We start from the raw sequence: 71,928 nt of genomic DNA, 5'->3' as shown, positions 1-71,928 counted from the left end.
CTCAACAGAGATGTGTATGTATGTACACCAAAAGTCACGTAGAGGAAATTTCACAAGAGCACAATATTATCTGATGCTGAATAACAAATTACTCTAAAGCGTAGTAACTTAAAACAACACACATTTATTACCTCCCAGTTATTGTGGGTCAGGAATCCATGAGTGACTTAGCTGAGTAAAGGGCCAATTTATCCATTAGGTCCAGTATGTGCAGTGCCTAGAGCCCACAATACTTTTCAGTACAATTTTCTTCTTGCAATAAGTGAAATACATCGTCCTGCTCTTCCCTCCCCTCCCCTCCCCACCTCTCCCCTCTCCTTCCCTTCCCTTCCGTCCCCTCCCCTCCCTCCTTTCTTTCCTTCCTCCCTTCTTTCCTTCCTCCCTTCCTTCCTCTCTCTTTCCTTCCTTCCTTCCCTCCTTCCTTCCTTCCTTCCTTCCTTCCTTCCTTCCTTCCTTCCTTCCTTCTTTCCTTCTTTCTTTTTCTTTTTCTTTCAAGTGAAAGAAAGGGCCCAGAGAGACAAAAGTGCCCAGGGCCCACAAAAATCATAGAATTCAACCCTGACTGTGTGGTTCTGGCTGAAGGTGTCTTAGGAAGTTTTGGTGAGGCTGTCAGCTGGGGATACAGTCATCAGAAGATTCCACTGTGGGAGGATCTACTTCTAGGTTCACTGAGGTAGTTGCTGGTAGGTCTCAGCTCCTCTCTGGCTATTAGCTGGAGGCCTTAATTCCTCACTACACAGGCCTCTCTACAGCTTCCTGAGTGTCCTCAAGACATAGCAGAGGGCTTCTCCCAGATGAAGGCAAGAGAGAGAAAGAGAGAGAGAGAGAGAGAAACATCAAGGCAAAGGCCTCAGTGTCTTTATAACCTAATCTTGGAAATGATGGCACATCAAGAGGCCAGGCACAAAGAGTACACTTTGTATGATTCCATTTATATGGAGTTTAAAAATGGGCAAAACAACTCTATGTGTTAGAGGTGAGAATACTGTTCCCCCAGAAAGATAATGACTGGAAGTAGATTTAAGGGGGGCTTGGAGAAGCTGCTGCATTTAGTTTCTTCATCTGGGTTTTAGCTCTACAGGTTTGTGAAATTCACTAAGTTGCACACTTTTCTCTATGTACGTTATACTTCAAAAAGAATTTTTCAAAAGTCCGTGTCAGAACACCTTTATTGTCTTCCTTTCCTAAAGAGACATTCTAGAAATGCTATCTATTGTGGCTTGGTGTATATCTGGGATAACTACAATATCTGGTCAACATTTTGGTCCAAGGCTGTGAGACCTTGACTGAACAAGTCACTTATCCTCTCTGAATAATGGTTTGCAAAGAGCTGGGTGGACACATGCCCTTCCAGCCTCAAAGTGTGATGGAGAATGTTGGGTAACATCAGGTACAGTTGAATACTGTTGTACACAAGATTAAGTACTAAAGTCAGGAAGTAATGTAAAAATCAACTATAAACAAACTACCCTTGACAATTCTGTAGATAACCCCTAAATCACTGGGATGCCCTTGGAAGCTCAAAAGCCAGGCACTAGGAGTGTACTTCTTTTGTTTCTCTTTAGATTTCTGCCTTTAGTCTTCCTTTCTGCGGGGCAGCCTAGGACAAAATTGGCTTGAATGGCAATGCAGGGGGGGGGAAGAAAGGATTTTTTTTAATAATATATATAATTTTATAATATATATAATCTCTTTTATGTTGAGGGCACCTAATTGAATGTCCCTATTACATATACCTTTACAGTAATTCCAACGTATGTGAAAGCACTGAAAATTATAACAATATTAAGGAAATGTAGTGATGATTCATCTTTGGAACAGGAGCTTTCCTTGGAATATTTTGGGTCTAGAAAGCCTTTATGGATAATGTCAAGGTTAAACAAAGTGACTGATTAAAGTCAATTAACCAAAACAGGGGGCTGCTTGACGCTTAATGACATGTTGGGATAATAAGTAGAGAAAGAGGCTAAAGTCAACATTAGATATTACCATAAATAGCAATTTTGCAATTATGTAGTACTTTATAGTTTACAAAATCTAAATCATTTCTTAAAAATTAACCTTACTTTAACAATGAGGCTTAACTACTCAAGGTCATCTGACTAGCTTAACAGGAGAACTGGGATTTATAATCAGATCTTCTAAGTTCAGAACCAAAATACTTCCCAGGAGACCAGGAGATCTCCCCCCAGCCCGTTTATGAGTGGTGATGGTGCAAAGAGGTAGGTTTGAGGATTTGTGGTCTAGCTCTCCTGGGCTTATGCTCTGGCTTCAGCCACGTGCCTGATCCATATGACCTTGACCATCTTCTCTAGGCGAGATTCCCAAGATTAACCAAGACAAGGTGGGAAGCACAGAGTTACCTGGGTGGCTATGATTCTCACCTAGGTAGAGACCTGCTGCACAGGATGAGGTTAAAAGTTGTCCTTGTGTGACCCAGGATGTGTGGGGTTTAGGGTTATTCAGCTGGGCGATACAGCTGGTTTCTGATGCTCCAGGATTGGGCCAGGTTATCTTTTTAATACATATATACCTGCATCATGCTTATGTATGCATTCCATATCTGCTTATCAACCATTTGAAAAGATAAACTTTGCCCAGTAAAGACATATGTTATGAAATAATTGTGATATCATAATTCACCCTCATGGGAGTTGGAATTCACAGTGCATAGGACAATCTTTGTGCCTTACAGTTTTGCAGAGGTGTGTAACCCTTTAATGGGACTGAAGGCTCCCATCCAGGGCTCCTCTACTGACTAGGGGGACCCAGATGTAGCCTTGTGAAGTGGCTTAGGGAGGAGAGTAGTAGTGGGCTTGGTGGAGAATCTTCTCCAACTCCTCACATTTAGGAGAGATAGTGCTATGTCCAGATATGATTCCATTTCAGTTATAATTTGTCATTCCAGTGTTTCCTTTGGGACTCAGGTAGCAGCAGGAGGCCCCCTGGTGGCCTGAAATCATTCATGAGTTTGCTCATCAAGCATTTTGAAGGGCAGGTGTGGCTGGAGAAGTATGACGGTAGTAAATACTCACCTACACCTGTTGCTTACAGTTGAGGCAGGGCGGAGTAGGATGACCTATTTGGGGAGAGTTGAGAACTAAAATATTTTCTTTTAAGAGAGTAAAATAAATGGACTGTGATTCTAGATAAACCACTCGCTTTCTGATTTTTCATTCTTTAGTTCATTTAGCAAACATTTATTGAGTACGTACTCTGTGCAAGATATTGTATTTGGCATCACATGAGGGTTAAAAAAAAGACATCATCCCTTTTAAGGAGCTTTGGAAGAGGATAAAACATTTATGCCACCAACATGGTAGAAAATGAAAGGTGCCATCAGAGAGTAAATAAGTAAAGACTCTCAAAGGAGTAATTACTTTGAGATAAAAGGGAAGGCTTTTTAGGAAGGGGTTGCATTTAGGCTGGAGCTCTAATGAGAAGCAGGATTTGGAGACATTGAGACGGAGAGGGACAGGATGGCATTATGGAGGAGGGAAAACAGAAGTTGAACATACATGGAAGCAGGAAACCACAGTCTGATTCAGAATGGTGAATAGTCTGATCTGGCTAACTCATGAGTTTTCGGGCTGGAGTGAAGTGAAAGCTGGATACATCTGTTTGGATCGGATAGTGGAGAACCTTGAACACTTGCCTGAGAAATTTCTTCATCAGCAATGGGGAGCCTTTGAATATTCTGAGCAGAAAAGAGGCATGTCAAAGCACAGACTCCCTCCCATTGAAACCAACCTGATACTACATACTTGCATTTGGCCCGAGGAGTGTGGATGTGCCTGCATTTAAGATAATTGTGGTGTACTCTACTATAATGAACAACTCCAGGCTTGCACCATCTGACCTTCAAAGCCAGGAGAAACGAGGCCATCAAGGTTTCTCCCCTTAACAAAACTACAGGCTATAGTCAGTGCCACAGGGCTCCTGCCATGTGAGGTTTGTTTTGTTTTGCTTCGCATTTCCAAGGTTTAAGAAAGGCTTCATGCCTGACTGTCTTCCCATACTAGTTTCATGTGGTTTAAACAACATAGACTAGGGATATTCCTGGCAAGCGTTCTGGGGTAGAGTCCTAGCTGGGTGTAGAATAGCTCAATATCCACAGAAATCAAGCAGTGATCTTATTTGCATTGTATTAGAACTAACTCAGTTAAGCAGACTAAGAATCTACACAATGCCTGACATATAGTTGATGCTCAAAAATAGGTGAAGCAAATATTTAACAACTGATTGAATAGTTAATGCACATTTAATAACACATTATAAAATTCCTGACTCCAGGCACTGTTTTCCTAATTGTTAACGGCATAGAAGTTGTTTAGAATGTAGTGAACATAATATTATTCTTCACAAGTCATAAAAGAATGATATAATAAGGGGTGCCTGGGTGGCTCAGTCGTTAAGCGTCTGCCTTCGGCTCAGGTCATGATCCCGGGGTCCTGGGATCGAGCCCCGCATCGGGCTCCCTGCTCGGCGGGAAGCCTGCTTCTCCCTCTCCTCCTCCCCCTGCTTGTGTTCCTGCTCTCGCTGTGTCTCTCTCTGTCAAATAAATAAATAAAATCTTAAAAAAAAAAAAGAATGGTATAATAAAGAATAAAAATCTTTTAGACAAGTTAGGGAGAAGCAACATGCCCATTTGAGAGAAATACATTTGAGACATTGCCAACGAGGCAAGGGAAGATGGGCAGTTTGGAACTGCAGTAAACATAACTACAACAGCAACAAGCATTTAAGAAATTTCAGCAGCAATAAGTATTTATTATTTTGAATGAAATGTACATTAAACTTTATATAAAAATCGTCAAAAGTGCTAGGTTGGATTATTTTAATATTAATTTAACCCCCCATGTCATTTAGTAGCTACATTAAGCTCTTTTAACTTCTGACTCATTAAGATCATCTAAAACTGTCCAATGTTAAAACATAAAAAATATTAGTTTTTCTTTAAGAAAAAGTACCACCAGTGATGAGTTATTGAAAGCAAAAAAAAAAAAAAATAGATGCCAGAGAATCAGCTTATTAAAAAAATTATCACAGAATTTCATAGAAGGATGCAAAGTCCGAGGTGATTTAGACTCTTGGCAAAATATTTTTTTATGATACAACTTCTTTAAAGTGTGGGTTTTTCTTTTTCTTTTTTTTTGAGGCAGGTCGCTGGTATGCCAGAACTATCTGACTATTTATTTTCTCATCTTTCCTTGGCTACTTTCCAAGGTGAACTGAACATTGTCTAATGCTGTGCACCTCCCATGACTCCTCAAATGTCTAATATAGAGAAAAAGCTGATTTTTCAGTCTCAGAAATAGCCCTTAGAGTTAAGTTTGTCATTAAAGAAGACACAAGTAGGTTCTTCATAAAACAGAACCCCCTCTACCCTCCCACACTCAATTCACCCCCATCCCTCTGGTCTCCTGCAATGCACCGTTCATTCTCTCCCAATGCACCGTTCATTCTCTCCCAGTGCACCGTTCATTCTCTCCCACTGCACCGTTCATTCTCTCCCACTCTAGTTCTGGGTGAATTGGATGGCACACTGAGAGAAAGTTTTCAGGCCACATATCCCATTGGGGATTCAGTCCTAAGCAAACAAGCTTCTCTGATTTGCCACAAGAGCCGTCTGACTCTCCCGTCTCTTGGCTTTCTTGCTCCTCTGCCTCACCTTCCAGCACAGGGCACTGGAAGCTAACAAAAAAAGTCCAGATGACAGGAGGACTAGACCCAAGATGGAGATGATGGAGCCATGGGAATTGAAGCTGTAAGCCACAGCAGTGACCACTGTTCCAGCGATGAGGACCACCACAGCGAAGGGGATGATGCAGCGGTAACAGGAGAGCTCAGCACCCCCTGTAGCCGCCGTCAACTGAATCTCACTGACCAAGGGGACTGTGGTGACCACCGCTTCGGTGTTGGGGCTCTTCTCCATTGTCACAGGCTTGGAAGATGTTGGGGTTCCCAGGATCTCCTTTATGGGTTCTTCAGTCATTTTTACTAGTGATGTTTCCTAGCTGGGTTCACAGACTAGACCTGGGGGTTCTCTCCAGGGTGGAAGCTGTGGAGGAGACAGAACATATCAGGTAAATGCATCAGAGTGAGCTCTGTAAGTAGAAGTGAAGAGCTGGGGAAACATCTCTGGGGTCTTTTCTAGGAGACACAGATGCATGTGAAAATCAACTTTCATATTTTTTCCCCTGATTGTTTGCGTTCTCTTTGCAAAAAGCAAGATAAAGCGATAGCCATAAAAAAAGGGAAGATATAAAAAGCAGGAAGCACTTTACAGTGCTTAATATACCCTGACGATCTACAAATGTTTTACAAGGCTTTCCGCTCTGTCTATTGCTTCTCATTCCTCTAAACGCACTGAAAAGTCTCAATCCTAATCCAAAAGACAGCCTCCTTCATGGGGAGAATACACTATAAACAATCCTTTGCACGGCTCATTCCAAAACTCATAGCAACTTAGACTCTGCCAATGTTTTCAGGCATAACATGCATTCCAAACTATCACTCATTCACTGCCCACCAAATCAGTGTCAAGACCAGCAGACAGTGTGCGAACGAGGTTCTCCTATAGCAGATGACCGTCAGCAGGTCTTTATTGTTGTAACTATTTAACAGTGCAACATGTGTCCTGGGACCGCGGTGGGGTTGCAGGTCAGCAAAAATTCAGTGGCAATAGGACCAGGATTTGTGATCTGAAATGGGGCTATACCTTCCAATCCATTTGAAAAAGGAAAAGTTGGGGGGGGGATTCAGTTTTGTAGGATATGATTTTGTACTTTCTTACATTAAAGTAAGATTAACTCTTAGAGTAACGAGCTGTCAATTCAAAATTTTCCATGGAACTCAACAAGGAATTTCAACACTATGCGGACCATGACATGTATTAAAAAATAAGCATGCTAGATTTTCAGCAAAGTTTTAGACTTTCTTTATTTTCCTATGCCCTTGCTGCGATATACCTTTCTGGATATTTTGAACCGGAACACTTCAGGACAAAATCTGAAACTCTTGGTCAAAAGCGTCTGGTTGAAATGCTGCCTAGGAGAAATCAGTGAATGCTCTTGTCTGCTGTTCAGACATGTTAAGTCATTCTCTTTTGTCTCTGAGAAGCGACAGAGCAGCTAAAGGATCGAGCAATTGCAGTCACTGAAGAAATTTAGAGGAAGATTCTTGAGACTACTTCAATGAGATTAATACTTTGAACGTATTAAGCATCCACTGAAAACAAATTCAAGCCCAAATCAGCATATCACTCCCTGTGCAATGAAGCTAAATATTAGAACTGCCTGTCTGCCTGTAATTTTTAGTCACCAAAATTAATCACTGCTGTCCAATGATACCCTAGTATCATTACTAGGCCAGTAAAAGGATATTTGAGATTATGTCTGAAAGCAAAAAAAAGTCTTTCCCCCAAAGCTGAGGCATAAGCTAACTTGCAAATGAAGATCTGTCCCCAGACGACACACACATACCTCCGAGAAAAGCAATCCATTATCAGGGGAGCCACCGAACTTGGGAGGGAAGAATCAGCAGCGCTTGAGCTTCTTCAGTCAACTTCTGCGAAAAGAGCCTGTAATAGCACGTCTGTCAATAAAATGACAGGACAAGAATCTCCTCTGGGGAAAAGAAAAGATAGAAAAATACTGTGCTGTATGGTTGGTTTCAGATCCTGGAGTTCCTTCTTTCGCTCTACCTCTGTTCCTAAATGACGCTTGTCTTTCCCTCTCTCTCTTTTTATTTCCTCCCCCTCCGGATTGCCCCTCCCTGTCATTTTTTTTTCCTTCGTTCTCTTCCTTGCCAGCAGATTTCGAGTTTTGGCTTCCCCCAACTCTGCTCAGTGACATGATAAGTCAGAATCATTCTAGAGTCCCCAGAGACAGGAGCCAGCTTTTACTTTTATTTCTCTTGCAGCATTTACTAAGTAGACGGCTTTGCATTACTCATTTTTTCCCCAGCTAACCTCCAGATCTTCCTCCCACCCATCAGGCATTTTCATAAGAAAATCCCCGAGTCAGCTCTGCAGACCCAGCTGAGGGGACAGAGCCGAAGGGACAGACTCTGTAGGGCAGCAGGAACAGCTGTGAAGTCATGGGGCAGCTGAATTCAGCCTGTAAGCCTGCAAAAATCCACGTTCCTAGGCTTCCCCAGTATTCTTTATTTATACGTGTGTGGGGCCATGCGAAGCTTAAAACCTCCCTTGTTTGATATTAATTCACTTAGGAATGAGGGTGGGGGATGCAAACACTATGGTTGAGGGAGAAACCAATCATCTTGATTTAAACACGATCACTTACTTCTCGTGCTAGGAGGTGAGTACTTTTGGCAATGCGGAAATTATCATCACCATCATCGCTGTCATGTACAGAGAGGATCTACTATGGATGTGACATACAGTCTGCATGCATTAACACTAATTCTCACTAGTTTACAAATGAGTTTATAAATAGTTTATAAATGAGGCTTGGAGGGTTTAAATAATCTCACAAAGGTCACACAGAAAGAAAGAAACCCTTATTTTGAACCGCAGTCTTTAATGGGCACATAAATCATGTGGAGAGCTCGTTAACTGTAGAATCTGATTTAGTAGGTCTGTAACAAGCTCCTGGCTGATGCCAATCTGCTGCTCCTTGGCCCACTTTTAGGAGAAAGATATTTTAAACATTCAAGTAGACATGGCTTGATGCATCACACTCTCAAACAATAAAGTTAAAGGTTTATATCCGCCCATTCCCCAAGTGGCCTTACAGGTTTATACTTTTTTTTACAGATAAGCTATTGGAAATTTTAAAGCCCTAGATTGCCTTTTTGAGAGAAAAATGAGATAGTACTGGGACACTATTAAAAGCTCATCCCTATACTTCTGTAGCTAAATGTTATCCATCCTCTATATTTTAATCTCTGCAAGTTTTAATAATTTCTTTTTAATTAATATGGCGAATCTACAAATGTGAATTAGATCTCGGAAGAGATTTGTTCCCTTCTTCCTCTTGGGGTTGTTAGATTTCTTTAACTATTGGTGCAGGGCTTGGATGTTCCTAGGCATCTCCCTTCTGTTCTAAGATAGCCTCCTGCATCTAGTAAAAATACTTTGATGATTTTGTCATAAAGGGGGAGGGAACAGAAGTCCTTTTTTCTAGAATGGAAGTCAGAGAGAGGGCTTCTTCATCGCAAAAAAACAAAAAACAAAAAAACTGAAGTTGAAAAGTCCCTGAGGCCTGACTTCACCAAGTAAGGGGAGACCAGCGTGCTGAGAACCCTGACTACCTGGAGGTCCTCCTAGCTGCCATCCTTGTACTTTTAAAATGTGGGGCCACAAGAGACAGAGCCATCATCCAGGAGAAATGCTGGTGTCAAAGATAAGGGATGCTTAGGACCAGGGCATTTCAGCACTTGCCAACACTGCCCTGGGAAGATGGTGATACGGAGGCTGCTGGCTACATACATTGGAGGCTTTGGGGACGCTCCTTATAAGAGCATCAATCCCTCCCATCTGCAATGTGTGGACTTTGGGCACAGTTCCTCTCCATCTCCTAGCATAGGTCTCTTTCCCCCCAAAATAATCCAGTAAACCCACTGAAGCTCTCAATATCACCTTACCCTGTTGAATATCATAGTCCCCTATTACCAAAATCAAAGGTAATGAATCCAACTTTCACCAGAGAGAAACCAGAGGCACCATTTTTCCGCAGTGAGCCCTTGACTGAATCTGTAATAAGGGACAGTGAGTGTATCTGTGTGCTGGGAACGGGGGCAAGTCTGTCATTACTTGTAACACCAAAGCATTCTTCAGCCTTTCCAGGCTCCAAGCATCTCATTCACCCTAATTCTTCACAGAGAGTGTGCATATGCCTAGATACACAGATGCACATCTTCAGACTCTAAGTAGACAACCAATGATTTGTATTGATAAATACAAAGACGATGAAAGCTTTGGGATAAAACAGAAGTTGTATACGAAGAATAGGCACCAATCATTATACTCACGGACACACACAGTTTCAACTGACTTTTATCTCTTCGAGTTGAAATTCAGGGAGAATTCCTAGTGATCAGTGCTGATGTCTTTGAATATTTTTACCTGCTTCCATTCTGTGCCTATAAGATACTAAACCTCCTTGGGAATTCCTTTAAGGGACACCTGCCCCCAAATGCAGAATCTTATTCACAATGCAACCAGTCTTCTTTCTGCAAGCCTTTCAGAAGGGAGAAGAAATCTTTCTGGTTCTTTTTAAAACACATGGCTCCAGGAGATTCTTTTAAGTTTGGGGAACTTTTCAGAAAGCTTCCAGTGCGTGAATTAAGTCAATGCCCCCCACCACCCCCTATTACCCCTCTGTAGGCATTCAACATTTTTTCCCAGATCTTTCAAAAAGCAAGGCAAAGATTCTTACCTTTCCCAGCCAGAATCCGACTGAGACAGCTGCCCGCCTCGGCCAACAGCAACTCAGAGAGGGGGATGCAAATCACCACACTAGGGACTGTAAACAAAGTACTCAACAAGGCTTAAACACAATTAAGGGGCCGGAGAAAACTTGGAGAGAGGAAATCCTTTAAGTGCCGCTGCATTTTGTTCGGTTTCCCTGTATGAGAATGTTATCCATATTTTTAAAAAGGGAACCAAGTTTGAAAAGAATGTCCTGCTTTGTTTTACTCTCTTTATAGCCTCATTCAGGCTTTCATTTTCAAGATGTTCCCTACAAAGCCCCCATCCTGATACTCCTCTGTCCTACTTGGAACCTGCAGAAAAGAATTTGTCATCTTTGTTCTATACTTCCAGGCGGGTGTGGGGTTCGGGAGGTATGTGGGCATGGGGAGTGGGGTGTAAACTAATCTCTTTCATCCTAATATGCATGTAAGAAGAGGAGTAATTGAAGAGGAGGATTCATGGTGAAAATGGCGTGTGGTTTCTTGTGTGGACCCTTTCCCTAAAGTCCCAGTCAGCAGTGGTCTTATCTGCGCTCTTCATCAGAGGATGGCAAGGCACCATGGAAATGATGGTTTACTGGAAAATCACATTTCTGAGGAACTGAACTCCTAATCAGCACCTAATTTCCAGGCTTCAACATCAGTCTGGTGCTGGGAAATTGAAACCACCCTGCAACATGTAACATTCCCACCAAAGGCATCATAAACAGCAGAGCTTGCTAGTCTGGAGAGAATTTCCCCAAATTTGAAAAAATCTTATTTCACTCAGAAATGAGATTAGAAACAAAGCTATTTAGGGGCAGGGGATACAGAAGTGGAGGAGGGCAGGGAAGATGGTGATGACAAAGAGGAGATTTCGCCCCTTTCCCTTTGATAGAAGCCAAGGTTCAGTCTCTGGGCTGGAAAGGGGGGGCATTTTGATTTTGCCATTGACTTTATGCTGTTGAAGACCTGGAAATTGCTCCTTTGGGAACACACAAACCTTGCATTTTGTGAAGAGCACCCCCACGTGTATTCAATTACTCGCCCATATTTGCTTTCAGTTTGCCTTTGCTTGGTGTGGTTCAGTTGGCTAATTTCCAGCAGTTCTGAAGATGCCAGTTCCTTCCGGCACTCCGTCCAATCACTGCATGCCTTTGATCTGGGTCATCACCCAGTCCAGTTGGATTCAGTGAGATTTGGGAAGCTGGCCAGTTTTTCTCCTTTCCAATGCTTCTTTTAAGGGTGTGTCTGCATTTATGTTCTGAAATCACTAACATTTTGGAAAGTGATCTGTGCTTGTGTGTTCATTTTGGATAACAGGTCATGTTATTACTGCTTTCCCCCACACCACTCCCCACCCCCAGGCACTTTTCTTTGAGCTCTAGGACATTAAATAGAGAGATCTGATAGCACCAAGAGGAACAATGGGTATGCCTTAGATATAAATATATATTTTATTATTTGCTGGTCAATTTCCAGCTACCAGAAACTCATGAAGTCCACGTGAGTATAAAAAGGAAAACATACATCTTTTAGATACACATCCTGGTCACCATTCTCTTACCCATTTTGTTCTGAGTAACTACGAATGATCATATAAACATAAAAAAACAGAGTTGCTAAATCAAATGACACAGTGGAACCTTAGGGAGGGCTGAGTAAATCACCTCTCACTTCAAGAAGAGCTAATGGGCACTCCAGCCTCAGATGAGAAATGATTTTCTTGTTTCAAAATCTGAATATAAAACAAAAACAAAAACAAAATCTGAATATATTTTGAAACTGCTGTGTTCCTGATACATCACCATGTATCTTGCATAATCCTTTGTATTTATGTATTATTATTCTTTCGAGCCCTAAGATGAGGAACCTCGAAGGTAAAGAGTTATAGCAAATTGGGCCACTACTAGGGAGAGAGGTGAACCAGGATTCAAGCCCAAGTGCTGCTTTCTCCTGTGTTGTGCTGGGAAGACTGTTGTGTAGTATTTATGAGGTTGCATGTCTCTTCCTAACTTCAGAGGAAGTCCTATTTTCTTGGGTTCAGGATGACATAGTCTCACTAGGTTTAGTTTTGGAAAAGCGTTTTGAGAAGGCGTACCTATTGCTTCTAGGATGATGAAACCATGTGTGTTGCCTCATATGCATCTGGGTTTTGAAATTGAGCTGTCCTCTTACTAAGCAGATCTGGGGAGGTTTGAGACACACCCTAGTACCAGTGGAATCTTGCCAGATGCCACGGCAGTAGGGACATTTCAGATGTCACCCAGGCCATTCCTGTGCTTTCATGAACATTTAAGTTCCACTGGTATTTACTATACTCTTCTCAGGTGCCAGGGATTTGTTTAATGTTCTAGTTGAGAAGGTACAATCTAGTAAATAAAGCATGGTCTCTGCTCTCAGTGAGCTCATAGCCTAGGACAGGAAAGCCACAAAGCAACCTATGTGAGTAACCTTTTTACTAGAGGGGATAACAAACTGCTATAGGAAGCCCAGGGAAAATTAAGTCAGCCTGGCATGAGTGGGAGGGGAACGCTTGATGGCAGGCAGACATTGAGAGTATTATAAGTAGGGAAGGAGAGAAGGTGAGTCTAGGTGGAAGGATGCATATAAACATAGCTCAGAAAAGTGTGAGTCCTTGCCGAGAGCTTGGAGTAGCCTGTGTGGTTGACTTGTAGAGCACCTGGGACAGACAGAGAGCAGTCCGAATAAGACTGGAAAGGGTTTATGGTGAGATTATGGCCTCAATGTCAAGTTGGGACTGTATTCTGAGAACAATGTGTTTTTTGAGCAGAATGGCATGGTCATCTCTCTGCATTATCACAAGTAGCCTGGCTACTTGTGGGAAGTCAGAGAGTATGACTGGGACACCAGTTCGAAAATCTCTGTGATTGTCCAGGTGAAAGGTCCTAGGGGCCTGATATTAGGAAATGTGGGCAGGTCTAAAGACACCATAATAGACAGAATCAGCAGAACTTGGCAGTGAATTTTCTGTGGGAGAGGTGATCAAGGGAGAGGGAACTGTAAGGTTTTAAGGCCTAAGTAATTAAGAGCTTGGTGATACTGTCATCAGAAATAGAAGGCCAGGACAAAGAGCAGGTAGGGTGGAGGATGCACGCTTAATTTTGTTAGCATACCTGGCCACTTCTCCAGTGGAGAGGCATTATTGCGTGCCTACTAATTCATGAACCATTGTTTGAATTGCCAAATAATGTCGTTATTAGCTCACAGGTAAATTTGCCTCTAAAATTATAAATGAATTTATAATTACCTCATTCCATACATATACACACAATTGATGACATGTGTACAATATACACACATGACTTGACATTGCTAACTTTTTTCATACAACAAGAAAGTCAATATTTTAGGAATTCCAGTTTGAGCCTTTGGTTGTCCTGACTATATGCAAAGAATATATTGATCCCATTTTAAAGTTCAATTTTAAACTTTGTGAAAACAAGAACATAAATAGCAATTCCTTTTGTACGACTGTGCACCGTGAGAAAATCACCCCACAGATGTTTTCCAGGAATGAAAGTGTTTTCTCCTGCATTGATCACTACTCCAAGCAAGGGACTACTCATGTAGAAGACTACATAAGCAAGTTCCAATCTCCCTATATCACAGGTGGAGAACAGCCTTTGTCTTACCAAGAACTAATTTTATGTTCCCCCTGAGTTAATGCAAAAAAAAAAAAAAAAAAAAAAAAAAAAGCAGTCCAAGTCCCCTGTGGATTTCTTTAGAAATGTCATGTTTGGTCCTTATGCAATGTAAGCAAGACTTCATATTGGGGTTTACCAAGATCATGTTGACTGGAAAGTCTCCCACATCCTCAAGGATAGTATCAGCAATTGTGTGTGTTCAGAAAGTCTTTGCCAAATAAATGAACAAATAAATAAAAGAATGACTGTACATTGAAGTCAAATATAAACTTGGGAACTCAGAACATGATTCAAATGGATAATTTCAAAGTGACCTGCTATTTAGTGCTAAGTGCATTAATTATTCAGTTACTACTGGCATTTTTTCAGTATTCTTTGGATGGTAGTTACCATGTAGATTCAGCCACAGGCTTCACCTAATAATAAACAAACATTTACTGAGTACTTACCTTATGCTATACACCTTTTATAGATTTATTATTTCATTTAATACTCACAGATAATCCCCGAGGTCGGTGCTAGAAATAGTCCCATTATACAAAAGAAGAGATGAAGGGACTTGCCTGGGGAAGTCACCGTTTGGAAAATGGTAGAGTCCAGGGTTAGAATCAAAGCCTGTTTGACTCCAAAGTTTCCCTCTTAATCCCTGTGCAATATTGTTTCTGTGTTCAGTTGATGTGCACACTTTCTATTGCTCACAAGGAGTTTATACTTCATCCAAAATAAACTCTTGAGTTTTGAAATGATTGTTTTGCCAGAAGAAACACACAATCACCTTCCCATAGAAACTCTGTAGGGGCCACTGATGGAGAGAAGGGCCAGTTCAAGAAACTGTTTGAAAATGTTTTTATCCACTCACAATCTGATATCCACAACTTGGGTGGGTAGTGGGAAAGGGAACCATTTGCCCAGCTGAACTTAGTTCAAAATAGAACTATTTATCTTATGAGCTTATCTTATGGAACAATGCAGAGAACAGATCTCTTGCTTTCTTTCTTTAGATAAAAATTTTAAAGTTTTGCTTCAGAGAGGAGATGGTACCTTGCTGTCTCCTTTTTGTTTACTTAAATAAACTATACAGGAAGCAGGCATCATTGTCTTTGTAAAAGCAGTTGTAAAGCTTGGTCAAACTAATGATCCCAAGACAGTGGTGTGACCGCAGAACGAGAACACAATGTTTCTTCTGTTGTGTCTTGAGGGGCACCCAAGCTCACTTTCAACTCCAACTGGCCACTTGTGCTTGGTGGGTAAATCTGCCATCAATAACTTTGGATGACTTCCAGTTTGATGGGCTCAGGAGTCTCAGGAGAACCTCTCTCCCCTTATTTCTTGGTATTTATTTTCCAAGTTAAACTCAGTTTGGAAACCTTTCTTTATAGCTCCAGTTTAACTTGATCTTTTTTCCTAGGGTCACAGGGTAAGGTTTTGGATCCCTTCCACAGCAAAATGAACATCTCTGACTCTCCACTCTGGTTGTGCAATGAAAACAGCCATGAACAGAAAGTCAGGAAACTTGGATCTGAATCTTCTTTCCTCTCTTTCAGAGTTCTGTCTGTCGGACTTCAGGGTCCCATCTGTAGATCTTTTACTATTCTTTCTTTTTATTCTATTTTTAAAAATCCTATTTGGGCTCATAATATCTGAGAACTTAGACAAGACAGCTTGGGGGAAACTGCTAACACTGCCATCCAAGCTACCAGAACAGCTGTAGGAAGCCTCTTTAAAAAAAAAAAAAAAAAGTCCCTGGTTCAGCATCTGTCAGCAAAGCCATTGACCTCTTACTGTGGATATTCATCTATTTCCCAGTGAAGAGAGTCACAGACATCTGGCTCAGAGGCTGACTGCAGTGCAAAGGTTTTCTTCAGTTCCAGTCAGAAATTCTAGGTTTGCAGTGATCACACACTAATTTCCACTCTTGCCGATCCAAAGCCAGCCCAGTAGGGAGTGTCGGGTGTCCAAGGAGATCAATAACAAGATAAATAGTCAATTGAATTTGGAAGTCAAGCAGCAGGGGTCCGAATTCCCACTTGGGGAGCCTTCCTCTGCTGTAACTGACATGACATGACGTAAGTCGGAGACCTCAGTTCACGGTTTTATGTGACAGGACACAGGAGCACCTGGTGTTAGGGAGGACTGATAGGAAAGCCTAAGGGTGAGTCTCTGGGAACAGGAAGCAGGGACCGCTATACCAATGAGGCTCTGGGACAGAGAATTTTGACAGGTTTTGTAGAAGCAACTGGGCTCTCCAGAAGCTGCCAAAAGGGTGCCACACGGAGCGGGCAATTCATTCGTGCTTCTCCCCTCCCAGGCCACAGGATCCAGAAAGAGCAGCTGTGCCATTCGCTGTGTGACCCAGTGGATTCGTAGTGTTCCCAGTTCACATTTTCAAGTTTATGGATTAGAACTGAGAAAAGGATAGCCTATATATTCCTCTCTTTCTAAAATTCCTTTTTATTTTCTTTGTGGTGGGATCATGGTCTTAACACCATCAAGTATATTCCGTACCCCAGCAAGGATTTGGACTCCCTGCATCAGAACCACACAGGGTACTTGTCAAAAATACAGGTTTCTGGGCTCCAGCCCAGACCTACTGCATGACAGCCTCGGGATATTTGGCGTGCATGTGTGTGTATGTGAAGGTGTATGTCTTTGAAAGGTCAGGAATCTGCATTGTTTTATACGTGTCCCAAATGAAGTTTGAGATCCTCTGCTTGATGCTAATATGGCAAGCTGTGGAGTATTTGAGCCTAACCACACTACTCCTCTGGATAAAACCCATCGGTGGTTTCTCTTTGTTGAAGGTTTGGAACCTCAGCATGACACACAAAGCACAAAGCCCCTTCCTCTCCAGCCTCTGCTCCAGGTTGGATCAAGTCACAGATTACAGCTACAACACACTTTTTCATGTTCCTCATGACTTGCTGGTTCCTACTCTTAGAGACTCACGATGATGTGTACTTCTCTTTCCCGACTACCTCAAGTATCCCCTTCACTGATAAGTCTTCCTCCATCTTCAGATCAGGTAGGCTTCAGTTCCCTTCTACTGTGTCCACATCCTGCTCGAAGCCAGGGTTTCTTAAGCTGGGCATGTTTAATATTTGGGGCTGGATGATTCTTTTTTGTGGAGGGGCTGACCTGCTCATCGCAAGATGTTTAGCAGCATCCCTGGCCTCTACCCACTAGATGCTGGTAGCAACCTCTGAGCTGAGAACCAAAAATGTCTTTGGACATTGCCATGTGTCCCCTGAGGGCAAAATTGTACCAGATTGCGAACACTGCTCTACTTACATATAGTCCTCACCAAATTATGTAGAAAGTAGCTGTTTGCTTGTTTATCTCTTCTAAGAGTCTAAGAGTTCAGGTGCAGGGGGTATACAAAATTTATCCTCATGACCCCTGTGCCAAAGCATAACACCCAATGCATACTGTAGGCATATAACACATATTTCCTCCGTAGCAAAACTTTGAGGTGCCAGGTGTCAGAAGACCTAGATTTTAGCTTATCTTGGTTGGTTCTATTGCTTAAAATGTGGTGACTGTGGACAAATCAGGTAGCATCTCTGTGCTCTGGTTTCCCTCATTTGGTTCTGGTTCTTTTCTGCTTTGTGCTAGGATGGCTGCTTCCTGGTATGCTGACCTTTAATATCAGTGGTAGGAAATTAAACAGGTTTTACATCTGCAACTGCTCAGGATTCACAGTATCAATAGGGAGATTCATTCACTCTGAAGGATGATTTTTTTTCCCTCTAATACACCCTATGAAATGCCTCTTTGGTTATTTCATTATCTTCAAGAAAGGCTTCTCTTTCTCTCTCTCTCCCTGTTTCTTTCACTCTCTCTCTCTCCTTCTCTGTTTACCTACTTTATGACTTCCTTTTACATTCTGGGCATTCCATCACTGTGGCTTCTGTGTTCTCCCAGCACTGTGGTGGGCTGGTTTATATATCTTGCTCCCTCCTTTAAGCAGAAGGAATTAGTTTCCAGATTGAATTCAGCTAAGAAGGACCCCTGTTGCAGGGAAATGTGGACTCTGCCACCACCAACTCCCCTCCACCAGCAGCTGGCTGGGGCTTTCCGTTAACCATTTCATGCCCTGAACTTGGAGGCTACGGAAAGCACTGACAAATTGTAAAATTCTACGTAAATGAGTCACAAAGTGCCAGACACATATCCTTTAGGCTGCAAGGGGGGCTTGAAAATCATCTAGTCTAGCTCTTTCATTTTCAACTTGGGAAAGGTGAAGCCTGAACAGATCAGGGGACTCACTCATTACTATTTTCTTTGCAGTTTCTTACGATCTCAAAAAGTCAATCTCAATCATTCTGTTGCTTTCTTAATGCATCACAGCTAATCTTTATTTTCCATCTTTTCCTATACTTCATGATCCTCCCTTTAAGCTTAAAATAAGAATTTCCTTTCAATACAGGGTTTGGGGATGTCTCATCTGAAAGAGGTGACAGATGTTTTTAAAATAGTGAGCTCTGTTTTTCTAGGTCTACAGTAGCACATGGTTTAGAAGGATGAACAAGGTTTTGGTTTTTTTTTTCACCCCCAAGGGACAATTCTTTTCATGCAAATTGAAAATAGCTCTATTCTATTCCTCGATTTTTTTTCCTTACAACTTTCTTTTAAAAACTTCTTAGGCAGATTACCAGGATTTGTTTGTAAGAAGACAGCTGTTGAGAAAATGTGCAGTGCTCATTAGCCACTAAAATGTTTTCTATTCGAGAATTTTGGAAAACTTGCAATAAAAATGCACCTGTCTATTAGTTTACCTGAAGAGCTCATGGATGGTTTTATTAAGAAACTTGGCAGCCTGTTGCAACCTGAGAGTCTAGGATTTCTCATTGCTGATCAAAACAATGGTGTTTCCTTGGGGACTCAGATGAGTAAAAAACTACAGTGGGTGGAGGGAGACTGACATAGGATTTCAAACTTTGGTTTTGCTAAACAAGTACAGGAAAAGAAAAAAAAAAAGAAGACCACCATCATCCATAGTCATGATGGTTTCTTAAAAGAAAGAGTACTGTTGCTCAAAAACAAAAAAACAAAACAAAACAAAATAGGATATAATCTCACGACATTGATTTTATTTTTTCACATTTTGAAAGCATGTCTCCAAATCAGCATGTTGAAACCACCAAACCTAGACTAATTAATCCAAGAACCAGAGTTGGGAATTATAATGTCAAATCCTGTTAAAAAAAAAAAAAAGGAAGAATATACTTCTTTGATTTGTATTGGTATTAACTATTGCTCATGTCATTTCTTTCTCCAGTTGGGGCCAAGGTGTTAATTATGTCTGAAGATTTCTAGATTACTAGGGAAACAGCACAGTGGAATCCGTATGCCCAGACTCACAGACCTGGTGGGGAGAACCTCTAACTTTGCCACCACATTCCATAAACCACTTAACCTGTTTGTTTCTTCATCTTTAAAAACACGACCTATTTCACAGGATGTTGCATAAAATGAAATTATAAATCTGCAAGCACTTAATAAACTATAAAGTGGTCTATGGCTGTGAGATTTTGTATCTCTAAACTTCGTGGACTTTTTAAAAAAAATTAAAACCTTATCAAGGTTGTGTTCATCTGTCTACAATGTCGGATGAAATTTATCAACCTACATTTTTCATAGGAGAGGACAGTATATAAAGTATGTGTCTGCCTGGCATAAAATAGACCATTATTTTTATTCCTTTTACCCACTTGGAGTACATTTTTGACTCTACAGATAACATAAATGCCAAACATTTCACAATATAAGTGATCGCGAAAATTTGAAAATTTTTTGGATACATGAGTGAAAAGGATATCAAAATAACCTTTAGGTTATGGAACCATAAAACCAGCTACAAACCAGCTCTTTCACCTCACTTCCTTCTCTTACTCCTCTGCGCCCTCTGCCGACTGCATGTGTGTATTGCATGAGCAAATTTAACTCTTGAACAAAAGTATCATAATTTTCCCCAGTCCACGACTGAAAGTCCTAACACACAAATTACCACTTCAAGGAATCACGGTGCCTTCTTTTTTCAATTTTAATAATACCAGGAAAACTTAGTCATAATGTAAAAACTAAATAGGGATAAATATAAATAGAAAATAAAAAATCAGATGTTAACTCTACCTTCAATAGAACTATCAACATTTTGCTGTATCTTTATTCTATTTTGTCTCCATAAGATGTATGTTATTTTTCTTACAAAGATAGAATTATGCTGTATATAATTTTTACAAACTTGTTTTTAGCACTGTTTATGGTGAACCTCTTTCCATGTCAATAAAATGGACCATGAAGTGGCTACCTCGTGTTCCATTGCAAGGATATCCCATATACCTTTATACGTTTATAAAGTACAGTCTGATTTCAGCTTTTCTGATGCTGGTTTGTTTGTTTGTTTTTAATTTTACTCTTATGCCCCATATTGTCCATGAAGATAGGTCAGAAGCTAAAGCAAAAATTGATAATACTTCATAATTAATATTAGGGGCAAAAAATGATACACCAGTACCCAAGATCTCAATATGCTGTATTGTTAAATATTTCTATTGCCTGTTTCCATTTCCTGCACTGCTTATGCTTTTCTACTAAATTGGATTAAAATATATTTGTCATAAGCAAAGAGTAACATTTTAGAAAGGTTTAAAGTCTTTTTCCCAATAAGACTCAAGACTCAAGATATTTCATCTCCAAAATGAGAGTTGACAGCATGAACAAGAAAAAATCAGAGGTCTGGAAAGCCCGAGTGAAAATTAGAAATATATTTGCCATGTTCAACTCCCAGTGAAGGAATGAATATCCTCTATTATACTGAGAAAAGTCCGGTTAGTGAGAAGCTAAAGATAAACTTGAGAGTTTTCTCAAGACTCACAGGAAATAATAAATAATTGAAAATAATGGGAGAAAAAAGATAGGAAATTAGGAGTCTGAAAGATGTAGTTTGTGCAAAGTAGGAATTCCATAGCAGGAACTGGAACCACGAGAACACAAGCAAAAATAAAAGCAACAGAAGAAGAAATTTTTGAGCTAAATAAATATTTGAGTTTAAAGTTTAAAAATGGTTCACTGAAAGTAAATGGGACACATGCCTATAGGTATAACCAGGCAAAGCTCTTGAACGTGAAAGACAAATCAAACTTTTCATAAGAACAAAGGCTCTTACAAGAGTCTAAAATATGTATTTTAGAGAGAAATACAAGCCAAGCAATTCTCCCTAATACTAAATGCCAATCTTCAATGTTTATAGGACTTTGAGGATTAATCAAAATTAAGAACTCAAGAATAGGGACGCCTGGGTGGCTCAGTCGGTTGGGCATCTGCCTTAGGCTCAGGTCATGGTCCCAGGGTCCTGGGATCGGGCCCCACATCGGGCTTCCTGCTCGACGGGGAGCCTGCTTCTCCCTCTCCCTCTGCCTGCCCTTCCCCCTGCTTGTGCTTGTGCTGTCTCTCTCTCTGTCAAATAAATAAAAATAAAAGCCTTAAAAAAAAAAAAACTCAAGAATAGTGAAGGCGTAGTTTAAAGTTTCCTTTCGTAAACTTTTTTTTTTTTTTGCAGAGTTCCAGTAAGGAAAACCAGCAAAAGCTTAGCTCTTACTTGTGAAGCAGGGATGGAGGACTGGAACTTGACCTGCTAGTTTGCCCTCCTTCCCATGATGGGGCCAGAGGTACCTCCTCAGACATTTTGAAAACCACTGTTCTAGTCCATTTAATAACATGAAATAGGAAAATAATTGGTATAGCTATTGGAAAAGCTATGGTGAATTTATCCTTTTATCCTCCCCTGGCAATATGATTGTATATATAGAAAACTGAGAACAACTTAGAAACGAATGGAACTAACAAAAGACTTTAGTGTGGTGATCAGTTTATACATACATACTTAGATATATTTATACATATATATACACACACACATATATGAAGATCAACAGAATATATGCACATACAATTCATATATATGTATGTATATATTCCGATACTGAATATATGAATATCATATAATAATGAATATCAGAATGCAGAGCAACAGAATTCCTTGATTAATTCACTCAACAGATGTTTATATACCAGGTGTGTACTAGTAACTGGGGACACAGTGGTGAGAGGGATGGACAGGTCTAGATGTTGAGCTTATGCTCTGATGGAGGAGACAGATGCTCAGCTAATTTCAGATCAAGATCAGTGCTAGGAAGAAATTAGCATTTATTTGTTTAGCTTTTATTGTTTTCCTCTTGCCCCCACTGGGATACGGGTCCAATCACAAGTGGAAATCATTTTTTTTTAGGGGGGGAGGGGTAGAGGAAGAGGAAGAGAGAGAATCTTAAGCAGGCTCCAGGCCTATCGGGGAGCCCAACATGGGGCTCGATCTCACGACCCTGGGATCATGTCCTGAGCCGAAATCAAGAGTCAGACACTTAACCGACTGAGCCACCCAGGCACCCCTGGAAATCAATTTTGTACAGGAAAAAGAAAAAAAAAAAAAAGCCAAAGACTGAGTTAGCACATAAGAGGCTGGGGAAGAAGATTCTCTGGAGAAAAGATTTGGGCTGACACGTGAAAGATGGGAATGAGTGAGGAGTGTGGAGAGGGCGGACATGTGGCTGGACCCCAGACACTGGGGACCAGCAGGCTGGAGGGCAGTGAGGGGAGAACAGGGAAGATGAGGACAGGGCTCCCAGGAAGGGCTAGTCAGACGGCACAGGACGCTGTAAGCTAGGGTGAGAACACTGATAGAAAGAAGTGAACAAACCTAAGCTATGTGGAAAGTATAAATAGCAAAAACTGTTGACTAATTGCATGCGGGGTTTGAAGGAAAGAAAGCAGTATCAGTAGGAGGTTTTCAAATTTCCAAAAAGATCTGATGGGCACGACACCATAGGGAGATGGCGGCAAGGAGAGGCGACCTGAATGAGTCTCTTCCCTGGGAGCAACTGGCCTCAGCTAGGTCGTCCGAATTCATGAAGGACTTAGTCTATATTCCCGGAGAAGACAGCGAGGCTTCTGACCCAGACTTGAGACCTGCCCTCTGAGAGAGGACTCCAGGTGTGCAAAAAAAAAGGGCCGCGGTGTTTATGCTGATGAGTATCAGAGCACAGCCTGGGGACCACAGCCCAAGTGAAACCCTAAACTTTTGTCTGAAACGCCCTAGTGCTGAACTCAGATCCCCTACAGTGATTAGTCAGGGCAGCGGAAGGGATTGAGAAATACAATACTTCCAGCTCATCTCTGGAATCCCTTTACTGGAAGGAAGGTGGTTGATGACTTTATTCTCTGATCCCTTCCAGAATTCAAACACCTGGTTTTCTGAACTGTCAATTTTTTTTAAATTTTTAAATTTTTAATTTTATTATGTTATGTTAGTCACCATACAATACATCATTAGTTTTTGATGTAGTGATCCACGATCCATTGTTTTCATATAACACCCAGTGCTCCATGCAATACGTGCCCTCCTTAATACCCATCACCAGGCTAACCCATCCCCCCACCCCCCTCCCCTCTAAAACCCTGTTCCTTTCTCAGAGTCCATAGTCTCATGGTTCATCTCTCCCTCCGATATCCCCCCCTTCATTTTTCCCTTCCTTTTCCTAATGTCCCCCATGCTATTCCTTATGTTCCACAAATAACTGAAACCATATGATAATTGACTTTCTCTGCTTGACTTATTTCACTTAGCATAATCTCCTCCAGTCCCATCCATGTTGATGTAAAAGTTGAGTATTCATCCTTTCTGATGGCTAAGTAATATTCCTTTGTATATATGGACCACATCTTCTTTATCCATTCATCTGTTGAAGGGCATCTCGGCTCTTTCCACAGTTTGGCTACTGCGGACATTGCTGCTATGAACATTGGGGTGCATATGGCCCTTCTTTTCACTACATCTGTGTCTTTGGGGTAAATACCCAGGAGTGCAATTGCTGGGTCATAGGGTAGCTCTATTTTTAATTTTTTGAGGAACCTCCACACTGTTTTCCAAATTAGCTGTACCAACTTGCACTCCCACCAACAGTGTAAGAGGGTGCCCCTTTCTCCACAACCGCTCCAACATTTGTTGTTTCTTTCCCTGTCCATTTTTGCCATTCTAAGTGGTGTAAGGTGGTATCTCAGTGTGGTTTTGATTTGAATTTCCCTGATGGCTAATGATGATGAACATTTTTTCATGTGTCTGTTAGCCATTTGTATGTCTTCTTCGGAGAAGTGTCTGTTCATGTCTTCTGCCCATTTTTTGACTTGATTATTTGTTTTTTGGGCATTGAGTTTGAGAAGTTCTTTATAGATCTTGGATACCAGCCCTTTATCTGTAGTGTCATTTGCAAATATCTTCTCCCATTCTGTGGGTTGCCTCTTTGTTTTGTTGACTGTTTCCTTTGCTGTGCAGAAGCTTTTTGTCTTGATGAAGTCCCAAAAGTTCATTTTTGCTTTTGTTTCACTAGCTTTTGGAGATGTATCTTGAAAGAAGTTGCTGTGGGCGATGTCAAAGAGGTTACTGCCTATGTTCTCCTCTAGGATTTTGATGGATTCCTGTCTCACGTTGAGCTCTTTCATCCATTTTGAGTTTATCTTTGTATATGGTGTTAGAGAATGGTCGAGTTTCATTCTTCTGCATGTGGCTGTCCAATTTTCCTAGCACCATTTATTGAAGAGACTTTTTTCCATTGCATGTTTTTTCCTGCTTTGTCAAAGATTATTTGACCATAGGGTTGAGGCTCCATATCTGGGTTCTCTATTCTGTTCCATTGGTCTATATATCTGTTTTTGTGCCAGTACCATGCTGTCTTGGTGATCAGTGCTTTGTAATATAGCTTGAAATTGGGCAACATGAAGCCCCCAGCTTTGTTTTTCTTTTTCAACATTTCCTTGGCGATTCAGGGTCTTTTCTGATTCCATACAAATTTTAGGATTGTTTATTCCAGCACTTTGAAAAATGTCATTGGAATTTTGATTGGGATGGCATTGAAAGTATAGATTGCTCTGGGTAGCATAGACATTTTAACAATGTTTACACATTAATAAGAGGAGGGAGAAGAACCATATGGTCCTCTCAATTGATGCAGAAAAAGCATTTGACAAAATACAACATCCTTTCCTGATTAAAACTCTTCAGAGTATAGGGATAGAGGGAACATTCCTCAAGTTCATAAAATCCATCTATGAAAAACCCACAGCGAATATCATCCTCAATGGGGAAAAGCTGAAAGCCTTTCCCTTAAGATCAGGAACACGTCAAGGATGCCCACTCTTGCCACTGTTGTTCAACATAGTACTAGAAGTCCTAGCAACAGCAATCAGACAACAAAAAGAAATAAAAGGTATTCAAATTGGCAAAGAAGAAGTCAAACTCTCTCTCTTCGCAGACGACATGATACTTTATGTGGAAAACCCAAAAGACTCCACTCCCAAATTACTAGAACTCATCCAGCAATTCAGTAATGTGGCAGGATACAAAATCAATGCACAGAAATCAGTTGCTTTCTTATACACTAACAACGCAACTGTAGAAAGAGAAATTAGAGAAATGATTCCATTTACAATAGCACCAAAACCCATAAGATACCTTGGAATAAACCTAGCCAAAGAGGTAAAGGATCTATATTCTAGGAACTACAGAACACTCATGAAAGAAATTGAAGAAGACACAAAAAGATGGAAAAATATTCCATGCTCATGAATTGAACTGTCAGTTTTAATAAAGCTCACATACAGTATCTGTCCCAATAGGCAAAACTATAAACTCATCTTTCTTAATACCTGATTTGTATGTCTTATTTTCCTTATGTTAGCAGGCTAAGTTGACTAGGAGCCTTCAGTCTGTATGGATCTGTGACAACATGGTTTGACTAACCAAATAGCCAGGTGGTTATCCAAGGTATTATCTCTTTATGCTCTTCATTCTCTTATTCTAATTATCTCTTATAAAATAAAAGGGGTGCCACAGAAGACCCCTGAATAGCCAAAGCAATCTTGAAAAAGAAAAACAAAGCTGGAGGCATCACAGTTCTAGACTTCAAGCTATATTACAAAGCTCTAGTCACCAAGACAGTATGATACTGGTTCCATAAAGTAAAAGTGGTGGACTAGATAATATATAACACATACATAAAATAATTTCTCAAATTAACTGTTCATGTGTTCATGAGGATGGCAAGCTAAGGATGAGAATTTGCATCTTACTTCTTTGTACCCTACAATTGCTGTTATGGCCATAAAAGCATAAAAGCTTATACTTAGGGATGCCTGGGTAGCTCAGTCAGTTAAGTGTCTGCCTTCGGCTCAGGTCATGATCCCAGGGTCCTGGGATCTACTGAGTCCTGCACTGGGCTCCTTGCTCAGCAGGGAGCCCACTCCTCCCTCTGCCTGTCATTCTCCCTGCTTGTGCTCTCTCTCTGATAAATAAATAAATAAAATCATCTTTAAAAAAAACTCATACTAAAGGAGGATTCAGATATTGCCTTTAATTTATTCTTTTATCTATTAATGTACTCACTTCTTTGATAAATATTTACTAATGATCAGTATTTATCAAAGAAGTGAGTACATGAATACATAAACGAGAACAAATTAAAGGCAATATCTAAATCCTTTCCTGGCACTAAATGTTATAGTATTATGGCTAGAATGTTCATAAAAAGTCTCCTTAGAGTGGAAACCCTTACAGATATAATTGAGTTAGCAGCTATTTTCACTGCTTCATGTCTGTAGATCCTTTGTTGGTAGTAGGTGACGCAGGTCTGAAAAAGTAGGCTGTCAAACCCAGTAGAACTGGCTCCCAGCCTCAACTCTGCCTTTGACCTACCCATGTGACCTTGGACAAGTTACTTCATTTTTCTAAACTTTAGTTTCTTCATGTAAAACCTGGAGATCATAATGGAACTGATTTCAGAGGGGGTATTGCAAGGATTAAATGAAAACCCTTAGCATAGTTTCTGGCTTATAATGAGTACTCAGTGGGCTTAAGCTATTATTAAGCTACTTACAGTTGTTACTTTATAAGCTTTGGAGCCCAGTAACAGCGTCATCATCCTCTTCTGCTTCTCCACTGCCCTAGCAAGGCAAAACTCTTGAGCATTTTCATAGGAGCAGACATTCAACAGTACAAGTCAAATAGAAAAGAAGTAACCTGATTTGGACCACCATCGAGACAGATTAAATTCAACTCAGCTATAGAACGTAGCAATAACTATTGAGAGAATACATTCCATAAGGGTCCGCTTTCTCGTTACAGAGTGCTTTCATTTGTATTATTTTTGTAATCCTCTCAGCAAATCCAGGGATAGGTATTATTTTTATATCACTGTTGAGAAAATAGGTTTAAAAAATTAAAGTGATCTGCCTGGTGCTTAAAGTGACTGGAACGCCGATCTTTTGATTGCAAAAAAGTCATGTGACCATGACTCTTGTCTTTGGAATCCGCAAACCAAATTCGTTCTATACTGTGAAAAACATCCCTACGGAAAGTGAGAAGTTCTGATCTTTACCCATGTGTTTTATCCATGATACCCTATAGTTCATTCTCTTCTCAGTTGTGTGGTGCCTAGCAGCTTTTACTAGTTAATAAGGACAGATATACTTTTAGTCCCCCAATTAAACACACACACACACACACAAACAACACTGATCAATCACAACAGGTGATCTATATTTGTTCTCTGTGCAGTTAGGCATTTGTGAACATTCATTACTCACTCATTCATTTTACATGGTATTCCAGAATAGTGTGTTTCTTTTTCTTCTATTTTTAATGAGAATGATAGTATTATATCTTTATTAGAATTATTTCTTTAATTTGTTTACATTACACAAATCTCAAATATATGGAAAAGTGCAGAGAATAATATAACATTCATGAACCTACTACCCAGCACATACGTTAATATCGTGCCTTATTTGCATCATAATTTTTTAAAGAAAAATTATTAATTACTTTTGAAATTAACATGAACCCTTCCCATTCACATTGGGTTTTGTTTGTTTGTTTTTGTTTTTTTTTTAAAGATTTTATTTATTTATTTGGCAGAGAGAGTGAAAGAGCAGAAGCAGGGGGAGCAGCAGAGGGAGAGGAAGAAGCAGTCCCCCTTCCGAGCAGGGAGCCTGATGCGGGACTCGATCCCAGGACCCTGGGATCATGGCCTGAGCTGAAGGCAGATGCTTAACCATCTGAGCCACCCAGGCACCCTCCCATTCACATTGTTAAGTTTTCAGACTAAACACTATAAAGTTTCTTACTCTGTACATTCTTCTGCAACTTGCTTTCTTTATTCAAATATGTTTTCAAGATTTATCCATAATATACAAATAGATTCTTTTTTTTATTTCAAAAGTTATAAAATGAATATACCACAATTTATTTATTCTGTGTTTGGTGAATATTTTATGTTGTTTCCAATGTTTTTGCCACTAGAACAATGTGTATCTTTACACAATATTAGCAGTTCTCTCAAGTACACTCACCAAAGTGGAGCTGCTGGGCCAGGTAATATGTGGATACTCAATTTTAATAGGTCTTCCCAAGTTGTTTTTCAAACTACAATTTACATTTTATTATTTTTTAAAGATTTTATTTATTTATGAGAGAGAGAGAGAGAGAACATAAGGAGAGTAAGAGGAAGAAGCAGACTCCCTGCTGAGCAGGGAGCCCAACGTGGGGTTCAGATCCCAGGACCCTGGGATCATGACCTGAGCTGAAGGCAGATGCTTAACTGACTGAGCCACCCAGTCGGTTTTTACATTTACATTTTAACTAGAACATTTTATGTCAGAGCTTTCATTTTGTTGTATATTTACCAACTTCTACTATTTAAGTTTTTGACAATTTAATAGAAATGAAATGGTGTGATTTATTTTGCATCTCCCCAGTTATGGAAGTTAAACAATTTTCCATGTGTTTATATGCTGTTTGGATTTTTTCCCTGTTCATATTTTCAATTGCATTATTTGGGTTTTACTTATTGATTTATAGGAATTCCATGTATATAATCAATATTGATCCTTTGTTGTCCATGTAACAAATGTCTTCTACCAATCTGTGTGTTGGGTTTTGATTTATTTATAGTGTATAGTTGAACAGGAGTTTTTGCTTTCTAATGTAGATCAGTTAATGTTTTCTTTCATGGTTTGTGCTATTTTATGTTTTTAAGAAATCTTTTTTTTTTTTTTTTTTTTTAAGAGAGAGGAGAAAGGGGCAGAGGGAGAGAGAGAGAGATTCTTAATCAGGCTCCATGCCCAGTATGGAGCCCAATCCTGGGCTTGATCTCACAACCCTGAGATCATGACCTGAACCAAAATCAAGAGTCAGACGCTTAACCGACTGAGCCACCCAGCCACCCACCCACTCATTTCTTAAGAGTTAAGAAATCTTTTCTTAACTCTTAAGTCATAAAGGTTTACCTTTATATTGTCTTCTGAAAGTTTCAACATTTTGACTTATGCAATTAGTTCTTTATACATCTGTAATTCACATTTGTATATGATATGATAATGGAATTTCATTTTTGTTTAAGGATAGTCCATTGTTCAAATATCATTTTTTTCTTTACCATTTTTTGTGACTGAAGTATAGTTGACACACAATGTTACATAAATTTCAAGGGTACAATGTAGTGATTTGACAAGCTCTGCATTATGCTCTGCTCATCGCAGGTGTAGCTACCACCTATCACCATACGGTGCCTCCAATACTATTTTTTTAAATTGTCCATTCTCTCTCACATGCTAAGTTTCAGTGTGCATATGGATTTTTTAGATGAAAAGCTGTTTCATTATTTATTTATTTTTCCTAGTCAGTATTACCATATTTTCTTTATATTATCCTCATATCTGATAGGGCAGTTTTCTCCCCCCCACACCTTAAAAAGTTGCTTTCCTACTTTTTCAAATTGCTTGATTCCTATACCTTTACTGTGAAGTTTAGAATTGGTGTGTTAAGTTCCTTGAACACTCTTAATGGAGTTTGGTTTAAATTTCATTGGATTTATAGTTTAAATTGATAGAAATGGTCTTCTTCAAAATATTAAATATCCTAATCTATGAATAAGATATCACACAGGAGTAAGGACAGAAAACAAGAACTCTTCCAAGGTGTTTTAAGCAGAAAGGAATTTGATGCAGAGGCTTAATTGCTGGCTAGGTTCCTAGAATAAGTATGTATTTGTTTTGTTTGTTTTAGTTTTCAAATATATGGGGGCAGGGATTAGCTATTTTTTTTTCTTTTTTCTTTCTTTTGCTTTTGCATTGTCATCAAAGAATGATATATATTCTTTAGTGTTTGTTGAAAATATCCTCTGTGGCTTACAGGATCATCAATTTTAATGAATGTTTAATGAGAGTTTGTGAGGTTTGATGGAGGGCTCAGTCTCACCACCCTGAGATCATAACCTGAGCTGAAATCAAGAGTCAGATGCTTAACTGACTGAGCCACACAGGCACCCTGTAACTTTTAAAGAAACTGTCAATTTTCCAAAGTGCTTTTATCATTTGCATTCCGCCAGCAGTGTATGAGAGTTCTATTTCTTTCTTCCATGTTCTTGCCAATATTTGCTTGGATCAATCTTGTTAGTTTTAGCCATTCCAGTAGGTGCATAGTGGTATCTCATTGTGATTTTATTTTATTTATTTAAAGTTTTTATTTAAGTAATCTCTATACCCAATGTGGGGATAGAACTCACAACCCGGAGATCAAGAATCGCATGCACCTCTGACTGAGCCAGCCAGGTGCCTCCATGTTTTCATTTCTTTCTATCTCCCTGTTGCTTTCTAGAGAATTGCCTCATAGCCACCTTCTTATCCCTTTATTTGTCTGGAACAATTTTACCTCTCTTTTAAAGTTCTAATTTTAGTGACTATTGTATTTTCATTTGCAGAAGGTTCTTTTTCCAATTCATTTCTTTTTCTTAGTGTTCCATTTCTAGACCTTCTTGCTTTAGTTGTCAGAAATGCATATTGAAAATTACTCATATTGGCCTGTTGTTATCTGTAGTTCTTTGGTTCTGATAGTCCTGTTTGCACATCTGCTAACTCTCTCACGTGGAGAGTTGTTTCCTCAGATCTTCATAACTCACTTAGTGTATATGCATCTTCCGTGGGTGTTGTTTTCTCCTGGGTAATTCCATGTGTCTCAGTTGTGAAAGTGTCCCTGGCTCTGATTCCCATAGGATCCATTTCAATGGTCCTGAATCAGATTTGGTGTTAATTTATCTCTTTGTGGCTCCCATACAGTACAGGTAACATGAATTTAGGTCCCATCTCTGGCATACACTTGGGGTTCAGTTTCTCCCACTTGTCTTTTTATTTCTTTCTGCTTAAGGCTTCAGGAAAAGCATGAGCTTCCTTGAGGGCTCCATGGTGTATAGGCTGGGGACTTTCTGGTTTCCTGGAAATGGAAGGGGCAGATCTTGAGGATCTGAGGGATCCAAGCTTTATTTTTTATTTTCTTTAGAGGGAGCAAGGGAGGAGAGGAGAGGCAGAAGGAGAGAGAAAATCTCAAGCAGACTCCACACCCGGAGCATGTGGAGCCCAACTCAGGGCCTGATCTCAGGACCCTGAGATCATGAACTGAGCAGAAACCAGGAGTCGGATGCTTAACCTACTGAGCCACCCAGGTGCCCCAAGGGATCCAGGCTTTATGAAGGAGTCCCCCATCCAACCTCCCACCACTTACCGCCCACTGGCATGTCTTCAGTCCCTATGTGAGTATTAGAACCCCAGCCCCAGCCCCTAGAGCTTCTGTCTGTTTGGAACTTAGGAAACTCCAAATTCCTCTCTTCTCCACCTGTGTTCTGAATCCATTTAGATAGATGGGGAAGTCTGACAATGGAAATGAGCATCTCACCTTTACTACAATGAAGCCGTTTATAGAGTAGAGGCAACAAAAGAATTACAGCACTGCCTATAACCAAACTTGGCCTCCAGGCACAGACACCATGGGAAAGTCTCAATTCTAGTAGTATAGCCTACACTCTTGAGTTTACTGTATAACCTAGGGCAGATGAGAATGCACATTTTCTATAAGTGGAGAGGTACCAGAAAGGAGCAGCCAGAAGGGCTTGATCCAGACATGCCTAGCAGTTCCTTTTTTTAAACTCATAAATCACCCCTCTTCTCATGAGAAGGAAGGAGCCAATGAGTGAGGCCAAGAGTATTACTCTAAAGGAAGGAAGTTCCTCCACTGAGAAACAAGGTGGGGGGGTGTGGGGTGTGGGGGGTAGTCAATCCCTTCTAAAGATATCCAATGTGCATGTGTCCCTGGCTTTCATTCTCTCTTTCCTTTCTGAAATCTGGTGTATACTCTTTATTTTCAGCTAAACTGTATATTTAAGACTATTTTTGGTATATTTTGCCCAGAATTTCCATGTTTGGGGCCAGGAGCTTCAGCTGTCATGTTGTTGGAAGTTCCTCTAGAGAGTGTTTTCACAAAGGAAACAGGATGGCCTATTAAAATAGGCAAGTGCTAAAGGAGAACAGGCTGATCTAGACCTCTTTCCAAGTGTTTTCTAGACCTCGGAGGTTGCACCAAATAAAAGCTATTTGCTAATATGATTCTTTCCTTTATTAACTATAATAAAGCAAATATGGGTATAGATCTCAACATACCCAAATATATGTGTATTGACTTGCCAAGTCTAGTAGGTAAACACACTTTTAAACATGTATAACGCATGCAATTTGAATTTCTGCCTTATATGTCATATCTTGCACAGTGTCATTTACACTCTCATGTTGTTTTCATTAATCTATTGTTATACAGTGATAAAGGTGCAGCTTCATCATATCTTTATAATGGGATTCCTTGAAGATATTTGAAAATAGTTCATAGCCCATGGGTTTTGATGAAATTTCCTTATTCAAGCAATTGCATTTTAGTTTTACTACAGTTTGTATAAAGAAGAGAGAACTTAAAAGGCATTATAAAAACAGTAGGAAAGTATGTCTCTAATCTCTTGTGCATTTAGTCTAGGAAAATACCACATCCCTCCTCTCATCCTCATAAAACAAGACAGAACCAGCACTGAATTGAATAAAAGAGTAACTTATCTATGCTGCCACATCTGATCTTATTTCTCTTCTTGGAAATTGGCATGAACATAGTTTGTCTTCAGGTTCAAGTCTTTAAGTTTAGAAGGAGAAACATTTCAATACAGTAATGTAAAATAAGTGGAAATTTTTATTGAACATTTAGTTACTTTGATAGGCATTGCCCAAACATGTGCAAACATGTTCTGTGTTTATTTTATGTAGTCACTTCCTCAATTCTCACTGGTTGCACAGTTCTTACCCCATTTTACAGATTAGGAAACATGAGTTTTCAGAATTTATTGGCGCCCATGTTATATTGTTTAAACTACCTCCTTTATCCAAAGCCAAATACAGTGTGCTGGTAGGACATATAGTAATACCCAAAGGACCTGAGGGAACAAAAAGATCTTTGAGCATTCAGTTTTAGCATCTGACCCTTGAATAGCATTCATGCTAGCATCTAGCATGCTTGAGATTTTCAAGCATATCTGCTCTGTCCATCTCACCTCCAGAGTGTACCCATCGCCTCAGGGACTTTCTTTCCCTGCCTTCTTCAGAGAAGGTAAAGGAGGGACAGACACCCAAGCAGGTTTGGAGGGTATGCAGGTGGGGAGGAGTATGAGATGGGCCCTGGAGAGGTTTCTGAGGTGACATTAGTTTCTTCCATTTCCCTTCCGTCTAGAAGCCTCTTCACTTAAAGACTAGCCCCTCCATCTTCCCCCAGATCAAGTCCAATTTTTTCTGATTTTACTTCCGTTCCCAACCTGGCTGCTCTTGATCAGCCCCGCCCACCTCTCTGAGCCCGCCCCCCCGTGACCACGCCTCCCTCTAGGCTCCTTCTTCGCCGTAAGTCCCAACAGCTTCCCGTCACGCCTCTGTTCGCTGCCAATCACGCTGGACCACCCTCTCGGCCCGCCCCCGAACACATACCCGGCAGGTCTGAGGCCTCCCCTGCAGGCGGAGGAGCCCGGGCTGTGGAAAGATGGAGCGTGCGTCTGGCGGCTTCCCCGGGGAGGAGTTCCAGAAGGCCTGTGAGGAGCTCCAGCAGTTCGGGCGGGTCGGGAACGACTGGCAACTGCTGATGGAGCACGAAGGCTTCAAAATCTACAGGCGGCTGGACGAGGTAGCTTCCGGCCCTCTGGAGGACGCTGGGCTGTCACTCGCCAGGGCCAAGCCTCCCGGGGGGAGTGCGGGGCTGTAGCCCTGGAAGGCAGGGCCTGAGCTGGTCACGCAGAGCTGGGAGGAGCGAGCGCGGGGGCAGCGCCTGCAGCTGACTTTGCTCCCTGGTTGGGAGGTCATCCAGTTCAACCTCGGTTCTGAGGGCCAAGGCGGGAGTGGACTGTTGGAAGTTAAGGATAGAGTTAAAATGTGGTCGGCTGAGTCTTGGCCCCCTGTACTTGCGTGCAAGGGACGTGGATCTCCCGGGTGGGTGCCGCTGGTGTGTGTGTGTGTTGGTGGGTAGGGCGAACCTTAGGGTTTGCATACAGGTGGAGAGGAGACTGGGCTTTTCGGAGACTAGGTTGGTGTGCAGGGTGACAGTGTGAGTGCGGAGCAGCGTGCCTGAGAAGGGAGCTACTATCATCTCATTTTAGTGGCTTCTTTTCGCAGCTGCCCCTTCTTTGCAAGGTGCACTTTATAATTTAGTCTGAAGCTTTAGGGAGAAAGATTAACTTCAAGGGTAGAAGGAATGGAGTTGGTTATTAAGCAAGTCTCCAGGCGCTCCCGGAGGCCTTTGAACCCAGGTAGCTAGCTATCCAGGTGGAAAGATTGCATTGCGCCTGAGATCTGTCAGTTACACTGTGTGGTAGCAACTGCATGGCACACGGGTTAAAAAGTCACCTTTAGGCAGGGTAAGTGAAATCAAGGTTTCCCGGCAGAGGAGTAGGGAGGCATTCTGAACGCGTGTGCAGCAGAGCCACCGGGTGTGACAAGATGACAAGAAGCTCACAGCCCAGAGCAGGCAGAATTAATTTCTGAGTGTAATTTCAGTTGTTGCCTTGGTGCAGAAGTGGACATCTTTTCAGACAAAATCCTTTATTCTTCTGACTATTCCATTTTCCTTACCAGCCACATCCAGGCATTTGCCAGGTTTTGTCAATGCGACTGCTCAGACATGGCTGATGTCTGGCCCCTTTCCCTTCCCTTTTCTTTCCTTTGTGGCCGCCACTTTGGATGGTACCTCTCACCTAGAATTGCAGTGACCTCTTTAACTAGTTTCCTGGCCTTCCACCTCTGATCCCTTCCCTCCTACACGTTACAGTCTGCTCAAGCCCCTGAAGGAGAGGCTGTGGTCTTACCACTCCCCTTTCAGTGGCACTGTTGGTTGCAGAATTAATGCTAAGAATAACTAGTGTCATAGCTCACGCGTGGCCTGCTTTCTTATGTTCCAGGCACTGCTTAAGTGCTTTACAGGTATTGACTTACTCAATCGTCACGTCAGTCTTTTTATTTTTAATTTTTATTTTATTTAAATTGGAAGTAGTTGACGTATGGTGTATTATTGGTTTCATGAGCGGAATTTAGGGATTCATCACTCACATTCAACACGCAGTGCTCATCCCAACAAGTGCCCTCCTTAATACCATCACCCATGTAGCCCATCCCCCTACTCACCTCCCCTCCAGCAACCCTCAGTTTGTTCTCTTAACTACAGACTTTCTTATGGTTTGCCACCCTCTCTGTTTTTATCTTATTTTTCCTTGCCTTTCCCTTTGTTCATCTGTTTCGTTTCTTAAATTCTGAGTGAAATCATATTTGTCTTTCTCTAACTTATTTCGCTTAGCATAACACACTCTGGTTCAATCCATGTTGTTGCAAATGGCAAGATTTCATTCTTTTTGATGGCTGAGTAATAGTCCATTGTGTATATTTACCACATCTTCTTTATCCATTCATCAGTCGATGGACATTTGGGCTCTTTCCATATTTTGGCTATGTGGATAATGCTGCCATAAACATTGGGGTGCATGTGCCCCTTCCCATCAGCACTTTGTATCCTCTGGATAAATACCTAGTAGCCTCACGTCAGTCTTTTTTTTTAAAGATTTTATTTATTTGACAGAGAGAGACACAGCGAGAGAGGGAACACAAGCAGGGGGAGCGGGAGAGGGGGAAGCAGGCTTCCTGCCGAGCAGGGAGACTGACGCGGGGCTCGATCCCAGGACTCTGGGACCATGACCTGAGCCGAAGGCAGACGCCCAACGACTGAGCCACCCAGGTGCCCCTCATGTCAGTCTTAATGTAAGATACTGTAATGATCACCTTTTTACCTCTATGAAAGCGAGTATGTGGAGAGGTTAAGTTGATTGCTGAGGGTTTGAATTAGGATCAGAGCTCAGCTGTCCACTTCCAGACCTGTGCCATAAATAGGCTCCTTCCTGTGTTCCCTCTCTGAGAGAAGGCAAATGCTTCCAGGTAGGCTATACAGATCTTTCTCACCTTATGATGGGTTTACATCCCGATAAACCCATCATAAGTTGAAAATGTCATAGGTCAAAAATGCATTTAATACACCTCATCTACTGAACATCATAGCTTAGCCTAGCTGATCTTCACTGTGCTCAGAATGCTTTCATTAGCCTACAGTTGGGCAAAATCATCTAACACAAAGCCTGTTTCATACTAAAGTGTTGAATATCATGTAGTTTATTGAATAGTATACTGAAAGTGAGAAACAGAATGATCATATGGGTGCAGAACAGTTGTATCAGTTGTTGACCCTGTGGCTCACTGTCCCTGCCCAGCAATAGGAGAAGGTACCGTACCACACTTCACTAGCCCTGGGAAAGATCGAGATTCCAAATTCAAAGTACAGTTTCTACTGAATGCATATGGCTTTTGTGCTTTTGTAAAGTGGAAAAATTATAAGTTGTACTGTCAGAAATTGTTGACTTTCTGTACTGAACTAGTTTGGTCCCAACTTACATTTCCAGCTTTATGTCCCTGACTGATCTGCACGCCCCCTGTCCTCTAGCCAACCCAGACTCCTTTACCCCTCCAATGGACCTGTGCTCTTTCGCTTTTGTGCCTGTGAGCTGAGACAGTGACTGGCTTTGTACTGTGTATTGTTTTCATTGTGTATTTTTATGTAGCAGGCCCACTTCTCTCTGGTGGGGAGGACATGAGTGGTCTTCAGAATAGTTCCCACCCCTATTAACCATACTATATGTCTTATTTCAACCTGTTCTAGGGATGAAGGCAGTCATGGTACACTGATGTAAATTACAGGTACTCCCAGATAACTTCTCTAAGTTTAAAGGGCCATGGGATTCCAGTAGGTGTGCCCTTGAGCCTCAGCAGCTAGGATGAAGGGCCATCCAGGGCCACTTTGATTTCCATCTGTATTAAAATGTCAAGAGGCCCTGTTGGGTCAGGGTATGAGCCCTTTCCTAGAATCCATACTGGGTTCTAGCTTTTTCCAGCATTATTTGCTGCCTGGCCCACTTTGCTAAAGCCTCATTTTCTTTCCAGGTTGACTCGAGTCCCATGTTTTACCTTCCTCCTGGAAGGGAATTCCCTCTAATTTCTAGTTAGGAAATCTTTTCATCTGAATACCACACCTTATCAAATGTGAAATCAACTTGTCCCACACTCTGTGTAGACCTGCACCTATCTGACGCAAAGCCCTTTATCTGTCTTATGGTCCAGTGGTGTTTAATCCACCCTGCATGTTACCATTATATGTCTTTTCTTCCACCCACCCAAACCATTTTACCCACATGAGTGCATATGGCCTTGGGTCCTCAGGTCCCCAACTGGGGGTCACACCAGAAGACTGGGGCCCCTCTGTCATCAATCTTCATCTTGATTAATCTACCTGACCATTTGTGCAGGTGATTCCAGGTGAGGTTTCTTACTGACGTCTTTGCTTTCTGGCTTTTTAAATTCCAACAACTGGGGTAAACAGAGTGGACTTATCTGGGACCCTTAACGTTGAAGGGCCACCAGGGGGTTCCTAATTTTCGAAGGTACTGCATTAAGGCTTTAGCCTCACCCCCATCAATATCTTTCTGCTTCATTCATCCTATTTCTTAATAGCCATCTAAAATTTCAACTCCATTGAGATGAGTGCCTTGGTCCCCCCCCTCTGTCTTTCCCCATTTTCTTGTTAATTACTCTAATTTTTCTTGGCATCTGTAAGACCCATAAAGGGAAAATGAGACTGGTAATCTGGTAAATCTTCTTGGATTACTTGAGTTTTGCAGCAGTAAGTTTACATGTAGTGCCCATGCGAAAGGGACCCTCTTTATAAAAGTATTTACCATGACTTGTGGAAGGAGCATATTCTTTTTTTTTTTTTAAAGATTTTTATTTATTTATTTGACAGAGAGAGAGCACAACCAGGGGGGAGCAGCAGAGGGAGAGGGAGAAGGAGGCTCCCCGCTGAGTAGTCAGATGTAGGGCTCGATCTCAGGACCCTGGGATCATGATCTGAGCCGAAGGCAGACACTTAATGGACTGAGACACCCAGGTGCCCTGAGGACCATATTCTGTAGATGAATATCCCCATCGTAATAAAGCCAGTCCTACATCTGGATCATGTATAGCCATATATGTTGGTCCTTGGTGAGCTCTGATGATCATCTATTATTACATGTTTTGAAAAGATTGAAATAAGTATAGAGGCATTTGAGTTTTCCACTGTAACAAATAAATTATATTTTAAAATTTAAAAAGGTTGTAGCTTTCTTTCTTTTTTTTTTTTAGTAGACAGGTAATTCTGAATCATGTTCTTGGACAGATGGCTACTTTTGATATATAGTATTTTGATACTTTTTCATTTTCTCCTTTCCTATTAAATCACAGAATTTTTGGACTTTGAAAGTTTCTTTGAAACCATTCTGTCCAACACCCTCATCTTTTCTGTTCATTTCTTTGCTCTGCTCTGTTTGCCTGCTCTGTTTCCATCTTCTCTTTTTTCCTCCTCATGTTGTAATGTTAATAACTTACCTTTACATGGTGATTTAATTTACAAAATGCTGTCACATATAAGTTTCCTTTATCCCTATAAACCAATCTGGAAGATAGGGACAGGCTTATTTTCCTATTTTACAGATGGAAATAAGACCACGAGTTGTGAAGTAAGCCACACAAGACCTCAGAACTAGTAACTAGACATGAACCAGCCTGCTTTGATAAGCTCAGCACCAAATTTACAGCTTGCTTCAAGGCAAGAACTACTTTCTCCTTCTGGAGACTAAGGAAAACTAGCCCAGAGCTGCCACGTGGTATTATGGGAAGAACACGGGTTTTGGAAGCAGGTCGTCCTCGGTTAAAATCTCCACTATTTCCACTATCATTCATTTTTTTCATTCAGAGAATATTCATCTAATGCCTCCCATGTGCTGTTGCCCTCACAACACTGGGGATAAGCAGTGAACAGGAAGATGCACCTACTGTTTCAATGAATGAGTTCTTAAACAATGAATGACATTCACTGATGAGAATAAACCCATAGTATATAATGAAATGTTGGGTGAAAAATGCTATGAAGAAAGTAAAGTGGGATGAAGGGATAGATGGTATGGCAGTGGTGGCCAGGGGTGATGTGTTGTGTTTTAGATAAGGGAATCTGGAGAGACCCCCTGCAGAGGTAACATTTGAGTGGAGATAGAAATGAAGTGGGAGATGGCATCATGCAAATATGGAGGAGAAATGTCCAGAGAGTGTTTGTCAAAGCTCAAGCACATTAGAATCACCTGAGGAGCTATAAAGACATGACCAAGCCCTATCCTAGAATCCCAGGTTTAATTGATCTGGGTTGGGGCTTGGGTAGTCCTTTTGAAAAACTCCCCTTTCATTATAGGGGTTGATCTACTTCTGTTTTCCCTACTTTTGTGTGTGTTTGAAATGTTTCATAATAAAATGATTTGTTGTTGTTGTTTTTAATGTTATAGCTTCCCATGAGATTCAAATGGACATGCTGGGTTTTAAATCACTGTAGTAGAGGGAACGCTGAGTGGGAGTCCCTGAGCCAGGCTGAGCTTGCCTTGTTTTCCAGGAAGAGCCAGAAGGGTACAGGACTGGGGTAAAGCTAGGGTTGGAGAGTAGCCAGGAGCCAGTCCCCCTCTTTAGCAGGGTGATAAAGTTACTTTTTCTTGATGAAATCTCAGCTTCCTCATTTTCAAAACAAGGACAATAGTTACCTTTCAGGATGATATTGACCTCTCAACAATTGTGAAATGAAATGATATATGGCAGTGTGGTACCCAGACTTCAGCATGAAGCAGAATCACCCACAGGGCCTGTTAAAATTCAGAATCAAGACCCCACTCCCAGTTTCTGGTTCAGTGGATTGGTGTGGGGCATGAAATTTTGCATTATATTTCTTTTTTTCTTCTTTTGTTTGCGTTTTATTTCTAATCAGTTACCAAGTGATGCTGAAGCTACCAGTCCAGGGACTATACTTTGAGTATCACCGATGTATGGGAAGCATCCAGCATGGTGCTGGGAGACGGAGGGCGGGGGTTCTGACGTCGAGAGGAGGGGAGTGCCCTAGAGAAGCTGTAGAAACAGAAAGGTAAGAGTGGAAAAAGGAATATTTTAAGACAAAAGCAATGTCCATTTGAAGGCTCACTCTTCTTGATTTTTAAGTTAGGGCCACTTGGGAGTGAATGTTGACCTCTGAGTTGTGCTGAGAAGTCCCCCTGGTAAAGAAGGGCCACGGGTCACTTACAGAAGCATTCCCAGTGATCTACAGTCAGATCTTGTTGGAGCTTTGTGCTGTGTTACCATCCCAAAAGACCCTGTGACATGCCAACAGTCTGAAACCAGCCTGCCGAGCTTCACATCCTCAATTTAGACCAAGTAAATAGTGGTCTGAGCTGATCTGGTTAATGGCTTAACTTAATATTTTTAAATCTGAATGTCTGGCACTGTGAGAAGGGATTGCCTTGCATTGTGCTTTTGTCCTTAATAGGGTCTTCTAATCAAAGAGTGTGGTGAGGAGCAGACAGTTCTTTTCCAGGGACTGTTCTTTTCAATACTGTGCACTTACTGAAATACAAAACCCTGGTACTCTTGGGAAAATTGTGTTTAGCCAGGCTGGGTAACAGAAAGTTAGGCCTTTAGGAGGGAAACACAGATTTAACTCCCATGAGAACAGATTTACCTCAATGAATGAAAAGTTTCCAGTACCACCCCCACAGGTGAGATAAACGGATTTGCGTCATGAGTGTCTTCTTTCCCAGATTATAGGACAGTTCTGCCCCCTTCTCTCACCCTTCTGCCTCTCTGCCAAGAGGAGTTACCAACATGAGTGATAGAACAGTTATTGAACCTGAGACACTTCTCAAGCCATATTTTACTAGTGGGCAGGGCTGCCATGTTGAATGCCAAGCACCCATGTGTGGCACTCTTCTACCTGCCACAGATGGAGACTAGCTCTTCGGCTCTCTTGCTCATATTGTCTCTCTCTCCCTCTCCTTTTCCATCTTCCTGAGCACACAATGGGATGGATATGTCAGAGCCTCAGGTCTTCCCCTCCTCACTTCTCTCTCAGGAAGAGCATGTGGTATGAGGCTGTATGAGAATGTTGGTCCCAAGATTTAAAGTGGGGGACTGAGGGGAGAGGGGTGAGTAGGACCCCCCCACTCTGTCTCTGGCTATAAGCCAAGCTTCATGCCTCATCTTGTCTTTCATCAAGTTCCTACATGGGGTTCACAGGAGGTGACTATTAATAAAACAAAACTCTGATTGTCATTGGGCCTTGCGGACACTTTGAGAGGGGAAGTGACTTGTCAGTAAGGATTTGGACATTCTGGATCCTTGGACATGATACCATACCAATATCAGGGTGAACCAGGGGCAGACCTGGAGCAATGTGGAGTGGAATATTGTTCTTGCTTGGTCTTCCGACCTGCTGTTGACATTAGAGTCACTATGTATGGGTGGAAGGAGAATTCTAGTGGGCCTCCAGTGGGAATAGTTTGTTACTTCACAAGCTCACTGTCCCTTGACATTATTTTGTGAGGCTAGTTTATCCTTCAGGGAAATTATGCAAATGAATATATTTTTATAAGAAAGGGAGCATCTGTGCAAATACAAACCTTTGAATTTTAGCCTGGGACTTTTACTGTGTTTTTAAGACCCAGAAAAGCTTAGAGATAGACCTAACAACCTTATCTTGCCATTTAGTTTAGGATAGACATGTTTCCATAGCTACCTTTGGGTTAATGAAAAGAAAACTCCAAATTATTTGTTCATGTACTCATTCAAGTGGTCTTTAGGACCTATTGTGTGCCTGGCATTATGCTAAGCCCTGGTGATACCTGATGGGTAAGACAAAGTTCATACCTTCAAGAAGCTTGAAGACAATAAAACAGGTACTTTCTATGTTATGTAGATCTGAGTTCCTGACCTATATAATTTTTTCCCTCCCTTTGAACATCTTTTAACATTTCTTCCATAATAGGTCTGCTGCTGATGAATTCCCTCAGTTTTTATTTGTCTGAAAAACTTTTATTTCTCCTTCACTTTTGAAGGACAGTTTCATTGGATATAGAATTCCAGGTTGGTGGCTTTTTTTTCTTTCGGTATAGTATATATTTTACTCCACTCTCTTTTTACATGGCTGGTTTCTTTCTTTCTTTTTTTTTTTTTTTGGTGAAAAAATTTATATTTAGATTTAGCCAGCTGGACTCAGTTTTAGATGATTCCAATTTTGTTGGCAACATCAAAAGCATCATAGTCAGGAGCCAGTCGAACATATGCCTTCTTCTCTCCATCAGGCCTGATCAAGGTGTTGACCTTGGCCACGTCAATGTCATAGAGCTTCTTCACAGCCTGTTTGATCTGGTGCTTATTGGCCTTGACATCCACAATGAACACAAGTGTGTTGTTGTCTTCTATTTTCTTCATGGCTGACTGAGTAGTCAGGGGGAACTTGATGGTGGCATAGTGATCAAGCTTGTTTCTCCTGGGGGCGCTCTTTCGAGGATATTTGGGCTGTCTCCGCAGACGCAGTGTCTTGGGTCATTGGAATGTAGGTGACGTGCGGATCTTCTTTATTTTTGTGACTGTGGACGCCTTACAGCACCGCTTTCTTGGCCTTCAAAGCCTTTGCTTTGGCTTCAGCTTTGGGAGGGGCAGGGGCTTCCTTCTTAGCCTTCGGCACCATCTTCGTAAAAGCTACATGGCTGGTTTCTGACGAGATGCCTGGTGTAATCCACATCTATGTTACTCTACAGGTCAATTTTCTCTTTCTTTTCTGAGTTTGAATAGGATATCTTTAAGAATTTTTGGTATTTATCTGGTATGGTGTGCTCTAGATTGACAGATTTACTCTGAAGGGTGGTCTGAGCGTACGGGTAAACACCCACGTGATGCACAATATAAATATGAATCTTATGACACAAAACTTCCTCTCTTATATGTGTCATTGCAATACCACAGGAAACTGTACTAACAGTGACTTAAAGGGGTTTATTTTTCTCACTTAACAAGTTGGGCAGAGGTCACTAGTTGCTGGCACTGGTGTAGCTGATCAGTGATGCCAGTAATACGCTTGAGTCTTTTTACTTTTCCTCCTCCTTTTTGTTACCTCTTCATTACAAAATAGCTGCTACAGCTCCAAACATCCATATTCAGTCCTGCAAAGTTAGCTGTGTACATTGCCATAGAGGTTCTCTTAGCAAGAAAGAAGGTACTGTATGCTATGCCACATCTTCTGTTTCTTCTGGTCATTGTATTCTACACAAGATATTTACTGATTCTCTACCACTGAATAATTTTTATTTCATTTATAAATGGAGCATTAGAAAAGTATGCACTGTGTTTTACAACATGATAAAGAAATGGAGACATTCTTAGAAATGGTTTTCTGGAGGAGCTTCAGGAAAGCCAGTAACCTCTTGAGTAAACTTATTTGGAATCATTTACTGAAGTACTAGTAATTTTAGAGACATATATGCAGAACATTTATATTTTTAATTTTAAGGAGATCTTACAGATCAGTAATAAAAACTTTGCCCAAATCAAGCTGAGTTTCATGCTTTTTCCTATCAAATTGTTTGTATGAACATGGTACCCAGTCCTTTTGAGATGCTCCTGTGCTACTGGCAAGAGTATAAATTGGTACAAACTTCTTAAAGGCTTATGAAAAGCATAAAGAACCTTAAAATGGTAATACCTTCTACCCCAAAATTTATCTCTAAGGAAACTTTCCTAATGAAAAAATTAGAATTATGGACCAACTTGGTCCGTATGAAATGATAGAGTATTCCAGCAATATTTATATTTTAAAAATATTGGAAATGTTGACTTATGAGAAGAATTAAATTAGGTGTGATCTCTCTATAGCTTGTTAAAATCATTCCCATTTTGTAACATGTAGAAGTATTTATGTGCTTAAATATGTCAAATATTAAACTAGGTGTTTGTGGATGATGGAGTCACGTGCCATTTTTTTTCCCTTACTCTTTTTTTGGCATTTTCCAATTCTCCTATAATGAATATTATTTCTACAATTATAAAAAATTCATTTTTTTAAAAAGACAAAATAAATATGTATGTTTGCTGAGTTCCTTTTTAGAAAGAAAGAATGGGTGAAAAAGTGCCTTGATCCAAGAATTTGGGTGGGCTGTACATTACTTGAAAAGAACATTTTACTGATAGGGAAGTGGTACCGAGCATTCTGTTCCTCTGGAGCCCTGGCATTTCTCAGTTCTCCACGAAGGGAGTGTATAAGGAAGTTGTAACAATAGTTCATTCTCCTGTATTCATGTAAATCACATCGTTTTATTTTTCTCTTCCTCAGAGGGCTTTCTGTTTTTCTTTTCTGTGATGTGTATAGGACTGAGGTCACTTAGGGCAGTAACTAAATTCAGAAGGGGAAGGGAACCACTTTAAGGAAACAGTTTGTCTTAATTTATCCAGATAACCAAAGTTAACTCATGTAAACTGAGATCATTATCTCAACAATTACCCCTTCTGCTCAGTCAGTGTGTACAGAAAATGGGGCCCCTGTATGTTTGAACAGGGAACTAATGGTCTCTCTTCCAAAGTTGATTAATAAACCAGTGGATATGTATAAACCCTCACTACCTTCCCCTATGTGTGAGGGGAGGGGAGAGGAGGGAAAAGGAGCTGTTTCTCCTGCTGTCTGCCCTTCCTTTGGGGTATCCATGGCACAGCCCGTGAGGGGTTCAGATCTACTAGTTTGTCATTTGCTGGTTGGAAACCCTTGGAATAAAGTCATATACTTTTAGACCTGGAAGAGTTTTATGAATTCAGTTTCAATGTCATCTTCCATTTCTTACCAGGTACTTTAACATATCTATGAAGATTCCTAAACTAGGATGTGTTTTTCCCTGGGTTATGCTTCCTGAGCCAGGAAACCCTTGCTGCCTCAAGATCTCTAGAAAGCTTCACCATGTTTACCTCTCGACCTAACGTAACTCCTTGGCATTGGTTTTAAGAGTATCGCTTTATTCAAGTTCGGTTAGCCAATAACGTTTCTTTAGCGCATGGAAGAACATGTCATTCTAAAATCATTTTTGTTTGTTCGCTTTTGCATGGAAATTAATCTAAAAACCTTTGGGTTAATCTTAAGGATAGAGCCTTTAGGCAAGGGGAGGGTCAGGAATTGTTAGCTGCCATTGGACAGAAAGTGAAATGTATAGCATGGCCCGCTCTAGCCCAGAACTCTCACAAAGGAGGATATGGCCTCACCTGAAAAAAAAAACAAAAAACGGGAACTCTCTACTTTATTTATTTATTTAGACTATGTTCTATACAACAACAACAACAAAAGAACTCTCTTGTACTTTCGCGTCTAGAAATGGTCTTTTTTCTGAATAAAGGGGACTAATGTGATTTGACACTGCTGTTTCTTCCTTTTATTTACTGGTTCTTAAGTTAAAGGAAGAAGTTGTTGAAAAATTCTGTCTTGGAATTGATAAAAACAATGCGCTGGGTTTCATTATGCCCTGTGGATGTCTAAAATAGTAACCTGTCCCCTGATTGCTAGCTGCCTATATGATACTCCCACTGGAATTTGTAATAAGCATCTGAAATTCAAAAGTAGAACTCTTGATTTCCCCAGAGCATGGAGCTCCCATTTACCTGGTTGTTCAAGCAGAGGTTCTAAGACACAGTTCTTTGCTTTCTCTTTACACACAGGTAGTCTGCCAGCACTTCCTGCCAACACTACTTCTAAATATATCCCTAAATCACTGGGCTTCTCTCCATCACTGTCATCACCTCCTTGTTCAGATCCCCATCATCTCTTATCTGCATCCATTGCACTGGTTTTCAAATCCATCTCTTTGCTCCCTTATGATCTACTTTCTACCAAGCAGCAAGAATCATCTTTTTATTTATTATTCCCCCCATTTAAAGTAACTCATTGGTTTTCCTTAGTAGTTAGAACAAAATCCTTATCCCTTACCCTGATTTACAAAGCCCTTTGGAATCTGGCCCCCACTACCTCTGAGACCTCAGCTCCTACCACTCTCCCCCATCCACAGTTCTTTGGACACTGTGCCTTTCTCTTCTTTCGGCATGCCAGTCCATCAACCAGAGGGCCTTCTCCCTACCAGGAATGAGTTTTACTTATCTTCCCATGACTGGCTTCTTCTATATTTAGAATAAGATGTTCTCATAAAGGTTATCTCTCATAGAGGCCTTTCCTGACCACCTAATTATATAGGAAACCCCACCAAACCAGGCACCACTAAATTTATAACTTTCCTTATAACCTGTTCAGATTACCTAGATAGCATTTATAGCCACTACCACCACCAATGTCTACAAGCAAATATAAGACTCACTAGAGCAGGGGCCTCATCTGCTTTTTCATCATTGTGTCACCAAGACCACAGAGGATGTAGTCGGTAATGGTGTTGCATGAACAGTTTTTCATATGCTGTGTAATCCAGTTGTCTCTCGGTTTTGGAATCAAGAGGTTGTTTCTGCCTGTTCTGTTTTCATAGCAGACTGGACTTTATGAGTATAAAGTGTTTGGTGTTCTGGACAATTGCCCACCGGCTGTACTCGCAGATGTCTATATGGACTTAGACTACAGAAAACAGTGGGACCAGTTTGTTAAAGGTGAGTGACACCTATTATTTTTTTAAAAATCATCTAGAAAGTAGAATCTATTGTTATTCTAGCCAGTAGAAAGCAACAGGTTTAATTTCTACTGTGTTTTATTTTTAATTTTGGCAAGACAGTCTTAAGTGCTGGGCTGAAACATGCCTTTGTGATTCCTTGCATACTCTCAGATGCCACTCTCCAGTTTGCTCCAAGGCCTACTTTGTTCTCACTATAAGTTTGTCATCATCCCATATATCTAGGTAGTCACAGAAGGCTTCTTGGAGGAGGTGGTATCCAAGCTTTGTTTTGGAAGTTGAATCAAAGTTTTATAAACAACAGGAATGCAACAAACAAACAAACAAACAACAAAAAAACAAAAAACAAGAATGCATATAGGTGAGAAGCTGAGAAGGTGAGGGGGTGAGTGGTTTGAGGCTATTTGAGGCCCAGGGAACAGCCTGAGTAAAGCGAGGAAGGCAAGAAACAGGTGGCATGTTCAAAAACTGAGCAATTTGGTTTTACTGGGCTGTTGGGGTAGCAGAATCTAGAGCTAGGGTGGGAGGAAGGTCCAGATCCCCACGAGCCCAGTCTGGCCACCAGGCTACAGTGCTTAGATTTGACACTGATAGCAATGGACAGCTATGAAAGGCATGAAAGAGGTGATCCTCCTGTCACTTAGAGCTGGGAGTGGCCTTTGTCATTTAGTCACAGTGGACTAGAACTGCAGAGCGAGCCCAGGGGCGTGTCAGCTCTGAAAGACTTGCTAGAGTCAGGACCCTTGGTTGCAAGCAACAAGAAATTAACAAATGCCAGTGTGAGAAAAGAAAAGAGTTTATTGGTTCATGCCACTGAAAAGTCCAGGGGTTTCTGACTCCCAGGACACTGCATCCAGTGTTTAAATGTTTTCTCCATCTGGACTCCGTTTTCTCCTGAGTTGACCTAATTCTCAGGCAGATTCTTATGTCATGGCAAAGATGACCCCCAGACGATCCAGGCTTATAGTCTCACCGTATAAATAACCCACAGGAACAGGAATGAGCATTCCACTTTCCTACTCATGGCAGCCAGAGTCCCACAATTTGCTGCCATGGCATCCTGTGGATGTTTGTCATGGTTTTGGTCTCTTAGTGTTTTCAAATGCCCTTCCTATCTAGGGTGAATTGTGATGCTCCTCCATTCAAGAGAGAAGCCAGATGTTCTCTGTCCCAGTCTCCTTAGCAGCCATGGTTCAGTGGTATAATTCAGATGTTGCCAATAAGACAACATGCAGCTTCAATTTGAGAGAGAACAACATGAGCAAGCAGGCAGCATCACAATCAATTTTTTGGTGATGGTAGGGCTAAGGTATCTGACGTTGGGAGAGACCACTCTAGAGCCTCTGATGTTTGGTACTTGGCATCAGCCATTCATGCTATCGTATCTAGTCTAGTCACAGCAGTAGTTTGCCTTCTCTGGAATAATCCTGAAGTTCTAAGCCTAACTCTGGTCCTTCTAGATATTTGTGAGTTACCTGAGAGTCTTTACTGAACCACTTTTTGGCCCAAACTTGTTAGAGTGACAAGGTAAGACCCTGGCCAGATGCACCATCCCTGAACAAATCACTGGGCCATGTCTTGCTCATTTTCCCAGCCAGAAATTAATGCTGAGTTTAATTTAAGGACTCTGCTTAAACCACATAGTCAGGAGGAGGGAAACGATGATGCCCTGAAGGAGAATTGAAATTGCTGGTCCAGGAAGGGGGAGGTGATGCTGAGCACGCAAAGGCAACATGTCCACTTCTTCCCTTCCTCTCAAGGGCTGTCTTTAGCCTCTCATGGCACCAATGCCCTGGCAAGCTCTTTAATCCATGACCTTGCTTCTTATAGATTTTCTTTCCAAAGCTGAATTAAATAATGCATTTCCTTCATCAGGAGCTCCTCAAGGGGTTCTCATGGTTATTTCAGCAGCCTTGGCTTGGCTCCTTCTCTAAATGGTTGGTTTGAAGCTTACTGCACAGCTTGGGGTCAGAGGGTGTGTATGTCATTGAATTCCTTTGCTTTCTCCAGCTGAGAGTCAGCTGCTATTTGCACACAGTAGAATGATGGAATACTAAGAATTCTGGTCTTGTAGCTATGGTAAAATGTAAAGAAACAGGAGAGAAGGAAGACATTCAGGGTTAGCCACAGTTAATGCCACTTCCTAGCTGTTTAGGAAGGACACTGCCCTCTCTGGAACCTTCTTTTCCCAGCTGAACACACTAGACTGGGTGACTCAGACCCAGGCTAGCTGTAAAAGGTGAAGAAATCTAAAGAGAGGTCTCAAAAGCAAAACTATTGGGATTCTAGTGACATCTGGTGGTTGCCCTGATTTTAAAACCTGAACATCTATTTTTGGATGCCTGATTTTGTTTTATTGCATTATGAGAATCTTGCTTGTGCTATACAATGGACACATTTCGTTGAGTTATTTTCTCTTTTACCGTGTTTTTATGTCTACTGGACTCTGCCCTTGGGCAACAAGCTTTCAGCATTAATGAATCTGTCTGATTTTTTCTAGAATTCTGTGCCTTCTTAGTGGTTTATCATATCCTCAGAAGTCATCATACCTAGGCTTCTTGTTAATTGGAGCCGAGAAGTTTCCAGATACATTAACTTCTTTTGTTTGCCTTAGAACTCTATGAAAAGGAATGCAATGGAAAAACCGTGGTCTACTGGCAAGTGAAGTACCCCTTTCCTATGTCCAACAGAGACGTATCCTTCCTACTTGGCTTTCTAAATGTTTCTTGTGCCCTTTGGCCATTGCCCAATGGTGGCATGCCCAGTAGGTGTGGACAGCATTGTTCTTGATTCTTAAAAAGCATCTGCTAAAACTGTTGCTTCTTGTGTGACTTTTGGAGACCTCAGTGTGTGATGTCTGGGCCTGACCATGTGGAGCCTCTGTGATTGTGGTCACTGGAGGGCAGCTTAGACTTCCCTGAGAAGTTTTCTAAGGCTTGAAATTGTTGGACCACAGAATTGGGGACCTGGAAAGAACTATTTATAAAGAGTGTTTAATACATTCCCTCGGGGCGCCTGGGTGGCTCAGTGTTTAGCATCTGCCTTCAGCTCAGGTCATGATCCCAGGGTCCTGGAATAGAGCCCTGCATCGGGCTCCCTGCTCAGCAGGAAACCTGCTTCTCCCTCTCCCACTCCCTCTTCTCGTGTTCCTGCTCTCGCTCTCTGTCAAATTAATAAATACAGTCTTTAAAAAACAAAAATACATTCCCTCAATCTAGAGGTGGAAGGCACCCAGAGAGGTAAAGTGACAGAGGCATACGTACAGATGATTAGTGGCAGAGTGGGGACTGGACCCCAGGCCCCCACTTTCCAGCTCTCCTCATCTCGCCTCCTGTTTTATTGACCCCACAGTGATCCCTACTTGACTGTTGGCTCTGGATACTGGGTGTATGTTTCTTACCCTCATTTATCGTTAAAACAGTTGAATGGAATGTGGGGAGTTTTAGTTGACACTCCAAGGTTCTAAGAAGCCCTCTTAGTTCTAGCCTAGGAAGGGGGATGGAAATTTGAAGGACAGGCAGGGTGGGGGCAGGATAGGTGAGATTTCTACTCCCTTCACTGTCCTCTTCAATCACAGCAGCTGAGTATGTTACACACTGATTTTCCATAGAAGATCCTGTCAACAAAGGGTCTTGTGGATTCAAAAAAAAAGAGTTTGGAAACCACCAAACTCGATGATCACTGGGATCTTTTCTAGCTTTAGCTTTGTATAAGTCTGTATTTCCTAAATAATTATTCTCTTGAAAGAGAAAGAGCATGTGGCTGTGTTTTATGTATATTGTTTGTGTTTTTGTGTCTAAGTGTATGTGTTTTCTTTGGTCCCAATTAGATTATAAACTCCATAAAGGGTTTATTTCTTGCTTACATACTGCTAGGTACTTTGTACAACATATGGTATGTATTTCAACAAATTGTGGATTACTCTAACCCTTAGATTTTATGTGGTTTTCCCTGATCCTGCCAACAACTGTGCAAAGTATCATCATTCTCATTTCATAGTCAAGGAAACTGAGGCAAAGAGAAGTCCAGAACTTTGCTCTGGTTCACACAACTAGTGGGTGGCAGAGGCAGGTTTGGGACCCATGTCCAGCTATTCCCAGAGATGGTGACCTTGACCAGGGCATGATCCCATCTCTCTGACCTCACTGTGACACTGCTGGTTAGGTCTTAGGGGTAGACACTTGGGCCTACTTTAAGTTCTATATAATTGTTTTTCCAATACCACACAATCCGATAATGAGTTTCTTAATCTTTCTATATGCATGTCTCTCCACTAGTGGTTAAATTTTTGAGAACAGAGAATAGTGTAGTAGAAAAGAACATTCGTTTGGAGCCGAAGATCCCAGATTGAATGTGAGCTCATTCTCTGATTTGTTGTGTGACTTTGGAAAAGTCCCTTCACTTCTCTGGGCCTCAGTGAACCGGTGGTTCTCTGGTCATAGGCCCTATGGTAGGCTGAACCTTCCAAACTTTCGAAGACCTCTGCCAAGTTTTAATCAATATATCAGATTGGTTTTTCCTTAATGGAGTGTCAGGTGGTATCTGTCACATGAGATGAGCAAGTTTTGGGAGAGAGTGGGACAATTTTTGCTGTGAGGAAAAAGTGAAAGGTCTTGGTGGCAGAAAGCCAGAGCCAAAGCAACATCATTTCTCCCCCAAAACATTTAAGAACTTTACTTGCCAGTCCATAGAGTCGGGATCAGTAGTGCATCCTGCGGGGTGCCTGAGTGAGGGCTGGGACCCCTTTGGGTGCTGCAGAGACTCTTTGGTGGCATGGGGCTATCATTGTTGCTGTTACAGTGAGTATATTATGTTATAGAGTGATTTTTTAAAATTTATTTATTTTTATTTTTATTTTTTGTTGTTTAGGCTTTGAATTCCTTCTAGTGTGAAACCTAAAATTCTGTTGAGGCCCGTCCAGCTATGAAAGTCTAACTAGGTTTTGGAGCCAGATCTGGGTTTGCACTCCGGTTCCAGTTGAGCCATGGGATCTTTGGCAAGTTACTTTACTTCTCTGAGCCTCAATATTGTCATCTGTAGGATGAGGATACTTACACCAAACTCACAGGGACCTTTTCAGGATCAAAACTGATGCTATATGTAAGGCACATGGTAAGGGCTCAGTAAATGGTAACTCTCATTGTTTCTTAGGAGTAAATTATCTTCCCTATTACAGTACCATAGACATAGTGAGTGCTCTGTGTTTATGGAGATGAAATGGCTTTGTTATCCTGGGTGGTTAACCAGTGTTAACCCAGAGAGGACATCTGCCTACTAAATATTCAGGTACCAATGTTTCTTCCTCTGACCACTAGGTGTAAGTAACATTGCTTGACCATCCTCTGTGCATAGAGGTCACTAACTAGAGCTTTGGGGGAAGACAGGACAAAGGGGAATGATCCCAGTGTTTATGGAGTATTTATTCTGCCCCAGTCTTTCTCCAGTGCCCCCACCAGGCGTGCCTGCTGGGGAATCTAACCCCCTTAGCTTCAGAAAGGTTGAGTAACTAATGCAGAATCACACTGCTGCTGAGTGATCAGTCCTCTAATATCTCACAGTGCCTTCTTAGAGAAAGGACGAGTGGTTTCCCGTATAATTGAAAGCATCAAGGAATCATTCACAGGTAGGTAATGCATGCTGTCAGATGAGAATATCAACTTGTATGGGGTACAACCTTGCAGTGCAGGTAGGGAGACAGGGCAGGGAAGTAAAGGAACAGTATTCGGGAGCAAGTGCCAGGTGGGAGGAATAGAATCATCTCGCTTTGCTTCTGGCTTGTGGGGTTTCCTTCCACCCATCTGAAATGCTGGCATTGGTATCATGCCTTGACTAGCAGTATAGTATGTCTACATCCGGCAGCGGCGAGACCTGGACATGGACGGGCAGAAGATCCACGTGGTCCTGGCCCAGAGCACCTCTGTGCCACAGATTCCTGAGAGGTCTGATGTGGTCCGGGTCAATCAGTATAAGCAGAGCCTAGCGATCGAGAGTGATGGCAAGAAGGGGAGCAAAGGTAAAGCTGGGGAACATGTTGGCAAAGCAGCTGGGGCCACTATACATAGGCCATGCTGATTGTTAGGCATGTAAAATGCATGATGCTTTTTCCCTGAGGTCAGAGAATGGGCACGGGTGTAAAACAAACAAGGGATCAAAGCCTGGGGAGAGATTCAGTTCACCCCCAGAAACCTGGCTTGAGTGCATGGTGGATGGTTAAATCTGACTCAACCCATTCTTTTTTTTTTTTAAAGATTGTATTTATTTATTTGACCGAGAAAGACACAGAGAGAGAGTGAACGCAAGAGGGGCAGTGGGAGAGGGAGAAGCAGGCTTCCCGCTGAGCAGGGAGCCCGATGTGGGGCTCGATCCCAGGACCCTGGGATCATGACCTGAGCCGAAGGCAGACGCCCAATGACTGAGCCACCCAGGCGCCCCTCAACCCATTCTTTATTGACTCTTGCATTGTCCCGAGGAAATCAAACCAGAAAGTTTAAAAATTCACTTCAGGCTAGTCCTGGGGATACATACATTGTGCCTGGGGGTGGGGTGGGGCAAGAGGGCTGGCACGACTATCCCTGAGGACACAGCTCCTGCTCAGCCGACTCAGGACCTGCCTGCCTTGAGTTCCAGCCTGCACAGAGAAAAGCTGTGAGCAGAGTGGGGGCAGCCAGCCCCTTGTATGGGAATCAGTGTGGCCTTGTGTGTGAGGTAACCTCTGAACCATAATTCTGAAGCTTTTCAGATCTGTCACCTTGGACACGCCACCCTAATTGCTCTGAGTCTCCATGTTGTCCTTTATAAGTGGGGGTTTAATTTTACCAACTCCTTTGGACTGATAATTAATGACAGAAATAATTTTTTTTTAAAGATTTATTTGACAGAGACACAGCGAGAGAGGCAACACAAGCAGGGGGAGTGGGAGAGGGAGAAGCAGGCTCCCCACTGAGCAGGGAGCCCGATGCGGGGCTCTATCCCAGGACCCCGGGATCATGACCTGAGCCGAAGGCAGACTATTAAGGACTCAGCCACCCAGGCGCCCCGATAGAAATAATTAAATGAGAGACTATATCCAAGTGTCTAGCACTTGCCAGGCATTTAATCAGTAGCAGCAAAATCTGCCTATGGCTATGTTTTAAAAAATGTGTGTGTGTGTGTGTATGTGTGTATAACATAATATATATTATAATATAAATATATATGTATTTATTCTGTGAGGCAAGGCAGAGGACAGAAGTCCTCCTGAATCCGTGTTGCCTCCCTCCTTACTTTTGGGGGCCTGAAGATAGAGGGGGAAGCTTTGCAGGGTTTGTTGTATTTCTAACATTTTTTTTTCTCCTCCTGAATTGTCCTTTCTTTCCCTTCTAGTTTTCATGTATTACTTCGATAACCCGGGTGGCCAGATTCCATCCTGGCTGATAAACTGGGTCGCCAAGGTGAGATCCCAGGAGGCAGGAGGGGGAAGTGTGTTTGACAAATGTTGACTTAGCCCACGGGGCTGTCAGGCTGAAGAGACACCGTGTCTCAGGCCTAATGAGGCTCTTTTATTGAAGCAGCTTGGTTGAGTGACTACAGTTAGGACTGAGGTTGCCAACATCCAGGATGTAGAGGCTGGGACAAAGGAGAAGAATCCTTAGCTGGAATGTTAGACCCTCCCTGCTAGCAAGACCCTGCCAGGATCACTCTCTGCATCCTCCAGATAAAAGCCTGCTCCTTGTAGGAAAAATGAAAAATGGTGCCTTTGGACCTTGTGTCTGCTTATGACAGGCCAACCTGGCTCAAGAGACGTGTCCAAGCCTGGAAGCCTCCAGTTTTGTTATTGTTATTTTGTTTCTCTGTAAGGAGAGGGGACTGCAGTGGTGGCCAGATCACTAGAGACCCCCAGAGAACCTGGCTTTATGGGAACCATTCAGTGCTTTGTAGGAGGGCTACTTACCGGTGGGAGGGCTCAGCACATTCCCTGGGAGAGTGCAAAGCGCACAGGCTTTGAGTCAAACACATGTGGTTTTGAGTCCTGGTCCAGCTTCTGTTTGTATAATCTAGGGAAGCTGTTGATTTCTTCCCTTTCGAAAATGGGGACAGGTATTACCACCCTGTAGAGTAGTGGTAAATTAAGGTGGTGTCTTGCACAATGCTCAGCACTAACTAATAACATAGTCTGCCCTTTGCCCCCCACCCTCACCGTTTCCTAATTCTGTAAAAGAAGTCCTTTCTCTGATTCCTGGGTTAGAATCCCATAGCCCAACCCAATCCCATTTCCTGTGTTTTTCCTTTTCAAAAAATGGTGTCTCAGGAACATCTTAGCTTTTTACTAGGAAAAGCCAAGATACACAACAGTGTCTCCTGTTATCTAGTCTCACCTGTGCCTTGGGTCTTCTGTCATGATCTGTGGCCATGTTCTATAGAAATCGGACAGGGGCCCTATTGTCATATTTGTTATTCTCAGAGTCATGTTTGTTTACCTTTGCCATATCCCAAAGAATCAGGAGAAATGACCATAAGGACACAGAACTGATGGTGTCCTTTGTTTTGCAGAATGGCGTTCCTAACTTCTTGAAGGACATGGCGAAAGCCTGTCAGAACTACCTCAAGAAAACCTAAGAGGGGGGATCGTGTGTCCATGGAATGATGATCTGGAAGTGCCACAGCCCGCTGATGCTCAGCTTTCCTTTCACTTTTCCGTCTTCAGAGGCCTGCAAGCTATCCAGCATGTCGTTCCTGAGTGTGTTTGCCTGACGCCTGGCTTCCTTTCCCACTCCCCACCCTGGGACTGGCTGCCTTCTTCCACTATTGAATATGGATCAGATTAGGGAAACTTGTGCTTGTTTATCTTTAAAAAGGGAAGTCCTCAATAGAGAACACAGTCATTCCATTGTGCCATTTTAGGGGGATGGGTGGGTGAGGAACCACAACAATCCAAGAGCAACCGATCCCAGAGAGCTGGCTCCTTCCCAGAATGTGGCTTCTCGCAACCCAGGAGGGGCTGCTGGGAGCCCCATCCCCTTCAGAGTGGACTCTCCATGCACCAGTACTGGAAGACATGGGCTAATGGCCATTTCCCTTATGCTTTGGTGTACTGACTTGGCTGGGGTTTGAGGTGATAATCCAGTGACTCTCTCTGCCATTCCTACTTGTGTAGGATCATGAGCTGTTTTGATTTCAAACCATTCTGAAAAACACTGGAGGCCTAAGCACTTAATGTGATAACCATTTCTTCTCATCATCCATGTCTGGGTTTCTCTTTCCCACATGCCACTGGGGAGAGGCTGCTCGTACCTCACTAACTCTGCACTTTACTGGAAAGTGAGGCATCGTGGTGGCTCTGGCAGTTAGCAAAAGTCAAGATGCTCTGCACACAGCCCTGTGATAAAGTGTCTTTCTAGGCAATAAAATGTATTTCCCTTCTAGAATGTTTAGCGACATTGAACGGATAATAGTTCACAGTCAGGGAAATATTAATTAATGGATTAGTTGACTCTACACCTTTTTCTCAGGAATTCTACCTAAGTTGCCTGCCTCGTCTCCTACCAAAAGACTCCCAGTTTTCTGTTTTCTCCTGAATTTTGGTAAGGCAAAATATTCTGTGGCTAAAAACACAGCCTTCATGATCTCAGGGAAAAATTTTAACCACTGTGTGTGATGGTACTGAACCTTGATTAGAGGTCGTAGAAATTCAGGATGTAAATCCAGAAGCAGAGGATTTATTAAAATGGGCTATGTCGGACTGTATATCTTCTCTTTGGGAAAAACAGATTGAATACCAATAAATACAGAATGACTTAAATTGTCCTGCTTACAGCTTTCTTTCTACCTTGATCCTTCTGTGAGATGGAATCAGTAAGGTCTCATTTGTTTGCAAGGCACATCTAACCTTAACTAATGAACTTGAACATAAAAAAGAATTTTAGGTGCACTTGCATGCAAGACCAGCTGTAGAGTGGCCTCACGTTCGGGTTGATACAGGTACTCAAACTGACGTTAGAATTTGGCTACGTTTGTCTTCAGGTTATCTTTGATGTTGGGCTGTGTCTCGTGGCAGGACTGCTGCTGACAGCAAAAGGTAGGCCTACATCTTCCCAGGCTCATGCTGAGCCAAAAAAAGACAGAATTTCTTTCCAGTAGATCCCACACCATCCTATGACTTTCTTTCAACCATGTGCCTGTCCCTTCCCCAGTCATTGCGGTCATATGGATAGATTTATGCAAATAACTGACTACCTCATACATTTACCATTTTAAAAAATATCACTATCAGTAATGTAGCTGGCATTTAATTTTAGATAAATGAAATCTAAATCTCTCTTGTAATAGAGGGCCAGGTTGAAATTTTAAGTATAGAGTCACTGAAACACAAATACTACAATTATAGTTTTTGAGCAGAAAATCAACATGAATTGGTGTCATGCAACCTGTATCTTTAAACAGTGTTTGAGAATTTGCTAAGAACTCCGAGAACACTACGAATATGGCATGTCTAAGTAAAGTAGTTACAAAAAAAGAAAGTTTGCAATAATTAGTAGAGTTTTGAATCTTTGGCATTTATGTGTGCTAATTTGGAGAAGACCGTTTACACAGCACTGAAATATGAGGTTATGGGGGAAACGGAGAACCCATGAGCCGGTAAGTAAATGCCAGAGGTGCAGAAAATGTAGAACAAATACTTCAGAGGTTGTACCTGATTCCTTAGGGTATGCCTCTCCACAAGGGCTGGGTGTATCCTTTGGAATTTGAAAGTAAATGTTGTTCACTTATTTTTTCTATGCCTTTCTCTCCAAATAGACAATAAGCTCTCTGTGGGTAGAAAGAGTTATTTCACTTTGATTACTGCCCCCTAGGGGACTGTATAGTAGGCAAATGAGTGACTAAATGATTTAGAGAAGATGGACCAAATGACACACACCCAGAAGGCCAAACCCATCCAGATATGGAGGTTTAATTTGATTACATTAAACCACCATTACTATTACTTAATAATTTAATTCAGGTCCAATTATTTCCCCAACTCATCATTTTTTGGGAGAGGGGGGTTCTAGATTCCTAAGGTTCTCACTGGTCCTTTGTTAAGGGGTGGCTTTGCTGGTGTAGTTACAGATTATTTTTTAATGTTAATAGAAATGGCACAGTCTGGACTGAGTCCAGTTGAGCTTAATCAGGATTTCAGGATTTTAAAAAATCTTTATTATTTATTTATTTATTTTATTTTATTTTGAGAGAGAGCGCACCTGAGAGAGGGGAGGGGCAGATGAAGAAGGACAGAGAGAATCTTAAGCAGGCTCTACACCCAGTAATGAGCCTGATGCGGGGCTCTATCTTATGACCCTGAGTTGATGACCTGAGCCTAAATCAACAGTCAGTGGAAATCAACAGTAAGCAACTGAGCCACGTAGGCGCCCCAGGATTTCAGGATTTTAATGCAAAAAGCAGCACTACTGTTGGAGCTAAATTTTTTCCACAGGTGAATTATTCACACTGCAAAACAATTAAGTTATTAACCACACTGAAATTGAGGGGCTCCAGGAAAAGGTCTGTTCCCTTGAAAATGTTCCTATTTCACAGTGAGAGTCCTCACCCAGAGTCCCCATCTACAATGCTGTCCTTCAAACCTCCTACTTCCCAGCTGGATTTGGGAGAGATAAAGCAGAAAGAACCCATTCAGTTCTCATGTTTCTGGTAGCACCACCCAGTCAGCTCAGAGAATTATCCTTAGAAGCGTTGAGACATGCTTTCACCTAACAGATAATATCATGAGTCTGGTGTCCACCTGGCAAGGGGACAGGCATGGCAGTTCCTGTGATGAATGAGGCAGATTTGGTGTCCACCCTCAAGGAGCTTATGGTCTAGTGAAGAAACTGGGCAGGCTGTTGAAAGACTGGTGAGCTTTGACAAAGGGCAAGTAAAGGGTGCCAGATGTTGTAAAACTGGGGGCACTAACTGAGTTTGAGGGGTCAGGGAAGAACATGTTGTAGTTGGCTACATGAAGGTTGGAGAGAAAACTGTTCTGCACGGAAGGAACCATTGGCATAAAGCTCCTCCAGCAGGAGAGCCAGTTACATGTGAGGAACTACCAAAGCCAGTATGGCTGAAGCAATGGGTGTGAAGGAGAGGCATCTCACCCAGGTCTGAAGTAGACGGGCAATGGGTGATTGCAAGAGCCATGATTTTCGACTTTATATCCAGAACACCAATAAGCTTTGAAGGACTGACCTAACATCAGCAGTGACCTGATGAGTTTATTCATTCTTAATGGCTGCTCATTTCCCCCCATGGTTCTTTCTTCACCATCTCTAATAGTCCCTCCAACACCATCATGGGGGTATTCTCCGCGGTGCTTTAAGACTTGTCATGTGGAATCCTCTTCACCAGCAGGCAGCAGGCAGAGTAGCCCACACCCAAATCTAGGTTCCAAAGTGGAGCATCAGCCCCTGAAACCTAACCAGAAAAAAGAGAGGCAGGGAACATCCACACACATCCCCTCTGTCTCTCCTGGCCCATTCTGGAGTATATGACATACCCTCCAATTGGCCGCATCATGCAGCCCACATGAGCAGAACCATTTCAAGATCCAGTAAAGGGAGAGAAAAAGGAAAGGCATCAAAAGTATAAGCAGGCCTGCTTTCTCCAAAGTTTCTTTTTCTGCACTCCTCCCCAGCCACAAAAAAAGAACTTTTCTTTCTTGAGAAGACAGAAATATTGTTTAGGTTCTCAGAATTTAGAACTAACCAAAAGGGAGGGCTTCAGAAAAATTATTTATATTGCTAATCCAAGTGTATTTTTGTATGTGTCTGCGTAGGTAAACATTGTATGTACTCCATTTCATAAGATATAATAACGGAACAACTAAGTGGAATTAACATGATAAGCCAGGTTCAGTGTTAGACAGTGAGGCCATAAAGGTAAAACGGATTCTTCCACTAGGGACTTAGCAGTCTAGAGAGGAGGTGACATACATGCACAGTTCATGATAATGAGAGAAAGCGATCACCAGCATATGAAAGGAAAACATGTAGTATTTTAGGAGTTTGTGGCAAACTGCTGTTAAAAGAAGACAACAGACACCTTGCTGAAGGGAAAAGATGACGGAGGAGCAGGGGACCCTATTCCAACCGGTCCCCGGAATTTAGCTGGATATCTACCAGACCACTCTGAACACCCACGAAATCAGCCCGAGATGTAAGAAGATAGATCTGGATCTCTACAAACAGAATATTGCAGGAGGTTGGTTTCGAGGCATGAAGCGGGGAGCCGTGATTCCACAGGCAGATATCGAAGGATAAACGGAAGGGGGAGGGAACCTGGCCGTGGGGATCCTACACCACCAGTGAGCGATAGCTTCCTGCGCTGGGGATCAGGCACAGACTCGCAGACCAGTAGCGACGGGGAAAGGACTTTAGAGCAGCCCTCTGGACGGAAACCCGGAGCAATGGGGCTGCACCTGAGAACTGGGGGCGGCTGGCAGTTTTAGAGGCACAAAGGGCAGAGACATGCCCCGACCTGGAGGCAAGGACTGGGAGTGCTGCTGAGGGGCGCACAACCCAGGACGCTGCAGTTTATAGCAGCACAGACAGAAACGGAGATAGTGTGGCCTGGAGAGCTCACTGAAGAACAGACTGCAATCTCTCTGCTCTGAGGCAGAGGGTTGGAAACCATCTCTTCTGCTGACTCACGGAAGAGATGTGGAAACCCGCTAGGGAAAGCTGCCAGAGAAAGCCGTCAGAGAACAAAAGCCCAAAAAAACTGGTTTCCACTGAGCCCATCCCCCGCCACAGGGGGCAAGGCAACTCTGCCCAAACAGGGTTGCCTGAGAAAGAGTGCTGCAGGCCCCTCCCCCAGAAGACAGGCTGGGAAAACAAGAGGCCAGCAACCCTAAGGTCCCTAGAAAACAGGTGCATCTTGCTTGGGTTGTGGTCAGTAATTTGGACTCTATACATTTCCTCAACCACCCCTCAACAGAATGACTAGGAGGAGGAATCCCCGAAATAGGAAATACTCAGAGACTATGACTTATGCCACAGATTTACAAATGGATTCAGATATACCCAAGTTGTCGGAGATGGAATTCAGGGTAGCAATTGTGAAGACAATGGCCAGATGGAGAAATCGATTAATGGCAACATAGAGTCTCTAAGGGCAGAAATGAAAGCTGTATTGGCAGAACTTAAAAATGCTATCAATGAGATCCAATCCAATCTAGATAATCTAACAGCGAGGGTAAATAGGCAGAAAAATGAATTAGTGATTTAGAAGACCAATTAATAGACAAGAAGGGAAAAGAGGAGGTCAGGCAAAAACAACTCAGAATCCATGAAAATAGAATCAGAGAAATAAGTGACACCATGAAACGTTCCAATGTCAGAATTATTGGGATACCTGAGGGGGTGGAGAGAGAGAGGGGACTAGAAGATATATTTGAGCTAATCGTAGCAGAGAACTTCCCTAATCTGGGGAATGAAACAAACATTCCAGTCCTAGAGGCAGAGAGGACCCCTCCCAAGATCAAGGAAAACAGGCCAACACCCCGGCATGTAACAGTAAAACTTGCAAATCTTAGAAGCAAGGAAACCATCTTAAGGGCAGTTAGGGGGAAGAGATTCCTTACGTACAGAGGGAGGAACATCAGAATAACGTCAGACCTATCCACAGAGACCTGGCAAGCCAGAAAGGCCTGGCAAGACATATTCAGGGTACTAAATGAGAAGAACATGCAGCCAAGAATACTTTATCCGGCAAGGCTGTCATTTAGAATGGATGGAGATGCAGAGCTTCCACAACTGGCAGAAACTGAAAGAATATGTGACCACTAAGCCGGCCCTGCAAGAAATATTAAGGGGGGTTCTATAAAAGGAGAAGGACCCCAAGAGTGATATACAACAGAAATTTACAGGGACAATCTATAGAAACAAGGTCTTCACAGGCAACATGATGACAATAAATTCGTATCTTTCAATAATCACTCTCAATGTGAACAGCCTAAATGCTCCCATAAAATGGCACAGGGTTGCAGATTGGATAAAAAGACAGGACCCACCCATATGCTGTCTACAAGAGACTCATTTTGAACCTAAAGATACATCCAGACTGAAAGTGAAGGGATGGAGATCCATTTTCCATGCCAATGGATCTCAAAAGAAAGCTGGGGTAGCAATTCTTATATCAGACAAATTAGATTTTACACTAAAGTCTGTAGTTAGAGACACAGAAGGACACTATGTCATTCTTAAAGGGAGCAGCCATCTACATAAGCCAACTGTTAACCAAAATAAAGAGTCATATTGATAACAATACGTTAATTGTAGGAGACCTCAATACTCCACTCTCACCAATAGACAGATCATCTAAGCAGAAAATCAACAAAGAAACAAGAGCTTTGAATGACACACTGGACCAGAAGGACCTCATAGATATATACAGAACATTCCAAGTTCAGAACAGAATACTAAACAACAGAATACTCATTCTTCTCGAGCGCACATGGAACTTTCTCCAGAATAGACCACATACTGGGTCACAAATCAGGTCTCAAGTGATACCAAAAGATTGAGATTATTCCTTGCATATTCTCAGACCATAATGCTTTAAAACTGGAACTCAGTCACAAGAAAAAATTTGGAAGAAAGTCAAACACGTGGAAGCTAAAGACCGCTCTGCTCAAGAATGTTTGGGTCAACCAGGAAATCAGAGAAGAACTTAAACAATTCATGGAAACCAATGAGAACAAAAACACATTAGTCCAAAACCTATGGGATACTGCAAAGGCGGTCCTAAGGGGGAAATACATAGCCATCCAAGCCTCACTCAAAAAAAAAAATAGAAAAATCCCGAATTCACCAACTAACTTTACACCTAATGAACTAGAGAAAAAGCAACAAATGATGCTTAAGTCATGCATTAGAAGAGAAACAATTAAGATTAGAGCAGAGATCAATGAATTAGACGAGATCGGGCGCGTTCAGGGTGGTATGGCCGTACACGAGATCAATGAATTAGAAACCAGAAACACAGTAGACCAGATCAACGATACTAGAAGCTGGTTCTTTTAAAGAATTAATAAGATCGATAAACCACTGGCCAGACTTACCCAAAAGAAAAGAAAGGACCCAAATTAATAAAATTATGAATGAAAGGGGAGAGATCATGACTAACACCAAGGAAATAGAAACAATTACTGGAAATTATTATCGGGGCGCCTGGGTGGCTCAGATGGTTAAGTATCTGCCTTCGGCTCAGGTCATGATCCCAGGGTCCTGGGATCAAGCCCCACATCGGGCTCCTGGCTCAGGGAGGAGCCTGCTTCTCCCTCTCTGTCTGCCTCTCCCCCCTGCTCATGCTCTCTCTTTCTGTCTGTATCTCTGTGTCTCAAATGAATAAATAAAATCTTTAAAAAAAAAAAAAAAGAAATTATTATCAACAACTATATGCCAATAAATTGAGCAACCTGGATGAAATGGATGCCTTCCTGGAAACCATTAAACTACCAGGACTGAAAGAAGAAGAAACTGACAACCTGAATAGGCCAATAACCAGTAATGAAATTGAAGCAGTGATCAAAAACCTCCCAAAAAACAAGAGTCCTGGGCCTGATGGATTCCCTGGGGAATTCTACCAAACATTCAAAGAAGAAATAATACCTATTCTCCTGAAGCTATTTCAAAAAACAGAAACAGAAGGAAAGCTTCCAGACTCATTTTATGAGGCCAGCATTACCTTAATCCCCAAACCAGGCAAAGACCCCATCAAAAAGGAGAATTTCAGACCGATATCCCTGATGAATACGGATTCCAAAATCCTCAACAAAATCCTAGCTAATAGGATCCAACAATACATTAAAAGGATCATCCACCACGACCAAGTGGGATTTATCCCCCAGATGCAAGGGTGGTTCAACATTTGCAAATCAATCAATGTGGTAGAACACATTAATAAGAGGAGGGAGAAGAACCATATTGTCCTCTCAATTGATGCAGAAAAAGCATTTGACAAAATATAACATCCTTTCCTGATTAAAACTCTCTAGAGTATAGGGATAGAGGGAACATTCCTCAAGTTCATAAAATCCATCTATGAAAACCCACAGCGAATATCATCCTCAATGGGGAAAAGCTGAGAGCCTTTCCCTTAAGATCAGGAACACGTCAAGGGTGCCCACTCTCACCACTGTTGTTCAACATAGTACTAGAAGTCCTAGCAACAGCAATCAGACAACAAAAAGAAATAAAAGGTATTCAAATTGGCAAAGAAGAAGTCAAACTCTCTCTCTTCGCAGACGACATGATACTTTATGTGGAAAACCCAAAAGACTCCACCCCCAAATTACTAGAACTCATCCAGCAATTCAGTAATGTGGCAGGATACAAAAGCAATGCACAGAAATCAGTTGCTTTCTTATACACTAACAATGCAACTGTAGAAAGAGAAATTAGAGAAACGATTCCATTTACAATAGCACCAAAACCCATAAGATACCTTGGAATAAACCTAACCAAAGAAGTAAAGGATCTATATTCTAGGAACTACAGACACTCATGAAAGAAACTGAAGAAGACACAAAAAGATGGAAAAACATTCCATGCTCATGGATCAGAGGAATAAACACTGTTAAAATATCTGTGCTATCCAGAGCAAACTATACCTTCAATGCCATCCCGATCAAAATTCCAACGACATTTTTCAAAGTGCTGGAACAAACAATCCTAAAATGTGTACGGAATCAGAAAAGACCCTGAATCGCCAAAGAAATGTTGAAAAAGAAAAACAAAGCTGGGGGCATCACGTTGCCTGATTTCAAGCTATTACTACAAAGCACTGATCACCAAGACAGCATGGTACTGGCACAAAAACAGACGTATAGACCAATGGAACAGAATAGAGAGCCCAGATACAGACCCTCCACTCTATGGTCAAATAATCTTCAACAAAACAGGAAAAAACATGCAATGGAAAAAAGTCTCTTCAATAAATGGTGCTGGGAAAATTGGACAGCCACATGCAGAAGAATGAAACTCGACCATTCTCTAACACCATACACAAAGATACACTCAAAATGGATGAAAGACCTCAATGTGAGACAGGAATCCATCAAAATCCTAGAGGAGAACATAGGCAGTAACCTCTTTGACATCGCCCACAGCAACTTCTTTTAAGATTCATCTCCAAAGGCTACGAAACAAAAGCAAAAATGAACTTTTGGGACTTCATCAAGACAAAAAGCTTCTGCACAGCAAAGGAAACAGTCAACAAAACAAAGAGGCAACCCACAGAATGGGAGAAGATATTTGCAAATGACATTACAGATAAAGGGCTGGTATCCAAGATCTATAAACTTCTCAAACTCAATGTCCAAAAAACAAATAACCAAGTCAAAAAATGGGCAGAAGACATGAACAGACACTTCTCCAAAGAAGACATACAAATGGCTAACAGACACACGAAAAAATGTTCATCATCATTAGCCATCAGGGAAATTCAAATCAAAACCACATTGAGATACCACCTTACACCACTTAGAATGGCAAAAATTGACAAGGCAAGAAACAACAAATGTTGGAGAGGTTGTGGAGAAAGGGGAACCCTCTTACACTGTTGGTGGGAATGCAAGTTGGTACAGCCACTTTGGAAAACAGTGTGGAGGTTCCTCAAAAATTTAAAAATAGAGCACAGCAATTGCACTCCTGGGTATTTACCCCAAAGACACAGATGTAGTGAAAAGAAGGGTCACATGCACCCCAATGTTCATAGCAGCAATGTCCTCAATAGCCAAACTGTGGAAAGAGCCGAGATGCCCTTCAGCAGATGAATGGATAAAGAAGATGTGGTCCATATATACAATAGAATATTACTCAGCCATCAGAAAGGATGAATACCCAACTTTTACATCAACATGGATGGGACTGGAGGACACTATGCTAAGTGAAATAAGTCAAGCAGAGAAAGTCAATTATCATATGGTTTCAGTTATTTGTGGAACATAAGGAATAGCATGGAGGACATTAGGAGAAGGAAGGGAAAAATGAAGGGGGGAAATCGGAGGGAGAGATGAATCATGAGAGACTATGGACTCTGAGAAACAAACTGAGGGTGTTAGAGGGGAGGTGGGTGGAGGGATGGGTTAGCCTGGTGATGGGTATTAAGGAGGGCACGTACTGCATGGAGCACTGGGTGTTACACGAAAAGAACGAAGCGTGGATCACTACATCAAAAACTAATGATGTATTATATGGTGACTAACATAACATAATAAAATACAATTATAAAAAAAAAAAAGACAACAGATCCAAAATGGAATTGCTTATGCTAAGCCCCACTCACCAAACGAAGATTTAACTTGATTACAGTTACGGCTTGCCCAGAAATGAACTCTTAAACGAGTCCAATCAGGAATCACCTCATCAGCACTAGTTAGGTAATTTGCCTGATAACCCCTTGCCATTCCCTAAAGGAAAGTGACCTTGCAAATAACCAACCTGCTTTGTTGTCTAGCATAACTTCCTTGTTCTCCCTCCCTTCTGCCTTTATCTTCTATTTTGTACAGCTCCTCAGAGCTCCTTTCTCTCTGTTAGATTGGATGCTGCCCAATTTGAATCGATTTTTGTTCAAAAGGCTCTTAAACATTTTAATATGCCTCAGTTTATCTTTCAACAGCTCTGGTCAGAAGAGGAAACAAAAGGAGACCCTCCACTGCCCACAGGGGCAAGGAGCAACCAGGCGCACCTACCTGCTGCGCCCCCTGAGCTGGCGGCTTTCCCGCTGCCTCTGGACGTTTAAGTTCCTCTTGGATCCTGGCTCTGCAGCTTTTGCATGAGGCGCTTTCAGACTTGACTTGAGCATTTCTTCCTCATGACTGAGTCCAGTCACCGGCTGGAGTTAGACTGGCTCTGATTTAGAAACTGGACCAGGTGCCTGGGTTTGACTTAGGAACTAGAAAAGACTGGAGGCAGGCCGGGTCCAACTTAGACCCTTGCGTGCGTCTGAGAAGACTGGGCCGGACTTAGAAAACGGAGCAGCTCTGAGCCAGCCTGTATCGGTCCTAGAAACCGGAAAGGCACTGGGTCCCACTTAGAAACCGGACCGGGCTGGGGCGGACTGGGTCGAGCTTAGATGCCGGACCCGGTGGGCGGATTGGTTCCGTTTAGAAACCAAACCCGGCGGAGGCCGACTGGGTCCCGCTTAGAAACCGGACGGGATAGGGGCAGACTGGGTCCAGCTTAGAACCTTGAGTTAGTCTGAGAAGACTGGGCCGGACTCAGAAAACGGAGGAGGCCTGAGGTGGCCTAGGTCTGTCCTAGAAACTGGGAATGTACTGGGTCCCACTTAGAAGCCAGACCCGGCTGGCGCGGACTGGGTCGGTTTGGAAGTCAGACCGGATGGGGGCCGGCCAGGTACCTTTTAGAAGCCGGACCGGATGGGGGCGGCCTGGGTCCAGCCTAGAAACCAGACTGGTCAGGGCACGAACCGGCGCCATTGTGAGGCCTCAGGTGAATAAAATGTTCTGAGGCTGAACAAGCCGCGAGCCTTACCGAAGGTAATCTTGAGTTACTATGGCCACAGTGGAGAACTTTTAACCTACCTAAGCTTCTCCACTTACGAGGTGCCCTAGAGCCAGGCACTCACCATTAAAGCGCCGAGCGAAAGCTATTTTTACTCCTACTCACCGTTTCTGGTGGCCAGGATGAGACCTGCTGAGACACTCCACTCACTCCAGAGCCTGCAGGTGGGATCCGGAGAAAACTGGCAGAAGCCCGTGGAAGGTAAGAATTCCGACCAAAGTTAGCCCTCGCATTTCCATCTGTGTCTGTGGTGTCTGGTTGAGAGAAAAAGGCAACATTTCACGTTGTCCCTTCCTTTCTAAATTCAGATTGGCAAGCAAAAAAAAAGTTTGTAAGAGTAAGGTCTTTGAATTGGGACTGTTGAACGTGTACTTCGGGTACTCATTGGTGGTCGAAACCTTCCCTCCCAGGGACGGCTATTGGCTTCTTGTTTGTCTCATTTTGTGTCCTGAGAACTTGGCTGGCGACAGTCAGGTTGGGGACCCGAATAATATGGCTGTACAGAAACGTGGGTTGTTCTCCCTTTGTGGCTGGGATCCTACCGACTGTTTCCAACTCTCAGGGCAATTGTCTTTCTTTTGGGAGTGGCTGTGGATCTTGGAGGTAGTATCTTTGCCACTTGTTCCTATGGGGTTGTTCATTACTGCTGGGAAAATTTACTGCCTGTCCAAGGCTGAAACTTGACAAGATCTTCAAAAGGATTCCTTTTTCATTTTTCTTCTATTTTAAGTAGTCCTAGGGTCAGACATCGGCCAAACTGGAAGCTGGTATTCAAAGCCTGACAGGAAATGTGTTTTAGGCCTTCTCCCTAAGGTAAATGAAACTATGGACCCAGAAAGAAGGAAGAACATTCTGGAACCTTTGTGTAAGGACTTACTAGAACATTCCAGAGACACACAGCTCTGAATCTAGAACATAGGGATCTTTTGATTTTCACCTTCGTTGAAGGTCTTCTCCCTGAAATAAAGATGCAAATTGAGGATAATGTAGTCGGATGGGTGGAGCAGTCTCCGTATCATTCAGGTTGCAACTCGGTTCTTTGAGGAATTAAAAGCAGTTGTGCTTATCTTACAAATGAGTCTTTATAAGAACAGAAATGTGGTTCTGAAAACAACTCAAAGTCCACTTGTCTTTTTTACCAGTCCCTAAACCTCCTGTATTCATCTGAAAAGGCTTGCAGATACTGTAAAAGATCTGGACTTAGGGAACAAGAATCCTTTTGGATGGAACTTGCATTTTTCCTCTGTGCCTATTGTGATGTAAGTATTTTAGGTAGTTTTTTCCAGGAGCCAAGACAATTTTTATCAGGAGAGGAAAAAAGAAAAGGCTATTTTGAAAACTAGATCTATGAAAAATCTTAAAAGTCTCTTTCACATTAAATAAAAAGCTAGCTGAGCAGGTAAGCTTATTCCATCTGCCAGAAACACCATTTGGATCCAGCTGTCCTTTTATAAGCTCATGTCCTTTCATAAACTTTTGCGTTTCATACCTGTCTCATGGCTAAAATTTTAAAATGAAAGCTGTAGGATCTGTTCAAACTATTTGTGTATTTATGTCTAGTTATATGTATGCTATAGATACATAGGCGGGGTTTTTTTGGTTTTGTTTTGTTTTTGTACCTCTGATGGGTATCGCCAAAATTAGTTTTTTAAAAAAGTTTTTATTTAAATTCCAGTTAACATGCAGTGTGATGTTAGTTTCAGGCATCCATTATAGTGATTCAACACTTGCACACATAACCCAGTGCTCATCATAAGTGCACTCCTTAATCCCCATCTCCTATCTTCCTCATCCCCCCACCTCCCTCCCCTCTGGTAACCATCAGTGTGTTCTCTCAGTTGAGTCTGTTTCTTGGTTTGCCTCCCTCTCTCTTTTCCCCCTTTGCTCATTTGTTTCTTAAATTCCACGTATGAGTGAAATCTCATGGTATTAGTCTTTCTCTGACTGACTTATTTCGCTTAGCCTGATACTCTGTAGCCCTATCCATGTCATTGCAAATGGGAAAATTTCATTCGTTTTTATGGCCGAGTAATAGTCCATTGTGTACATATACTACATCTTCTTTATGCATTCATCAGTCAGTGGACACTTGGGCTATTTCCATAATTTGGCTATTGTAGATAGTGTTGCTCTAAACCTTGGGGTGCATGTATCCGTTTGGGTAGATACCTAGTGGTGTAATTGCTGGACTGTAGGGTAGTTCTGTTTTTGACCTGCCAAATTTAATTTGTAAAGAGTTCTACTTAATTGGCTTAAAGACAAATAGGCGTTATATAAATATACTCTCAGAAATATAGAAACTAACCCAAATATTTTGCAAGTTCACATGATCTAGGACAGCCCTCAGGAAATAAAAGCTAGTTTAAGTTTATTGGCTTAATTAAAACAGGAATGTCTTTAGAGTTATCAGTATTAAATATAATACTTTTATTCCACCTCAGTTTACTAAGAGTCAAATAGGCTCATGTTAAATTCACATCAAATTCTGTCACAGCATTTGTCAGCAAGAAAGGTAACTTTAGATGGTTAGCTGTTTCATGTCTCCTGAAATTTTCATGAGTAATCTAAACATAATTGTGATGAACAAGTAGATTAAGTATATTTAAGTAAGACAAAAGTTTATAAGTGAGCTTTTCTACAATAACTATATTTTATGATATGTCTACTTAAAATTAGTTTCCAGAATTTTCTTGGGACAGCTCAGCCTACCTTATCATGTGAGCCAATTTCTTACGATAAATCTTGCATTTGGACAGAAATTTGACAAAACTTAGTGAGGATTTTCTTCACAGACAAAAGCAGAGGCCGGAGAGTGAGAAACAGATAGATATGGGCACTTGGGGGTATTAGCTGGTAAGGGCTACCATTTATAGACAGCTTATGAAATGTCAGGCACAGGCTTAGCACTTCACATACATTAGATCATTTCACCTTTGTTCATGTATAAAGACTCTGGAGAGCAGGGAACCTTGTCTTGTTCCCAGCTATATTCTCAATATGCAGAATGCAAAAATTACTCAGACTATCTGCTGAAGGAATGAATGAATCCGTGGTGGAGCAACAACCCTAAAGCCCCATGATCTCAGTTTGACCACTATGCCAGAAAGAAGGGCACCAAAAAAATTTATGCTTAATCCTGTGTTCCACCTAATTCTCACCGAAGAGTGGGCTTTGAGAAAAAATGAATTTTCAGAAATTTTTTAAAGCTAGAATTGTTTTGTCTTTCAGGGTTGTTTTTGTTTTTTGCTTTATTACTTAAAATTAAAAAAAAAAAAATCCTTTTGCTACCCATTTGGATTCAACACCCTTGAAGGACTTATACTATCTGAAAGTCTACACACTGGAAAGGTCTTATTGATTGAACCGGGGGCAGGCGGGGGGTGGTGGGGAGAGGCAGGAGGCAAAGCAGAAGGAGAAGAGAAGAGCTTTTCATTTGCAGGCCAGAATCCTGAATGTTCAGAAAAACTGTATTCCCCCAGAGACAGATATGGAGGTTGGTTGGGGGGAAGGGGCAGCACACCAAGTCCATTTTCTCCTGTCTATTTTACCTGATTTCTCTAGTGGTTCATAAACTGAGAAAAAGCCATTGGATACCAAGCAGGACAAAAATGGTACTTAGAGCTCAGTGAAGGACATACAGCAACTTTTGTTTTCTGTCAGACAGCTTACAAGGGGCTGGATCTGTTTTTAAGTGGTCATGGATTCTGCTTACCAATGAATGTGGTGGTTCATTTTCCAAGGGAAAGTGAATAATGTCCTCATCAGGAGCCTGTATTTCAGGCCTGGTACTGAATAATTACTGGACTGCTGAAAGCTTCCAAGTAGAAGTTCACCCTCCATATACCCCTTGGCTCGCATTCCCATTTCAGCTACTTTAAGCTCTTGTAAACAGCATTTGTTTTCCATTACAAGCTAGGAAATGTGACTGTGCGGCAATGGTGCTGGGTCCCTGGAGAGGGCCTGCCAGGGAGGCCGTTTCCTCACATCTCCTTTCAGCTTGTAACTTGCTGTCGAGGTTGGGTAATCACTGAAGCTCCATGTCTTCCCATCCTATTCTGTTCCCCTAACTTATAAAACAGCCAGGGACCCGCTTGAGGACTAGCGGATCAACCAGATGTTTCCGGAGCACAGACAGTGTGCATTTCCCCTTGCACATCATCTTGTGAGAGGGGAGGCCTGGCAGGGCGCTCACCCTGGCTGACATCACTGGGCGAGGTAGCCTGG

The 71,928-nt window shown here is 41.9% G+C and overlaps 2 protein-coding genes and 1 pseudogene across 3 annotated transcripts; 1 reads left to right on the top strand and 2 right to left on the bottom strand.

Annotated features, from left to right (window-relative positions):
- Positions 1-4,740: 4,740 nt before the first annotated feature.
- Positions 4,741-12,103, bottom strand: TMEM100 (transmembrane protein 100). The gene is made up of 4 exons (XM_036120541.2): positions 12,087-12,103; positions 10,404-10,490; positions 7,485-7,628; positions 4,741-6,061 (listed from the first exon to the last, which is right to left on the bottom strand). The coding sequence occupies exon 4, from the start codon at positions 5,993-5,995 to the stop codon at positions 5,591-5,593; it is 405 nt and encodes a 134-aa protein (XP_035976434.1). The 5' UTR covers positions 5,996-6,061; positions 7,485-7,628; positions 10,404-10,490; positions 12,087-12,103; the 3' UTR covers positions 4,741-5,590.
- A 21,875-nt stretch (positions 12,104-33,978) lies between these two features.
- On the top strand, positions 33,979-56,948 carry PCTP (phosphatidylcholine transfer protein). 2 transcript variants are annotated; one of them, XM_036120538.2, is made up of 6 exons: positions 33,979-34,224; positions 47,036-47,150; positions 49,785-49,864; positions 53,012-53,183; positions 54,533-54,600; positions 55,700-56,948. In XM_036120538.2, exons 1-6 carry the CDS (start codon positions 34,084-34,086, stop codon positions 55,763-55,765), a joined length of 642 nt encoding a protein of 213 aa, XP_035976431.1. In that variant the 5' UTR covers positions 33,979-34,083; the 3' UTR covers positions 55,766-56,948. The 2 variants fall into 2 exon arrangements, with proteins under 2 accessions (XP_035976431.1, XP_035976429.1); XM_036120536.2 differs by having other exon boundaries at positions 33,983-34,224; positions 47,033-47,150.
- Positions 42,677-43,223, bottom strand: LOC118553505 (large ribosomal subunit protein uL23 pseudogene; annotated as a pseudogene).
- Positions 56,949-71,928: the final 14,980 nt, after the last annotated feature.

Source organism: Halichoerus grypus, chromosome 2 (genome assembly GCF_964656455.1).
Source record: "Halichoerus grypus chromosome 2, mHalGry1.hap1.1, whole genome shotgun sequence".
In the NCBI taxonomy this organism is placed as follows: domain Eukaryota; kingdom Metazoa; phylum Chordata; class Mammalia; order Carnivora; family Phocidae; genus Halichoerus; species Halichoerus grypus.
The sequence above is the reverse complement of the archived record's forward strand: the minus strand, read 5'-3'. Positions and strand labels throughout refer to the sequence as shown.

Bases quoted from the DNA above. Each gene is read 5' to 3' on its own strand.
- PCTP (XM_036120536.2), top strand. From the start codon at position 34,084: ATGGAGCGTGCGTCTGGCGGCTTCCCCGGGGAGGAGTTCCAGAAGGCC. The intron at 34,225-47,032 runs GTAGCTTCCGGC...CTGTTTTCATAG, and splicing joins TCTACAGGCGGCTGGACGAG to CAGACTGGACTTTATGAGTA. The intron at 53,184-54,532 runs GTAAAGCTGGGG...TTTCCCTTCTAG, and splicing joins TGGCAAGAAGGGGAGCAAAG to TTTTCATGTATTACTTCGAT.
- TMEM100 (XM_036120541.2), bottom strand. From the start codon at position 5,995: ATGACTGAAGAACCCATAAAGGAGATCCTGGGAACCCCAACATCTTCC.